The 71,525-nt window shown below is 45.3% G+C and overlaps 3 protein-coding genes across 3 annotated transcripts; 2 read left to right on the top strand and 1 right to left on the bottom strand.

Moving 5' to 3' along the window:
* The first annotated feature begins 23,643 nt into the window (after positions 1–23,643).
* Cd93 (CD93 molecule) lies at positions 23,644–26,400 on the top strand. Its single transcript, XM_052725012.1, has 2 exons — positions 23,644–26,027; positions 26,271–26,400. Exons 1-2 carry the CDS (start codon positions 23,917–23,919, stop codon positions 26,293–26,295), a joined length of 2,136 nt encoding a protein of 711 aa, XP_052580972.1. The 5' UTR covers positions 23,644–23,916; the 3' UTR covers positions 26,296–26,400.
* A 24,301-nt stretch (positions 26,401–50,701) lies between these two features.
* Positions 50,702–59,603, top strand: Thbd (thrombomodulin). The gene has a single exon (XM_052723928.1). The coding sequence runs from the start codon at positions 56,159–56,161 to the stop codon at positions 57,893–57,895; it is 1,737 nt and encodes a 578-aa protein (XP_052579888.1). The 5' UTR covers positions 50,702–56,158; the 3' UTR covers positions 57,896–59,603.
* Positions 59,604–62,586: 2,983 nt separating this feature from the next.
* Sstr4 (somatostatin receptor 4) lies at positions 62,587–68,865 on the bottom strand. Its single transcript, XM_052723929.1, has one exon. The coding sequence runs from the start codon at positions 68,204–68,206 to the stop codon at positions 67,052–67,054; it is 1,155 nt and encodes a 384-aa protein (XP_052579889.1). The 5' UTR covers positions 68,207–68,865; the 3' UTR covers positions 62,587–67,051.
* Between the last annotated feature and the right edge of the window lie 2,660 nt (positions 68,866–71,525).

The following is a 71,525-nucleotide window of genomic DNA, read 5'->3' as shown; positions in this document are numbered from 1 at the left end:
GGCAGCTGGCGGGAGACAATGTGGTAAGAGCAAGTCCTGAACCTCCACTCACGACTGGTCTCCCTGTTCTTGCTACTTTTTTCTGTCTTGCTCTTACAGGGATTTCATTCACACCAATGAACACGCTGATCCTGTCCACTGTGGTGATGTATTGTGTACCCTAATAAAGCTTGCCTCGGGATCAAAGGCCAGCCACTAGATTAGACATGGAGGTCAGGCAGTGGCAGCATACATCTTTAATCCCAGCACTCTGGAGGTAGTGATCTGTCTGGATCTCTGTGAATTCAAGGCCACCCTGGACTATATGAGATTGATTCAGTCTAAAAGAGAAACAGAGCCAGGCAGTGGTGGCACACACCTTTAATCCCATCTCTTGAGATCTCATGCCTTTGCTTGGGAAGCACATATGCCTTTAATCCCAGGAAGTAATATGGGAAGGAGAAGAAAGGTATATAAGGCATGAGGAGACAGGAACTAGAGGCTCTTTTTGGCTGAGGTCTTTCGGGTGAGGACTAAGAGGCTTTCAGTCTGAGGATTTGTGGAAACAGGAATGGTGAAGAGTTGGTGAGGTGAGGTTGGCTGTGGTTTGCTCTGCTTCTCTGATCTTTCAGATTTTACCCCAATATCTGGCTCAGGATTTTTTATTTAAAAGACCATTTAGAATCCATGTTACATTTCACCAGTACTCGCATGTATCCACAGTGGGCTGTGTCATTTCTGGGTTCAGTACATACAACCCCAAAGCTGTACTACCCATATAAGGGTACCCCAGCTAGGGAGGAACCCACCCAGCCTGCAAGTGCCCCACTGAGCAGAGATTCAAGAACTTCAGAGGTCCAGAATATGGCTGCCTTGGTCCTTAGGGGTAGGAGGAGGGTGCATATACAAAATAGGGCACTTAGGTTGTGGAAGCAGGCCACTTATCAACTTTGACTCCAACAAAGGGAATTAGAAAACAGATTTCTACCCAACTCTGTCATGGAACTTGGTTGTAACCATTCACCTTACAGTTAGAACAGAATCTTTCATCAAAGCTGCAACAGGCCTCCATGAGAACAAACCACTTCCTGTTGCAAGGAAGCGATCCTGGAGCTTTCCTATTTGCTGTGGTGATTCACTTCCAGGATCTTCTCACATCTCTAAACTAGAGGAATCACCTTTCCTTCATTATTCAGATTAAAAACATAATGAGTTCTGTGGCATTTTTTAGTAGTGTCTGGATGAAGGTCTGTCTGGGACATGCAATTTTGTGACTTGGAGTGTCCCCACCTCCAAGTGTTCTCCGGGCAAAAGAACCAGCTTCGATTGAGGTGGATATTCTGAAGGAGGTAGCTGTAAGCCATCAACTGTCCTCGGCATGGGACATTCTGATAACAATAGCTACCACTCAACCAAAGAGTAAGAGACGGCACAGTTTCCACAGGTGTCAGCAAGGTGTCTCATAAAACTGAGCTCATTTCTGATTTGAAAATCCAGCTGAGTGCAGGGACCAGCATCTACATCCCAGAGCCCTGGGAAGCCAAGGCAGACAAGTACCTGGAGTTTGAAGCCAGCCTAGAAACCTTGGAAGACCCTGCCTCAAAAGCAAACAAACAAGCCAACAGTTAAATTAAAAGAGATATATTTGCTTCCTTGATATGGTAAAACTATTTGTGTTAAAAAATACAAGCCTTACAGCAAGACTAGGAACATTCTCATAAAAGCCTGGAGCAAGGGGGCAGAGGAATGCCATGTCATACACCAAAGTGGAGGAGAAATGTGGAGCTTAAGGATTGAAAAGCAGAGGAAGTGCCAGAGTTTGAATAGACTGAAAACATGTAAGACATCGTGGGCTGTACAACCAGGTCCTTGATCACAAAGCCAGCTTGCAAAAATCCCATTACCTTTGGTCCATAAAGGTCTGGAGACATGGCTTAGTGGTTAAGAATCTGTTTGTTTTTATAGGGGATCTGAGTTCGGTTCCCAGCACCCATATCAGGTGGCTCACAACCACCAGTATCTCTTGCTCCAGAGGATCCAACTTCCTCTTCTGAACTCCGCAGGCCCCTGCACTCATGTGTACACACCCACACACTCAAACAGTTGCAAATAAAAATAAGTCTTTAAAAGCCACAACAACAAAAACCTCTGGTCCATAAAAACGGAAACCTATCAGAAAATACAATAGAAAAATGCTCTACCAACAGCAGCAAATTTTGAAGACAGAGTTTTAAAAAGTTGAAACAAGAGCAGCAAAGAAAGAGTACGTGTTCTTTATGACAGAAAACTTAAGACACAGTAGAACTATGTTGATTCGGGCTCGAAAATTCAGCGTTGTAGCATTTGAATATCTTCACACACAATGCATATATTTATAGTTATCTAAAGAAAAAAATGTTAGGATTCAAATGCACAGGTCCTAACCTAGGGTGGCTCACTGCACTTTGAAGTTTTTGACTTTGCAGGAATGTGAAAGTGATGCACACTCTGTAGAAAACACCGCCCACGGAGAGTTGAATTTGTCTCTTTCCCTGGGTTAGCCATGGGTAATCTAACCAATCCTCTCTTGGAATGTTGATCAGGATAAGGAGTCCTGTTTCCAGTCAGCTGTGATCTGCAGCACTCTATTTCTGAGCTATGAGGTTGGATACCTCACACCTTGAGCTATTTGCTAGGTTTGGGGGAGATATAACCCCCATTTAAAGTTGAACATCTGTAGAGATGTTAATTTTTATGTATGGAAATTTTTAATGGAGGAACCATAAAGGAAAAAAAAGATTAAAAGATATTAGAAATTAGGTAAAGAGGCTATTCAGATACATTGGAACATAATAACTCACTTATAGAAGTCTAATCAATTTGGTATTTTGATGTGTAAAGGTCAGACAGGTTGATAAAAAATACCAAACAATAGAGCTAATTTACAATAATAATTTAGTTTATTATAAAGACAGTTTTTAAAATCAATAGAGCAGGAACCATGATTTCTTTACTTAGTCAATTAAATAATCATCAGGAATAAAATTACGTTACATCCATACTCTCACCAACCAAAGTGGACTCCTGATATAATAAAAAAAAACTTTAAGAAAAAATAATATTGTAGAAGTGCTAAAGGAAAACATGGGCCTTTCTCCTCCATCTTCTTCTTCTTTTTATTATTATTATTATTATTGTTATTGTTATTGTTATTTGTGTGTGTACATGTACATGTGTGTGTGTGTGTGTGTGTCTGAGAAAGAAAACTCTTTTCTATGCAAAACACAAATGTGAAGCCAAAAGGCACATGGGTAATGCATTTAATTAGATAAAAATTAGAATGCTCTGGAAATAAAAACATACCATAAATGAAGTCAAAAGATAAATGACAAACTGAGAAAAAAGTTCACAGTAGGGAGCATGCAGACACATCTCACAGACAGTTGCCTTTACAAACACACATCACATTTCCACAAGAAAAATACCCAAATCCCATAGGAAAATAAACACTGTACCCGACTCCTCCAAAGAAAGCAGTTCCAAGGAATGGCCAAAAAATGCAAAAAGATGAGATTACTGCATACAGGCTTAGAAAAAAATGCCCTGCTGTAGGGGCTGATAAGGGACACCCTCCAAGACATTTCCAAGTGACAAACTAGGTCAGAGCAGGACTGCACATATATGGACATGTTTGTATTGGAAGAGAAACTTGTGGGAAGACTCAGCAGGAACTCTCCCCACAAGGAGTGAGCTTGAACTCTGGGGAGAAGAGGCTGTTGTATTTGTATCTTCTGAGCTTCCTAGGTTTCAAGTCAAGTGCATGTCAATATCCACTGTATAAAGCTAGGTAATCTTTTAGAGAATGATTATAAAATAGTTGCTTCTTACCAACTGCCACAGCCAGGAACCAGAGAACTTTTCTCTGTAATATTTGTGGGCTGTGGACCTGTAGGGAGGACCCCAGATGGAGAATCGTGCATGGAGGCAGTGCCTAGAGTCACCCTTCAGAGTTCTTTGTCCTCTAAGCCAAGAAACCCATTCATGGGTTTTTCTGGAGGAACAGTCCATGCTAGCAAAGTAGTGAGCTGTGCTGGGAGCCGGAGGCTGCTAGAGTAGGGCACAAAATCACTGTCCCTATTTGTGTGGTTTTCTCATACCTGGGGCCCTGTTAACAGGCACCCCAATACACTATTGCCTGGGAGGTAACCAGGCTTAGCATGTGAATGAGAACAGAACTTAGTCTATGAGATTTTACACTCCCCCTGTTTCTCCTTCAAAGATGAGACCTAGGACTGTATCACTCACTCTAAGTCAGGTATATTTCTAGGTTCTTATAATTTTGCTTTTAACTGTGTGACCCTAGGAACCTGTGGAAGGTCTGGAAGCTCTTCTTGTAACACTTATCTAAAACTGCTTTGATGGTTTTAAGCCATCCATCTACTACTTGAGGATATAGCTATTTTATCCCAAAGTTCCATGGCTGAGAGAAGTCTTCTGACTGCTTGGTAAGTAGTGAGTTGAAGGGAGAAGAACAAGGAGGCTTCTGGGGGAATTTTAAAGACACAGTGGCTCTGGATGCAGAGCTGGTTCTCTGCAGAAGGACAACAGAGCTGAAAGCAGCACCTCTTATGCTACTGCCTGCCTTCTACTGGGAAAAACATCCCTGATGTGCTACAAAATCCACCTCATCACAGCAAAGTGGGTTTTTTTTTTTTTTTTTTTTTTTTTTTTTTTTTTTACAGAGTGGAATATTCAGCAAGGAGAGGAGGTAGGCCACTTCCAACCACACCCACCTGTGTGGCTGAATCTCACAGACACAGTAGTAATATAAAGATACCAGACACAAAAGAGTCAACCTGTGACCCATTTGATGTGATCATCAAAGATGCTGGCAGAGACAACAGAGGGATACCATTTTCACTTGATAGCAGGGGTTTGGGGGCAGGACGACTGTTCTGGGAGCTAGTTACTTAAGTGAATTCAGTTAGTGCAAATTTACCAGGCATGGGGGGTCCATTAAAGCTTGGCCTTGTAGCCAAGTCACATTTCAGTAAAAGACACTATGCATAGGCAAAGGGTGGTATTTAACCTATTTTCTTTCTTGTCCTCTGAGTGGGGGTTGGCGTCACTAATAGGAAAATCCCTGGTGCTGATGTCACACGTCTTCCTGGTCATGTTAGTCTGCTTTTCATTAGTTTTTGTTCTTATTTTAAATGAGCTCCTTTTTTTCTTTCTTTTCTGTTTTTTTTTTTCAACTTCCTTCCTGGCATTTGAGTCATTTCCCATGTCTTTGTCTGCTGCAACTAAGTAACGTGGTCCTAAATGTGCTCTGCAAGTCCTACTGCTATTTTCTCCAGGGACTTTCTACCAGATGTAGACATGGGGTGGATAGAAGACTGGTAGGAATGTGATTTGAAAACAATGGCTGGGTTTGACCCCATGGCAAGGCTCTGCCCAACCACCTAGACTGAAATCCCTGAAGGTAGGTAAGCATTCTCTCCTGCAGGGCTGCAAATCCCCTGCTCTGTGGAGTGCCCCTGAAGGTGACCCAGGGAGAGCTTTCACCAACCCCTCACTTTCTAGCCCTGAGAAGGGAAGGGTAAATACTCTGATCTCATACTGTGGGGAGGCAAGAGCCAGAAGACCTGCTTTCACATTCTATGGATTGTTTTCCTTTCAGATCCACACTTGGAACATTAAGATGCAGTTCAGATCTGCTTACCTGAGGAACATAAACAAGGAGGAAGATTCAGGCATCTTTCATATCAAGATCAGCTCCACACTGCATATTTGCCTTAGCTTTTCTAACCTGGTTCTAAGGATCCCAACAAGGGCCAATGTGACATGTCCAAGCTGGCTTCCAGATCCTGGGGTCCTGCTGGTCCTCACCTAAATAGGTGCTCCCCTTAACCTGCCAATAGTTGTCATCCATGCCCCTGACATAGAGAGACAGACATGCTGTACAAACTGCAATAAGAGAGGACAGAGAGTTGCAAACCACAGTCTTTGGTCTAAATCTAGCCCAGTGCCTGAGTGTGTAAATAAAGTTTTATTGGAACTCAGCCATGAGTGTTTCTATATTTATGATCTATGGCTACTTTTAAATTACTGGAAAAAAAAAACAGTTGCAATTAGGACCAGAAGGCCACAAAGCAGATGTTTACTGTCCAACTCTTATAGAAAATGTTTCCATCCTTGATGCTTTGGTGATAGTTGAGTCATCTCAGCAGTGTGATCCCAGTTGAGCAGGACTTTTGGGAGACAAAGACTGTTAAATAGCAGCTCTTGTGCTGACAGATAAGTATGTTCTCACAGTGGCAAGAGATGACTTGGTTCAGTTTCCCTCAGTGGTTCATGGAGCTACCTGTGATGACAGCTGTGCACTGGTCCCCACCTGCTTTAGTTACTTTTCTCATTGCTGGTATACAATACTCATCCGACAAAGGCAACTAAAGACTGAAAGAGCTTATTCCGACTTACAGGTCCAGAATGCAGGACATCATAGTGGGAAAGTCAAAGTTGAAGCAGCTGGTCCCATCCCATCCACAATCAGGAAGCAGAGAACAAATGAACACATGCACTCTAGTGATCAGTTTGCCTTTTCCTCTTTATACAGCCCATATCTCTTACCTAGGAAATGGTCCTACCCACAATTAAGATGGGTCTTCCCACATCAATTAATGTTATCAATCTCCTCCCACTCCGCTGCAAGCATCTCCCTGTGATGTCTTCTCTTGCCATTTGAAGCCACACCAGCTTGCTTCCTTTCCTCACACCCTTCTGACACCCCCTGGAAACGATTGATATGTTCCCCATCGCATTACTATAATTTCATCATTTCAAGATAATTGAGTAAATGGACCCACACTACGTATAACCTTTGGGACTGATTCACTCAGAATGGTTCCCTGGAGATTCTGCTACATTGATACATGTGTCAGTAGCTCAGTCTATTGTTTTACTGGATAGTATTCCATGATAAGAGATGGCTGCAGCTTATTTTACCATTCATTTGTTGAAGGACATTGGGTGGTTTCTAGTTTGGGCTATTAGGAATAAAGTGGCTAAGACATGCAGGGTTTTATGTGAACATAGGATTAATACACAAGAATCTGACCCCAGGGAGCAAAAGTCTTTGGCTATAGATTCCTTTCTCTGATAGGCTCCATGGCAAATGATTCTTCAGGTTAAAAAAATAATGCATAGTAAGATGCCCTCGGTAAATTCTCATCCATGTCCCCATTCTCCAATTTCCAGATTCCCAGGTCTAACTTTAGAATCCTGGATTTCCTATTACTCCCAGCTATTCTATCTCTTATGACTCTACACCACACATGGCTCCAACATCACCACCCCGGGCTCCTCCATCACTTGTGGCTCCATCCCCACTTCCTGGCCCCTTCATGGCTCATCCTCACTCCCTGGCCCCTTCAGCATCTTTGGCTTCTCTGTCACTCATGGCTCATCCTCACTCCCTGGCCCCATTGGTACCCTTAGCTCCACTATCACTCATGACTCCTCCATCCTCACTCCCTGGCTCCTCAATTACTCACAGTTCCATAATCACCCTTGTCTCTTTCATCACTCCTGACTCCTCCATTATTCATGGCTCCCTCACCACCCCAGACTTTTTCACCCCCTCTGGCTCTCCTACCACTTATGAGTCCGTTATCACCTCTGGAACCTTAACCACTCCTGGCTCCTCCACTATCACCTTTAGTTCCTTTGTTACTCCTGGTAATCCCTCATCTACATTTTCATCAACAGCAACCCTTCAGGAGTGGTGTTGGAAGACATGCCTAGGGAGAAAAGACTGCTGATATTCACCTCAGCACACCAGTGTGGGAGCACCTCCTGTGCACTTTGGTAGAAAGGATGAAGTGGGAAAGTGGGTTCCTGTAGGCTTGTGCTTTGCTCAGTGTAGGGAGTGAGTGAAGTCCTCAGTGAATGCATGTTGTTGACATGGCCATGGTCATGTCAAAGACAGATGCCTCAGACCCATGGGAGCAGCAAAGCCTTCCTCAGGGTGAGAATCAGAAGGATGGCAAAGCCTTCCTCTGTCATAGTGCAAGTATTGACACTGTGTGTAGAACATGTCCACTGTACTTTCTCCTCCTGGAAGTCTATGGCCTTCTATAGACTGCTCCCTTATGGAGAAGGTCCTACTGAGATTAGTCAAACCTGCCTGCCTCCTTGTTCAGCCATATACCGTGAATCCTGCTGCCTTGATTCAGCTGTATGTAATAGCCCACCTTTCTATTGAACTATATTAAAAATGCTGTGTTTTCAGGGTGCTTCAATTTCTCCAGCAGAGGGTTCAGACCACCCAAGTCTAGATGTTCTTTGTACATGTGTCTTGTGTCCATCTTTTCTTCATTCCCTTGCTGCCACAGTTAGGGCAGTCCTTGGAGCCATGCAGAGCATGAGCCAACAGAAACAATTTAGGGAAGGAAAAGTTTATTCTGTCTCACAATTTCAGGAGTTCTTAGTAGGGATAGGGCATTTTGGAGCTAGATTCATGGCAGCACAAGTGTGTCCAGAGCTCTTCACTTCATTGCAGACCAAGAAGACACACACACACACACACACACACACACACACACACGCACACGCACACGCACACGCACACGCACACGCACACGCACACACACAGAGCAGGGGAGACAGAGAGAATACTGGAGGTTAGATCTCCTTTAAAAGCCTGCTCTTAGGACCTACTTAACAGACTCCACAAGAGGACAAAGGGATTCCACAGCCTCCCTAAACAGTGCCACAAGCTGAGGAGGAAGAGGAGCAAGTTTTCAAAACAGGAGTCTTGGAGACATTTCAGATATAAACTGTAACATCCAGGAAGTCCTGGCTTCAGTCCCAGGGCCCTGCCTCCCACAAGGCACACAGACATCCAGAAGAACACATAGTAGGGATACATTCTTTTCAGTATGCATGTGGCAGGTTCCTTGAATGTGTGTTGAGAAGTCAGAATGTTCCAGGAACTACATTTGTGCTGGGGACATAATCAAGGGAGAGAGGCGAAGTGAAGGTGGAGTGGAGACTGCTTCGGTCTGGGTAAAGGATAGAGCCTGGCAGGCTGGGGGAAGTGGGAGGACAGAGCATCTCCTACACTTAGTATGTCACTGGGTAGGTGGACGGTAGGATCGGGAGAATACCAGTGTGGTTTTAGTCTCACTGGCTGTGGCAATATCAGAGGGGAGAAGTAGGCAGCTGGGAGCTCTGATTTGGAGCTAAAAAGACTATGGCATGGATATGAAAAGCCATTGGATATGTGAGGTTTGGGGAATGGGTGGAATTGTATGGAAGAAATGGGTTATGAAGGAGACAGACCCAACATCAGAAAAGGGAGAACAAACCTAGGACATGTCACCCTCCAAGCACCCACAAACAAGATAATTCAGGAGGCATGCATGAGGATCAAGTAGTAACTGCAGATTGCCATGGCCTGTGGGGGTCAGGAGCCTACATGAAAGTAACTTTAGGATGTTAAAGACCTAGAAAAGGGAGTATGCATTTAGAAGAGAGCAAGAAGACTGTAGTGGTAAGCACACAGTGGGAGATCAGGGCTGGGGTGGAGGAGGAAGGCTTTTAGAGCTTGGAATTTTGAGTCAAATGCCTCCTGCTCCTTCTGTGTCTTTAAGAATCATAAGATCTGCTTTACTGTGTTCGTTGCTGAACTACTCAAGATAGCCAGGCTATGGAATCAACCTTGATGCCCACCAGTGGAAGAAGAGATAAAATGAGGCATACATACACAACAAATCACATCATTTGTAGGAAAACAAGTGGAATTGGAGATCAACAGAGTGAGCAAAATAAACCAGAGTCAGGAAGACAAATAGCTTGTGCTTTCTCTCACATGGGGGATGGTTAGGGATGGAGAAGAGAAAACAGGGCTAAGAAAGGGTAAACGAGGGGTAAGTACAATGAAAGTACATCCCCACATGTGTAAAAATGTCATAATGAAACCCCTTATTTGTACAATCAAATATATACACACATTGTACTTTGTACAAATATACATACATATATAAAGTGTGTGAGCATATATGTGTATTGTGCATATGTATGCATGTAGTATATATAATCTTGGGTTGTGCAATACAGGGAAAAGAAATCAACATTAAGCTCCAACAACAGCAGGACTACACTTGAACTGCCACTTACATCCTTTAATGTCTTTTTTTTTTTTTTTTTTGACATACTGAGTTATTGTTTCTTAGCCTGACTGCATTTTCCCATGGGCAGTTGTCTCCACCTCAACCTGAAACTTGGTGTTGAGTAAGAAATACATTTGTCTTACTGAATTCAGTGGAACTGGCAGGTTTTGCAATGGGCAAACCCGCACCTACAAGCTGGTCAGCATTTAAGATTAGTTTAGGAGTGTAACTTTTCTTTGGATTCAGAGATGACTTATTAGCACACCCAAATCACCCCTGCTGTAAAACAAAAGCTGGAAGAAACTCCTGACACTCTCACTGAGACACAGAGGTGCAGCACTGGGAGCCCCAGGTATTCTGGCTTTGCCTATCTTAGGGATCCTTGTGAAACTGCTTTGGTGTGATGTGCCAACACCATGTTTCATCCTGAGCAGGCAGAGGATGCGCTCAGTGAGTTTACAACAGCTATGGCGTGTTGAGACCTGGAGAGGTCGAGTATCTCACTCTGCTGCATACCACCCTTGTCCTTCCCGTGGGAAAAAGGAAGGTGATGGCTGCACATGAATGGGTGTGAACACCACATGTGAGCCAGCTCAGGCACATCTGCCCATGACCTTGTTTGTGCTCTCCACAACACACCCAGCCTTCCCAGAGGTGTGCTTTTCACGTTTCAAGGTACCACTTGGACTGTCTGACAACAAAAGCAGCCGTTTCCCTCTTCTTCAGAGCTGGTGCATGGAAGAGCAATTGCTCTCTCTCCAGAAGCAACTGTCTGGAAGTCCTTTCTCTGTTCTACTGTGGATAGGGGATTGCACAAGGACAGTTTGACCCCTAGAACTGTGTGGAGATTTGACTCTATCAACTGACCAAATACCTATAGGCCTGGGAAGGATTTCAGATGCTTCTGAGTCACTTCTTGTCCCACAAAGTAGAGTTTTTAGGACTAAGAAGTCTAGAGATTGAGGGTGTAAGTAACAACCTAGCATAAGCTGCTTGAGCAGTAAAATACAATCACTTCACAGACAGTGTTTCAGGAACACAGATTAAATACCTGGGTCATTCTACAGGTCCAGGAAGTCTTTGAAAACCCAGGTACCTTCTCTCATTTTGCACTATATTTCCAGATGGTTCTTTTAAACTCAGCATCTTTGAAAAACAGCCTCCAGAAGATCATCTTGGTGCACAAGTTGAACACCCCCTTCTGTATTGTCTTGGGGCCAGAGGGACCTTCTCAGAAGCACAGAGTGTTTCCTCTAACTACATGAATGGCTTGTACAATGTGTCCCTCCTGAATCGGGGGTTGGTCAGATGATGAACATGCCATCATGAGCTGTCAAGCTTCTTCACTAGGATAGAGGAATCCATTAACATCTGTTGAAACTCATTGGCAACTGGTATACAACTGAATTTCTCATACAAAGTGCAAAGACAGAATTCATCCAAAAGGCATAAAAGGTTATATTTAGGATTTTCCACTGACTAATTTACACCAAGAGAAATAAACCCAGATCATAGATGGAGCCAAGGCAATTCCAGCTGTAGACCCATCTTGGCAGGAATATGGGCTATTGATTTGCTGTTTAGTGAGGTTGAGTGCTACATGGGACCATTTGTTGCTCCACTGAGGCTGCTAGTTGTCATGAGTGCATACTGGTATGGCTAGATGATGATTTTCCAAAAGACACAGAAATCTTGATTTTTATTTAAAATTTCACATTGAAGTGTGAACAACTGGTTCAAATACTAAAGAACAGTATGGGATCAAACACTAAGTGATAAAAAGTTGAACCAACTTGGAAGCCAACAGTTGCTTCATCCAGAAGAAACAAGATAGGTCCAAAATTATTATTAAAAGTGGGGGCCATGGGTCTCATCTTGGAGGCATGAATTTGAGATGACAATGTATAAAGGGGAGGTACCTGGGATTGGACCCTTGTGTTATAGGGGAGGCCTCAGAGTATTGTTATGTTCTTCCAGGTTCAGATCACTTTCCAATTTTCACTATCGAGAAAGAACTTGAAAGGAGAGTGAGATGTACCAGGGTGTTCAGAAGAACATGTTAATGCTTCTGTAGTGGGCAGGCACTCTTGCCATGAAAGAGTAAGGTGGGGCATGACAACATGACTCAGAGGTTCAGATCAAAGCCAGATGCAATCCAGAGCTATTATGGGAAGGGAAGTTGGATGATGACATGCAGTCACTGGTGAAATAATATTGGGCAAATGAGCCCAGCAATGCGACACACACACACACACACACACACACACACACACACACACACACACACACACGACAGGTGAATTAGCAGAGTCAGCTGGAGAGGCAAGGGCTGTGACTAGTTTATACCCCAGACCATGTACAAAGTTCCTCTGAAACCTCAGCTTAGTCTTTCCACCCTGGTATCTGACATAGAGTCTCCAATCTTGCTCATGTGCTGGAGAATCATGATGCGGATATTTAGTTGGTAAGGACCATTCTCCATCATGCCATGCAGGAGTAGACTCTGTAACCACCACCATCCCCTGCCTCCGCTCCACCACCACATCCCAAGTCCACACCATTAGTGTACATAGACCTCACCCTGGCTGCCAGTAACTTGAGGGGTGCCCCACCTGTGGGCTTTCTCCGTCCACTGGGGTGCAGAGTAGCTATGTCTCTAACCTTTCAGTTTGTCCCTCCTTCTCCTGAAGTCTTTCCTAATTTTCTCTTTCCGAGAGACCAAGATACCAAAGGAAGCCATGTGCCATTTTAAGAAAAGAGATATCAAAAAGTCAGGCTCATTTAGAGAAGGAACAGAACCAAGTTCAGTCAGCTTGTTCTTCATGGGGCATCAAGACATGTTTGTTCTTCACTGATCTGTACAGTAAGGACACAGTGGAGTCTATGCTGTGTGGTTGTCCTGGTTACTCTGTTCTGGCTTCCCTCAGATGTGTATATGAGGCTGGGGTCTCTCACTGGCCTATCAGAAAAAAATCTAAGGCAACAGGAGAGTCAAGATACTCCCCTAAAGTCACAAAGTGTCGGCAAGCCAGGAAGAGGAGAAGTCACTGGTCTATATCCCAGGACTCTGTTCTTCACACTTCAGAAGTCCAGTTGATGGGAAATGGCCAGGGGAACTCAGCAAATCTAGACTCTTGGGGATGGGGTGTGACTGAGTCTTGCCACCAGGGCACACAGAGAGATCCATAAACAGCCATTGCAAAACCCCTATGCTTTGCCAACGGTTCTGAGCACTTCCAGCTGGCTCAAGGAAGAGGCCCAACTCTGATTTGGCCTGCATCCAAAGCATAGGTAGCACATTTGGGCTCCAAAGGCCAGAGCAAATGCTTCCCAGTGGATCTGAGAGTTACAAGTGCATCATGCCTACAACCTCTTTTTGTACACCCCAACAAGGAAGATCCATTTGAAGTTGTGAAGGACCTCAATAAAAAGAAAATTGACCTTAATTCATTGTGTGGCTATAACAAAATACCCGATTCTAGGTATTTATAAAGAAAAGAGGTCTATTTAGGTCACGGTTTTAGTGCTTGAATAGTGCAAACTGTGCACTGCTAGTGTCTGGTGAGGGGCCGTGGCTGTCTCACAACATGCAGATAGTATCTTGTGGGGTCACAATGAAATAAGGACAGATACTGCATTGCCTAAGAATAACAGAACTCTGAAGGGGTGCCAGGACTCTTCTACTATAACAGGCCATTGTCCTAAGACCGATCTACTCTGGCAATAATTCCCTCATAAGGGTGATCATGACCTAATCACCACCTTCCAAAAACATTACGTGGATGACCAAGCTTGCAGCATGTGACTATTTGGAGACAAACCATATCTAAACTACAACAGAATAATTCCTGGGTGCCTTGTGACATGAGCAGTCCCAGAACATCATATGGCTTGCTTCAGGAGCCCAACAGTGTCATTATGATGCCTCTCCATAGACAGTCTCCAAGACACCACTGATTGGACACATGGTACCAAAGCCTTCGCATCACACCTGGGTGTTGTTATTCCAGGACAGGCAGGAGAAACTCCCTGGGCATAGTCTAAGATGCCAGGCCACAGTGCTTGACTTACACACACACACACACACACACACACACACACACTCTCTCTCTCTCTCTCTCTCTCTCCTATGCTCCATGCACATTCTCCAGGATCCTTTGCTGTGCCCACTGTCTGCCCTAGCTGGCTCCTTTCAGACACATCTCCTGCCTGCTCTGTGTGCACATGGGCTGCTATCTGGCATTGTTGCTTCATTCCTGGACCTGTGAGAGTAAGTACCTCATGACTTAGCACATGCTAGACTTCTCTTCCGTTTCCTCTTGCATTTCCCCTTCTCTTTCATTTTCTTTTCATATGCTACTAATATTAAGCTTAGGGCCTCACGCATGCCATGCAAGTGCTATACCATTGAACAACTTCACCTGTCTCTAGTCTTTTGAGGCACAGTCTTATTATGTAGCCTTGGCTGGCCTTGAATTTGTGATTCGTCTGTCTTAGGCTCCTAAATGCTGGGGTTATGGGAAGGTACCACCACTCCCATCCATTTCCTTCTGAGACATTCTTGGAGGATTGGCTAGGGCAGAAATAGTTATGATTATTAGACTTGTGAGTGGTAGGTTATATTTACATTGCTGCTCATGGCAACCATTAACTAAGTACTTCTTACCCAAGAGTTTTATGAAGCAATCTCATTAATCCTTGTGCCTCTGTTTTTCTCTTGGGCAGGGCATCACTTCCATGTAAGGAAACCAAGGCTCAGAGAGGAAAAGTTCTTGCTCAAGGGCACATGGCTGTTAAGTGGCTCATTTTGACTAGCGATCAGAATTACAGAAGACAGGAGTCACTCTTTCTATTTTGTGCTGTCAGTGAGGCCAGGAGAGGCAACAGCAGCATCCTGTCTGTGGGGGACCCAGCTGAGCCCCATCTTACCCACAGGCTCTACAGCAGCCTGTGTAATCCTAATCCCACTTCAGAGACTTGGGTATAAACGTGGTTGCTTCCTGCTTCTGGGTGCATCAGGCTTCTGGGAGATTTTCTATGGATACTTGTCATGTCTGCCCATCTAGAGCTAGTTTACACTTCTCTGGGAATCTGCAAAATTCCTGGGTCAGCTTTCTTTCTTCCAAAGGCAATTACATTTTCTCTGCAAAGCAGGTCTGTCTGGTGAGCTCAACAGTTTCTTTTCAAAAGATTGTTACATCACTCTTCTTCTTTCTGTGGAGAATTAGATCTTGACATGTGGGGCCACGCAGACTACATTTTAGTTCAGTGAGATTGTCTAGTTCCAAAAGGGATGAACCGTCAGAGTGGCTGGCAGGAACTGCCCAGAATGTTACAGATGGTGAGTGGAACTTGAATGTCATCCACACCAGCTACAAGCGCAAGCCTAGAGCTGTTGTTAGAGGTTCTGTGCAAAACGCTCTTGCCAAAGCTCTCTTCTCCTTCATGATATATCTCTTTCCAAGAGCTGATGAATGGCCTTTGCTTATCCAAACAGGCTGTCAGTAGAGAATACAAGTTAACCCTTGTATTCTCTGTAACGTTCAGCCCTGTCAAGCTTTCTGCAAATACTATGCACCAGAAAATTAGCTTAGGAGGCTATTTACTAAATGTGGAAAAATCAATAATGCTCCCGGAAGAATGTTTACTTAGCCAACCAAGGATCCAAACAAAGGCTAAGTAGAAGACTTTAAAAAACAGAACCTCTTTCTGTTCAGCAAAGGCAGTATGGTTTTGTTTCTTGTGTATACGTGTTTGTGTGTGTGTGTGTGTGGGGGGGGTGCATGGAGTAGTGGTGAAGATGAGACCTGGAGATACAGCAGTCACCTCTCTGCTGCAATCAGAGGTTCAGACACAGTTGTGCACCAAATGGTGGCTTCCATACGCTTCGCCGATAGGAAGCAATTGGGGCTGATAGCACTCTTCATTTAATCCTCCCCACAGCACAAAGGCAGGGTGGCTTTTATTCTCCCCATTTGATAAGCTGGGAGGTCAAGATCTAGGTAAGGGAGAAGTCCAGCCCAAATTCAGAGCCAGAAGAAGAGGCCCAGGTTTGAGGAGGCAGAGCCCAGCCAGCTCCCGGTGGCAAGGTGAACCAGTGCTTGTCTAAGTGCTTCCCAGTTATGACTTCTTCAGCAACGCTCCAGGAGGGGCAAAGACAGATAAGCAACAGTCAGTGTGTCACACTGAACCACAAGAGAAGGAGCACAGTGGCTCAGTAGCTTGCCTGCCAAGGTCGCAAAGCCAGGGACACAGTGACATTTGAACTAAGTACAGATGTCTTTTATATCTTCAATGCAGAGCAAGGGTCAGTCCCTGACATGCAACTCTAATATGAGAAACGCATCCTTGAGTGTGTTTGTTTAAAGCAAGCTTGGGATCTTTGTGCCCAAACTGGGCTATTGCGGTAGTGCACATCTCCATGTAACAGGATACTTTGAAAAATAATCCTGCTGTAACTAATATGAATAGATTAATGTATCGTTTACTTCTAAAGCAGAAGATAAAAGTGGAAAAACTTCAATTTAAAAAAATGTTATTCATGCCAAAGTTTCACATCTGTAACCCCAGCACTTGTGGAGCTGATCTGGGAGGATTACAGTGAGTTCAAGGCCAGCCTGGGTGGGCTATAGAGTAAGAGCACGTCTCAAAACAAAACAAACAAAACCCTATTGAGATTTAATCAAGTACTTCATGTATTTTCACTTATACACAAAAATATTGGCTCTCACAACCTCTGCTCTGTATTCTTATTTTAAATTTTGAACACGGATCTCTCAAGTCCAAGTATTTGCCAACACTCCAGAATATGGCGTTTTGAAACACCAGGCGTTTTAAATCAACCACCCCCGACAATGAGTGTGCTGCCAGAGGCTTTACCCTAATCCTTTATCTGAATTAAGCCCATTCCTACAGTGGAGGCTTCTTCCAGCGCTTCCCCCAAATTCTCCATCTACAGCAAGAGAAAGAAATGGCAACAGCTCTTGTTGTCCAACTTGGTATCTGTCCCTGGAGCTTGTTCAGATCCTAAAGACAAGCTCCCCTCTGCCCCAAAGTCCACTCCTCTTCCTCAGATCATTCTTTATACCATTGGCTCTCAACCTTGCTAATGCTGCGACCCTTTAATACAGTTCCTCATGTTCCCCAACCATAACATTATTTTTGTTGCTACTTCACAACTCTAATTTTGCTACTGTTAGGAATTGTAATGCAAATATCTGATATTCAGGATATCTGATATGTGACCCCTGTGAAAGGGTAGCTCAACCCCCCCCCCCCAAAGAGGTTGCAACCCACAGGTTGAGAACTCTACTCTGGAATGTCTGTGTTCCTCCATGAAAAGGGCATTTATGTTGAGTATGGTGGTGTATGATCGTAATCATAGCACTACAGAGGTTAAGGCAGGAGGATCAAAAATTAGGGGCAAGCTTGGGATGTAGAGTGAGACCCTACTTCATAATTACACAGATAGATAAAGGGGGCAGGACTTAAGTCTCACACAGCCTTTTCTTTGAGTTTCATTATTTTGCACGGCTGCTGAGCATGTGTGTGTGTGTGTGTGTGTGTGTGTGTGTGTGTGTGTGTGTGTGTGTGTGTGTAAATTCTGTTATGGCTTTTGTTCTATCAGTCTATTGTTAGCTTGTTTCCTCAGACTGGATTTAAACTTGCAGATGGAAAGTATGACCTTCCCACAGTCACATGGAACGATGGAGTCTTGGGTGACTCACTTCTACCCAGTCAGTCTCTTACACTCTGCTCTTAACCATTCACTGAGAATCTGCTGTAGAATGGGGAATCCTACAGGCTTGGCTACCAGGCCTGCTGAGTGACCCTCTCTCGCCCCCGCCCCCAGCTATTGCAAGCTTACTCTCTGAGGACCAAGGGTCATTTTTGAAATGAGCTCCAAGTCTGGAGACACCCAGACACAAATTGTTTACTTACCAATGTTTGTATGCTTCCTATAGGAAAGACATCCAGAGCCCACTCAAGGACGGTTGGAACCAGCTTTTCAAGAAGGACACTCTCATAAGAAGCCAGTTTGCCTAGTCCCCGACCTTTTGAGGTCACAGTCTCAAAATTCCTCTCCCAAAACAGGATACTCTCCAGAAAAGAAACACTTAGCCTGGAGGACAGTGTATATCAAAAGAGAAGTCTGGACTTTTCTTCTCCTGTCTAGCCAAATTCCCCCCAACGGATTAGGGAGGTGACTGGAGTTTGTGACAACAGGCTTCCTTGCTGGTCCACTGCTCAATGAAGGTTTTACAAATTAATATTTATTTATTTATTTATCTATTTATTTATTTACTTGTGTGTGTGAGGTGTTTCTATGTGTGTTGTGTGTGGGTCAGAGGACAATTATGGGAGTCAGTTTTTCCTTTTACCCTGTGGCTCCTGCGGCTCAAACTCAGGCCATCAGGCTCGTTCAAAAGTACCTTTATCCACTGAGCTATCTTGCTGGTCTTCGATAAAGTTTTTACATTTTGTAAAATCCTGGTCCTCTGTAGTCCTGGCTCCTGCATAAGTTAGGGAGCTAAGCCCTCTCTAGTTAGCAGAGTGCTTCACACAGGCAGACACCTGCTCTGTAGCTGTGAATTCTCTAAATTAACCTCTGCCTATTAAAGAATAAGTAAGGAAAAGGGCCTGCCGTGAGGCTTCCACGAGTATTGTTAACACAATGGTGGATCACAGTGCTAAGGATTAGACCAGTAAAAGCTTTCTGAGGGGTAGGGGCTTAGCAATGACCCTATTTGGACACAACAGAAATAAAAAAAAATAAAACAACAAAAGGCTGAGCATGTTGGCACATGCCTGTAATTCTAGTCCTTTGGAGGTAGAGGCAGGAAGATCAGGAGTTTATGGCTGGCCTTGGCTATAAGGTGAGTTCAAATCCTGACCTTCCTGCATCAGACCCTGCCTCCAAAAACCAAGGAAAAGCTGGAGAGGTAGATCAACTGGGAAAGTGCTTGCCATGTAAGCATGAGGATCTGAGTTGCATGCCGAGAAGTCAAATAAAGATAGACACGGCAGTGCATGTCTGTAATCCCAGCTCTAGAGGAGGAGGGAGGTGAATTCCTGGGCCTGCTAGCTAGCCAGCTTGGCTTAACCAGCAAGTTCAGTGGCTACATCTCAACTGTCTCAAAAAACGAGGTGAGGGGCACCCGAGGACCTTGAGGTTGGTCTCTGGACATCCCAGGCAGGTACACACACAAACACACGTACATACCTGCACACATAAAATCGAACCGAAGAAAAATAAATTTTAAAAATACTAAAATAAAAGGCCTGGCTTTGTTTTCATCCGTTTTAAATTTTCTGTGGATGAATCACCACCTGCTTCCCTGCATCTGTTAGGTGTTCAACCTGCATCAGCCCTGGGTGAAGCTGCTGGTGAGGCCACCTGTGGTATGTACTGACCCCTCTGCTCAGGGACACCCTGCTTGCTGGCTCACCTTTGGAACTTGTCTTTCATCACCAAGGCAGCAGCTGCTGAGACCACTGGGGCCAGCTTGCTTCCCATCATTCTCCATCCTATCTGCTACAAGGCTCCCAATGCAGTGCAGCCCCTGCCCTCACCCCATGTGGAGATAATGCTGCCAGCTGCACAGTAGGTACTCAATGTGCACTCCCTGAAGAAGAAACACAAAGAGGAGAGTGCATGCGCAGGGAGTGGGGGGAGGGGCGGGGAGGGGACTCGATGGGGGAGCAGGCCAACTGCTGAGAGGAATGTAGTCTGTCTCTAAACGTCGCAGGAAAAAAGAGAGAGAAGCCAGATAGATGCCTGAATGACCCCCAAGCAACTAATCTGCTACCAAATGAGATTAAACTGTCCCCAGATTAGAGACCAGAACATTCCTCTCCCAGCATGATGTGAAAAACCCTTTAAAATCAATTCAGAAAGTGAGCTCAGAGCACCCAGAAAGACTGCAGAGTAGAACCAGAAAACTTGGGACCAAGGTTCTGAGCACCCACCAGGCTTGGGATTGTTCTAGAACAAAGGGACTAACTTTTATCTAAAGACCTGACAAAGAAAGTTCTTCTGAACTTTGAGCTGCTGATTCCTGCCATTTAAGCATAAGTCCTTAGAGAAGTTTGTTAAATCTGCATTGTGGCCAGGCAGTAGTTACAGATTTAGCATGTGAGGTATAACAAAGTTCCTCAAGGTTTTCATTCAACCCTTTGTAAATACTTGAGAAATGGCAGCCAGATCCCATCTAAGGACTGTAAACTACTACCTCCTCCTGAGCTCTCAGGCATACCTTGGACTCCTTGTGATGCTTCTGCCACCTGCTCAGTAGATCAACCTAACAAAGCCCAGCAGGTATCCTCAACAAAGAGAAGATGGCCAAGTGTGGTAGTGCACACCTGTAATCCCAGCACTTTGGAGGCAGTGGATCAGAAGTACAGGATCATCCTCTGCTACACCGCTGCTTGGAGGCCTCTCTGGGCTACATGAGACCCTGTCTTAAGAGGACGAGGAGGAGGGTTAATAAAAACGAGATGTGCATAGCCAGGAGAATTGCTTTCCACTTTGTGTGGACAAATTCCTGTGTACTTCAGAGAGAGGCTTTGTGAAGTATGTGGTCGCACCGACTGTGTGAGAGCGCCTGAAGCCCCCATGCTGCTCTTTCCTAGCTTTCTCCCTTGTTTTAGAAGGGAGAACAAGGCAGGATTTTACTGTGGCCTGGATTCTATCTCTAGTCACAAAAGAGAGAGGCAAGAGCTGAGGCTAAGCCAACCAGATTCCTGGGAATCACCAAGTGGTTTCCTGGCCTTTTTCATAGTGTGTGTTGCAGAAATAACTTTCCATGGTAATGGGTAAACAAGCAAATCACACTTCCTCCTAGATGACTGTCCTTTTTAAGATATTGACATGTAGCTAAGAGCAAATAATAGATTTGGAAGTTCCTTTGTGGAAGACCAAGAAATGTCACCTAAGAAATAGAGGCAAATATCTGTGGGCCAGAGTAGTTAACAAACTGTCAGCTATTCATTCAGTCTGTATCTTCTTTTTAAATTCATCTATGTATTTTACATCCCAGCCACAGCCTCCCCCCACCACCATCCTCCCCTCTCAGGCTCTTTCTCCCATTTCCCCCTCCTACTCCCCAATCCCCTCTTCTTCCATCTCCATACAGGAAAGGGCAGGTCTCCCATGACTATCAATAAAACATGGAATATCAAGTTGCGATAAGATAAAGCACCTCCCCATGTATTAAGTCAGCTGTCTTTATGCAGCAATAATGGGACATGCTGGAAAACTCCTGTAGGGTGCTGTGTTAATGAAGGATTTGGTCTTAGAATGAATAGTCACAGGTTTAGACCAGGAGAAGGTTATGAAACCATGTTAGCCCATGTTGCCACGCAAAACCAAAGATGCTGAATCAATGTTATAACTATTAAGAAGTGACCTGCTTTTATAAATCTAGATTCTCTAGAGGTACAAGGGGAGTACTGACCTCCATCAAACACAACACCATAGCCCTGGAGCCAAGGACACCACCTTCCTAATTCCTTACCAGTCTGGCTCTTCCTTTACTCTAGGAGTGAATTGAGAGTCCTAAGTAGGTCCTCAAAGAAAGAGGAACTGGAAGATGCTGATAGTCAAGAAGTATGCCTCTCCATTGTTCTATGTCCCAGACCTCATATCTTCATTCCAGTAGACACAGCCTTCTAGGACCCGATCTGTCAACATGACCCATAGAAGCACCCCATACCCGACAGCACACAACACCGACAGCAGTTGGCTCTGCATTTTCAACACTTCTCAAATCCATTGACCCCAAGCCAGGACCAGCACAGTCCCTATATCCTTTTCTTGTCCTGGAAATCCAAGTTTGATTGCTGAGTGGTCCCCCAACCCCACTGCTCATTGTCTACAAAATTGTCTTATGTTGTCTTCTCTGTCTTCCCCAAAGAATGCCAAAGAAAATCCCATACCATTTGGCCTCACAGGACTCCATCTTCTCTATCCTGCCTCCCACACTGCAGGCTCTAGGCTCACTGTCCTACATTCATTCTCTTGTCCACAAGGCCTTGACATATGCTCCTTCCCACATGGACACCACTCTTAGCTATATTACCCTTAGAGCAGTTGTTCTCAATCTGTGGGTCGAATGACCCGTTTGCAGTGGAGATGGATGAGTAGATAGATGGATGGATTGGTGGATGACTAAGTAGGTAATGGATTGTTGGTTAAATTAGGTTAATGGGTTGATATGGTGGACGGTATTCTATGGACACCTGATAAAAAGGTATGAATGAATCCTTGGGAATCATGCCTATTTTTTTCTGAACCCCAGATAACATTCCTCTAAAAACCCTGCCTAGACGACATCCTGAATCCCCATAAAGGCTCTGTCACTCCCTTTCTCTCTCTTCTCCCTCCCTCTCGCCCTCCCTTCCTCCTTCTTTCTCTACCCCTCTCTCTCCCTTTCAGTGTCTCCATACTCCCCACTTCCTACTGGTTTTGGGATCTGTGATGACACAAATCTGCTGTTTCATGTGTTCTGTTGGGTTGCTTCTTTAGTATGTCACAATCACACTCCAGTCCCAGTCAGACAGTGGTCATCTTGGGAGGAAGAAACTGTATCTGGGTCAATGAATAACGACCAGGACTTTTGCCTGTTTCACTCTTGCCTGTGGAAGGGGCACAGGGTCTGGCAGGCCAAGGCTGGAATTTATAAAGAAATCTCAAGACCACGTTAGAGAATAGTGTAATAACCAGCTGCCAGGGACAGAGGAGAGCTCAAAAACTGCCTACTGTCCTGCCTCAGCTGGGAGGACACTGTGGTTTGGCTTTTACCATGTCTTGGGAGGCTAGGTTCATTAGATCACCTATGTGGGCTCCTTCTGACAGTGATGCACTTGATGTCTTAATGGACCACTTACTCCAAAACTTTGTCTCTGAGTCTAGCTGGGTGGGATGGAGCACAGTGATGTGGGGGTGGCAGGAGACAATTAAACCTAGTTTTCGACATCTCGTGACTGGCTTGGGTAAATTTACCCTTTGATTCAGGGCCTTTAGTCCAGGTGCCTGCCATGGCTCTGCCTTTGAACTCCCCCTAAGCCTTGAGGTAGGAGACATGCAACACTTTCCTCAAGAGAGGCCGGTCCATTTTCCTGTCTCTCTGACCTTTCTTGTGATCCTGCCACTTCACAATGCTCTAGGAAACCCTGAAAACGGCCTATTTTCACCCAATTTGGTTTAATGTTCTCAGGGAACTTGGCATTGTTGAAAATCCAGAGATTCCCACGTTCGAAATCCTATTTAAAAACTGCCTATCTATTTAAAGTTCATGATTGGAAGAATAAAAGAAAAAAAAAAAAGGACTCCAAAAACAGGAGGTGGGGGGGGCACAAGATAGGAAAAAGGCAGATCCAGTTTGCTTCTAAAAAAGGCTGAAAACTGTATCTATCCATGGCCTTGTGCCTCAAGTCTCACATATTTTTCTTTCTCTTTTGGTGGTTTGCAATCTGAAATGGAATTTTATTATGGGTTACTTGGATGATCCTTTTCAAGTCCCTAGCCCCCAAAGCCTCTGCTCACTAGACCGCATGCCACTGGGGCTCTTCACGCTATGGGAAAGTGAATGGACCCAAAATAAAGCAGCCATATCTCTTGGCTCCTCTGTACTCCCCATCGTGTTTCCACAGCTCTGAGCCAGAGACCAGCCACACGGTCGTCCTGTGAACAACAAAACCGTGATGAAGGCAACAGGAGTCAGAATGCTATTCACGGCAGGAAGCCCCAGCATCCGGTGAGAAATAAGAAGTACTAGAGCACAGGATGCGCCCTGGGTCAGGGGGACGTAAAAAGCCTGGAGTCTGTAACCTTCTCTGCGCCAGAGCTGTAGTGGCTTTGCAGCAGAGCCACAGCCCTCAGCTCCCCTCGGAGCACAACCGGGTGCCAAGCTCTAAGATCCAGAGGGGGCTGCTGTCATTGTGGGGGAGTCTAGCCTCTCCCAGAAGAAGACACAGCAGAATGGCCATCTCAACAGGTTTGCTGCTGCTGCTGCTGCTGCTCCTGGGTCAGCCCTGGGCAGGGGCTGCTGCTGATTCAGAGGCTGTCGTATGCCAGGGGACTGCCTGCTACACTGCCCACTGGGGCAAGCTGAGCGCCGCTGAAGCCCAGCATCGCTGCAATGAGAATGGAGGCAATCTAGCCACGGTGAAGAGCGAGGAGGAGGCCCGGCACGTCCAGCAAGCCCTGGCTCAGCTCTTGAAGACCAAGGAACCCTTGGAAGCCAAGATGGGCAAATTCTGGATCGGGCTTCAGCGAGAGAAGGGCAAGTGTACGTACCATGATTTGCCAATGAAGGGCTTCAGCTGGGTGGGTGGTGGAGAGGACACAGCTTATTCAAACTGGTACAAAGAGAGCAAGAGATCCTGTACCTCTAAGCGCTGTGTGTCCCTGATACTGGACCTGTCCTTGACACCTCACCCTAGTCACCTCCCCAAGTGGTATGAGAGCCCCTGTGGGACTCCTGATGATCCAGGTAAAAACATTGAAGGTTTCCTGTGCAAGTTCAACTTCAAAGGCATGTGCAGTCCCCTCGCCCTGGGTGGTCCAGGGCAGGTGACTTATACCACCCCTTTCCAGGCCACCACCTCCTCCCTGGAGGCTGTGCCTTTTGCCTCTGCTGCCAATGTAGCCTGTGGGGATAAGGCTGAGAATAAGATTCGTTATTTCATATGCAATGAAAAGACTCCAGGTATATTCCATTGGGGCAGCTCAGGCCCCCTCTGTGTCAGCCCCGAGTTTGGCTGCAGTTTCAACAATGGGGGCTGTCAGCAGGACTGCTTCGAAGGTGGGGATGGCTCCTTCCGCTGTGGCTGCCGGCCTGGATTTCGGCTGCTGGACGACTTAGTAACTTGTGCTTCTCGGAACCCCTGTAGCTCCAGTCCATGCACAGGAGGGGGCACATGTCATCCTGTACCCCTCAGCGAAAACTACACATGCCAGTGTCCAAGTGGCTACCAGCTGGACTCTAGCCAAGTACACTGTGTGGATATAGATGAGTGCCAGGACTCCCCCTGTGCCCAGGGATGTATCAACACTCCTGGAGGCTTCCAGTGTGAGTGTTGGGTGGGCTACCAATCCAGTGGCCCCAAAGAGGAGGTCTGTGAGGATGTGGATGAATGTGCCCACTCGCCCTGTGCCCATGACTGTGTCAACACTGTTGGCTCTTTCCACTGCTCCTGTAAAGATGGCTATGCCTTGTCTGGGGAAGACAGTACCCAATGTGAGGATATAGACGAGTGTTTGAACTCCAGCGGCAATCCATGTGACACCTTTTGCTTCAACTCGGAGGGTTCCTTCAGCTGTGGCTGCCTGCCAGGCTGGGAGCTGGCTCCCAATGGAGTCTCTTGTATCAAGGGCATTGTATCTTTAGAACCACCAACCAGACCTCCCCAAAAGGATGGCAAAGGTGATAGAAAGGGGAGTACTGTGCCTCCTTCTGAAATGCCCAGTTCTTCTAGAGGCTCTGAGAATGTCTACAAGGGAGGACACACCACAGATCACCCCTCCCTCCCATCGGATACCCCCAATGCCTCTGTTCCACCAGAAATATCAGTCCCTAGTGAGGCATCTGGTGTCTGGATGGAGCTGAGTACACACCTCCCCACGGCCACTGGCCACAGCAAGCCCACACATGAAGATTCTGTGGCGGCACACAGTGACAGCGACACCAATGGGCAGAAGCTGCTTCTGTTCTACATCCTGGGCACTGTGGTGGCCATCTCACTCTTGCTGGCTCTGGCCTTAGGGCTTCTCATTTATCGTAAACGGAGAGCCAAGAAGGAAGAGATAAAAGAGAAGAAGCCCCAGAATGCAGCTGACAGCTATTCCTGGGTTCCGGAGCGAGCCGAGAGTCGAGCCCTGGAGAATCAGTACAGGTAAGAAGCCAGAGGTTACTTGGGTACCTGGGTGGGCAGATGTGGGGTGGGAAGCACAGATCACAGTACTGAGGGGAAGAGACAGGAACAGTCAGCTGGCCATTTGATGTTAAACCCAACCTCCCCAGCCCAGTCCCAGGGGAGCCTATCCTGTAAGTGCGTGTGGAGTGGAGGCAAGGGACCAAGATGTAGATGTGACAAGGTTCCATGGCTTCCAACACTGTAATCTTTTCTTTCCCACAGCCCAGCACCTGGGACAGACTGCTGAAGACAATGTGGCTGTAGAAACACAGGCAGCTGCCACTACTTTCAGAACTTTCCAGTCCCCGATAAGGGGGTGACCAACATCATTCTGAAAGACTGGACTGGACTCTCAGCAAAGAATGTGCACTGTCCCCTTAAGAGCCTGGTGACATGGGATGGGCAGGTATTCTCCAGCTGCATTTGCTTTGTCTAGGCCTGAAAACTGTGTGTTGGCTTGTCATTGTGGGGAGTTTTGTGGATATTGACAAGCCTCACTCACATAACCCTTTCAAATCCAAAATCAACTGATTTAATGTGTTCTTCTGGTTCCCAATCAGGACTTGAGGAGTCACGGGGGTGGGGGAAGTGGGGTGGGGGGCGGGCTTCAAAGACTTTTCTTATCTCTTCATTCATCGGAGAAGAAAAGGAGCTACTGGTGCTAATTAGGATGGAAACAATTCCTTTTCCTTCGTAGGGTAGAGAACAAAACCATTTAATTATTTAACTGTGTGAGAAGAAGGCTCTACCCTTCCTATGCGGGACTTTTTCAGGATGGCTGCCTTTGTGTACATTTGCCGTCTGGCATTTCCCCTTAATCCCCCTCAGTATTGTTGAAACTGTCAGAATGAGAGGAAGTTCAACCAACTGCTTAGGGAGCAAGCAGGCAGGATGTTTAGACATCCTACCCCCTCATTCTTAACTTTCTGATGGTCTTGGGCTTATGGGCAAGTACAGCTGGGAACTGGAAAGTTGCTTCAAGTGAGTGAGAGGCCTTGGTAACAGCATAATCCAGGAGGAAGCAGCAGGGATTAGGTTAACAGATATTCGAACTAAATTTTCTGAATGGATTGATGTTAACACACTTGACTACTGAGAAACAATAAAACCCCAGGAACAATTTGTCTTTGAGCCAGCACAGGCCCCCAACCCCACTCCCCTGTGTCCCCTCACCGCATCCCTAACTGGGAAGCTTGGATAGGGGGCCTTTTATTCTGACTGTAAGGAAAAGATGTGTGAACCAGGTGATGGGCTTTGCTTTGAACACTGTCACTTAAATGGAACTTAACCCAATCTACAGTTAAGAGTGCATCTGGAGGACTTTAGCCCTGTTTTGTGGGTGTGGCACACATCAAACCAAGGACTAGTCACACAGAAGGTTCTCTCTGTTTGCTTAAAAACGAACATACAGAGGAAAGGGGAAGGGAAAGAGAGAGCAGGGAGGCTATTTTCCAACCATTAAAACTGCTTAGAGCCATTTTATGATTGACATGTTTATTTCAAAGTGTACATTTGCAAAAGTGTGCCTTAAGCTTGTTGCTGCTGGAGATGTTCCAGCTACACTGGTGTGTCTGGGTCCTGTAAGGCAGCCCTGGTGAGTCACTTCAGCATCTCTGGGAAGCCTTCAGTATCATGGAGGGTTTTTTTGTTTTTTTTTTTTTTTTGCTGCCTCTGACATTTGGAAAGCTGAGACATGGAAAGTGTCTCCATCATGGGATCCAGAGTCTTTGCTCTCAGATCAGGATGCTCTTTCATTTCTGGTTTCAAAAGCATCCATCCTTCAAATTGATCTGGGGAGTGAAGATGAATAATGGCCACATTCAAGGCCTATGGAGTTAAGGAAATATCTTAAAAAAATAAAGACAAGACAAAACTCTCTCTCACACACACACAAACACAAGCTGAAGAATGATGGGGAAAGACAGAGCTCAGTGGGGTGCCTGAAATCTGTGCATTTAAAAATCAGCTCACCATCTGGCTTTCACTTGGAATTTGGATGTTTAAAACCTAAGGGAGATCAAAGCTATATCTAATTGGCAAGAAACTTCATTGGCCCTAGGACCCCTGGCAATAGTTGAGATTGGCAGCCAGTCCTTTACAGAGACCAGCACCCACCATGCAGATAATTTTAGATAGATGCCTGTATCTGTACATACAGACATGAACCCAAATACAGCACTTTTGCCTCCAGGCCTTCCACTGCTCACTCTTATGGCTTGAGGTGAGAAAGATAAACTGAGTCTAGGTTCCCGATAGCCTTGCCTGGTCTATGCTCAGACTGCTGTGTGGGGACTTAAACTAACGAAGACCACTTAGGGTGTAGACATGAAACCCTATCCCCAACACCCTCAAGGGCACTGGATCCTTGCCGTGAGGACTCCCAGAGAGGAAGGGGGTGAATGAACATATTGCCTCAGAGTGTGCTTTCGGTATCAGTCCCACCCATGGAGGCAGAGCTCTCTCATCTACTGACCCGCCACAGCCTTGTGCAGAACCATACCTCACGTGTCCAGGCCAAGGAAGCCACTCACTGTTCCTAAACCGGTGCTTCATTCTCTCTTCTACCTTCTTGCTGTCGTGATGTTTGAGACTGGAAAATTTGGGGTTAGAGCATCTAAGAGGCCAAGCAGTAGATAAGTGAACTTCCACTGGCCCCCATCACCCAAGAAATCAGCGAGCAAGGACAAAACAATCCCCTGCCTATGAGGATGAGAGAAGAGTCTGCTTGGCAACAGAATTTTCCTAAGTCCATACTTGGGAAAACTGTATTTAGAACCAACTCATCTCCTCCCATTCTTCATTTTCCAAAAAATTCCAGAGAATTTAGGGGCCATGCCTTCAAGCCTTCAGCCTTCTCATTCCTTAATTTCAGGTGACCATCATTCATTCCTTTTTGTCTTTTATGTGGTGCTGGTGATGGAAGCCAGTGCTGTAGTATGCTAGACACGTGCTTTCCAGGAGCTATACCCCAGCCACATAATTATTTTTTGTTCATTAATAAAGATAGGTGATATAGTAGCCCCCACACAGTAATATGAAGAGCTTAGAAAATGAACTACTCAGAAAGAAATGCCTTGGGAGGGACTCCTGAATGCTATTTGTAAAGGAAATCTAAGCCTCATTTTCCCTGCTATCTAGCTAGCATGGCTCTGATGCAAACCCAGATGTATCCATCTTCTGGCTTTGGTGACCCATTCATCTGTACCACCACCATCACTATCACCATCATCATAGCCACTTCATAGTACTGTGCAGTCTCATGGCATTTTCTCAGTGACAGTAACTGGATGAATCCCACCCGGCTCTGACTGAGAGCAAAAAGACCAGAAAGAAAAGAAGCAGGAGGCGCCCACTGCTCTCCTTCTTTCAGGCTCTTACCCAGGGACAAGCTAGCAAAGCTCTGGGAAGGCCTATTCTGACACTTTCCCCAGAATGGTGGGGAATGTGGAGTGAAACTCAAACATTTCTGAGTGTGTGGTTATGTTCACTGTGCAGGGCAAACTGCTTAGGAAATGAATTCTTTTTCTCCTCATGAAGTTTTCCACCTCTTTGAGCTCCTAACCATGAGCCCTTCTGTGGACTCTTCTCACCAACCAAACTTTCAATAGGTGGATGGGATCATTAGGTCTTTTTGTTCTAATCCTCTTTTCCTATAAATATTTCTGCCAAAACTAAAGGAACAGAGATGAGATTTGACCAAAAAAAGGAAAAAAGATTACTCTATTCAAAATAACACAAAATTTTAAAGCAAATATAGGAAAGCCTTTTCCTATTATTTTTCTTCTTAGTTTCCCCATTGTCTGAATCAGGAAAACAGGAAAGCGTTGCTTTCTAGCACCTGCAAAATGGCTTAATGCCCCTGCATATTTCCATGTCCTTCAACAATAGATTTAGCATGGGAATCTGAGATAGGCGTCCTGAAAACATCTGTCCATTCCCTGGCTCTCAAACCCAGGTCTTGACTGTGTGTGGTTTGTGAAACCTATCAACCAAAACAGAGGGACAGACACACCTCAATCCTCCATGGGTTCAACAACCAGACACCCTGATGACCCCTCACTCAAGAGCTCGTTGAAAACGGCATCATGTGGCCTATTCTCGACAGTACCCATCTATCTCAGCTGTTAACTCTGGACTTTCCATCCTCCCCATCTTACCTGACATGTGGCAAGGGGCCCCTTTCTGCAGCTTTAACCTGTTATCCACCCCCCCCCGCCCCCCCCCCCCCCCGCCGAGTTGAAGTTCATTGGCAGATGGGGGTTAAGCTTGAATTGTGTGGTGGTCAGCATTGTTCTCTGTTGTCAGTGGGCTATCGTAAATGTTAGTCATCACACCCTGAGCCCTCAGTAAGAATGTAAGTATTTTAAAATACATGCATCAGATCAATTTCCTGGCTCCTGAAACTATGGACTGTTCAGACAGGAGTGACTTTAATGAGGTTTCCCAGGCTGTAGGGAGGGAAGGCTCACAGGGTATATGTCTTCTTAGACCTACAAGACGACATTCTGAAGGGAGGCTCAGGGTCCCCTTCAAGAAGTTGTAGCTTTGTCAATCTTTGAGCTTCCTGTTATGTACCTGTCCTAATAAACTCTGAACAATATTTTTTGGACTTGTTTCATCTTATTTGTGGCAATTTAAAGCATATGGAAGAACTTCCTTTGTGATTATTAAATTTATGTGACCCTTTGTGAACAGTTACCTTGATGGCATGTCTCCGACCAAAAGAAATGTTGTATGTGGCTTTGTTGGTGCTGTGTCTCGGGAAGCACCCTTGGTAGACATGGGATACAGAGCAAGACTATACTGCAGGGGGACAGTGGCCATGACAGCTGAGAGCTAACCCTACTCCTCCTTCCAGATTTCACATTCTCATCTTGGTCACCATGGCCACCCTTAATTCCCAATATCTTGTTAATTGCCTGAGTGATGCCGGGTAGATAATTAAATGCAGCCAATTGGTGTGATCAGAAAGCACCCCCTACAATTATCTCAGGGCATTATCTCCGCTTTGTCAGCCAAGCTCTGCCAGTTTATTTAACTAATTGGACAGGATCATTGCCTGTTTGGCTGCAAAGATCTCACTAAGATTCTGGGTTGTTGGAAGCAGATGATAACTGGTGATTTTCAGATGGTATGCTTGGTAAAGAGAGGGATTAAGTGAGATAAAGGGCTCCATTCTATAATGCTAATGGCATAGGACACTTCCAATAAATATCCATTAAAGTTAAATAAACCTGATCTTCCAGCAGTTTAGGCTCTAACAGAATTCAGAATTCATTGGGAAATATAACCTTATTCTGAGACTCACAACATGCACACACACGTTTACAAATGCAGATACATGCTCACAAACATAGCACACACACAGCATGCTTCAGTAAACACACACAAATATAGACATAGACACAATATGCAGATACCCAGAAACACACGATTCTAACACCTATTTCATGCTGAATCAACTGAAGACCAATGTTCTTTGGTTTAGGGAAAGGTTGTGAACAAAGGTATCCCCTTTTAATAGTGGCATTGTTGGGTGACTGTAGCGTACTCAGATGTCAGGTAAATCTGTCAAAAGTGATTCATTTACCAAAGCCCTCAATGTACAGAGTTACTTATATCCACTGTACATCTTCATTGTCGTCAGACACCTAGGTTGAGATCAGAGTTATGTTTATATCGTGGTGTTTGTTGTGAGTTGAGTGAGCATGCCAAGTTCTCAGTCTAATCTTAAATGTATTTGGTAAGAAAGGACGGTAGTATCAGACAAAAATATACCCCCAAACCAAAGCAATCTCAGCTTAGATTTCTTCTGAATTACATTTTAGAGTGACACGGAACGACTTTAAGAGAGACCTGTGGACTGGTTCTTCACAACCTCTCGATGTTCTCAAGGAGATCCATCTCATAGGAGATGATGGGCAGGTCAACAGTGAAGAGAGGAAAGAGCTAGGGTTGGTGGTGCATGACTATCTGAGCACTTGAGAGGAGACAGATGACTTAAGTTCACGATCTGTTTGAGCTATATAGTGAGAGTCTTTCTTGAAAATAAAAAGAAAAAAGGAAGGAAGGAATGAAAGAAGGAAGATGGAAAGAATGAATGAAAGAAAGGAAGGAAGGAAGACAAAATGAAGGAACTGATAACTCTTCAGACCAACGATTAATCAAAGAAGTAGGATTTGACGAAAGATCTTCACAGGACTGCTTAGCCCAGTGAGGGCACTCTCCAGGAAGCTCGCAGTTAGAGCAGGTCATGAGCCATTTTCTCTTGATTAATTCTATTTCTTGGGGTTTATTGAAATTCATCTCCATTGTCTTGGGTGTTGATTGATCTCTTACATTTCACCCTGGTTCATAATGTTAAAATCAGTGAAAGGAGGAAGTGAAAGAAAGAAGGGAGAAGAGGAGAGAGGGGGAGAAGGAAGGTGGGAAGGAAGAGGGAGGAAGGAGGAAAGGAGGGAAGAAGGAAAGGAAGAAAGGACAGAATTAAAGAGAAAAAAGAAGAAAGAGAGTACAAAGGGCCAGGGATGGATGCTGCTGTGGTGATGCTCACTGGGCTCTCTCCACAGGTCTCACTTCAGCTGATGAAGGTCTTTATTCCTCAAAGCCACATAGACCCTCTTGACCATGTCTGAAGAAAAGCAAAGCTGTTTTGGTGGACCCTTGTGGGGATTAGCAGCCCGTCTGCTATTCATATCCCCTCCTGCTGAAAAATGCTGCTTCTCTCTTCCATATTAGGCTAAACTCCTGTTTACACGTATGTGTAAGAAGCCTTAAGCTGAGCCTATGACGTCTGTTACACTGGATCCTTCTAAAGTAGAATACAACAGTAAAATGGTGAAAATGATGACGTGGTAACAAAAAAGATACAAATGGTAACTTTTACTTTTTTTTTTTTCCCCTCTCCGAGACCTTGCCCCTCCCCTAAGATTGGGTACAGACGCATTTTTTCTTCATTGTCAAAACAATCACATCTCTGGGCACTCAAGCATGCCATGTATATATAATTCCTACATCCAATCCCACTGCAGCCCTGCCCTCTGCTGCTCAGCCCTCCCAGGCCTTGCTGGAAGTCTCCCTTCCATGTTGGGGTTTGCCAGAAGCTCCCCGGGTTTGATCGTTTGGTTTCTATAAAGGGCTGTGTTGTTTGGGGGACTGACACATACCTAGTAGGCTGCTTCCTCTGCCAGGAAGAGAAATATAACGGTTAGAATCCTTTCATTCAAATGATGTGTTGTCTGGCTTTAATATTTATTTTATTTTATTCATTCTACTGTAATTTTCTTTTTTTCTTCCTTTTTTTGGTGTCACTTTGTGTCATCACGAAGCTAGCTTTCACTTCGTGTGGGTTTTCTTTTCTTTTCCTTTTTTTTTTTTTCTCTTCAATTTGAAATATTCGTTTTGCAATGGAGAAGCCATTCTACTTGCATTTCCAAGACTGTGGGTCCTGGAGGCTTCTTTTATACGCCCCCTTCACAATGACGTCAAGCTAACTGTGTTCATCTATTATAAAGTCAGCCCCACTAGGCTGTTCTTACTTTTGCTCTCTAATATGTCCCGGCCACCCAGACCAGGAACTGACATGCAATGGTACTTGCTAAATCCATACAAATGTGTGACTGACTTGGAGATGGCATACCATTGTAAGAGGCATGGTGAATCATGTCAAGGCCTTGGAGATCCTGTTAGACGCCTGCACACCGTGCAAGAGCCTCCCCTGATCACCTAGCTCCTGAGGCCCTTCAGCTGCCTTTCCATTGGCTACTCCTTTGCCTTGTGTCTATTTGTGGGAACTGCGCACCTTCAACCACTGCTTGCCTGGACAAGGGCTACCCCAGCTACCTGGTCTCCAGTTCTTTCCATCCCAGCTCCCTTGTCAATCCTGATGGGAGGATTCAAGTTGCAAATAGCTCTTGGAGAACAGTGAGAGAGGGACCAGGGTAATGGTGTCACTGAAAGCACAGGGAAGTCATGCAAACACATATGTGGTAATTCACTGGATGGCTTGCTTTTGTAGGTCAGTAGTAGAAAGCAGTTCAGATGCTATGGATGGGTCAGTCCCAGAACTTCCAGGTGGTCCAACATTGACCACAGTGACTTTTCATTTGGAGTAGTGGGATCTCTGGGTGCAGATGAGATGCTGGTAGGTAGAGTCTGACCTAAGTTCTGACAACTGGCTACAGGCTGCTAGTGCAACACCACATTCCCTGTCTTACTTAGATCTGCTCTCTAAACCATCTCCTAACTCCTTCCCTCAGGGATCCTCAGTCTTTAAGGAAGAAATTGGCTTTCGTGATTTCTCGGATGGCCCTCGCCATAATAACTGAGTAGTTATGTGTCCTGGCTTCCTGAGAGACTGTAAGACACTGGAGAGGGCAAAGATCGTGTTCTTATTGTGCCCTGATTTATATTCCAGTCCCAGTTACATTGGACAGAAGGCCAGCAGGATATATTATTTCATAATAAATGTTACTAAAATCGTCTAACTTTTAAAACTTATTGAATGTGAAAGCTGTTGTGTGATATGTAATATTTTGTTTGTGTTCTGACAAATAAAGCTTGCCTGGAGATCAGAGAAGCAGAGCAGCAGCCACCAGAGACTTCTTACCTCTACGAAATCTCAGACCAAATGGGTCAGCTTCTCTCTACAAATCCTCAGACTGAGTGAGCCAAGATCGACCTCTTCATATTCCTATCTCCACCTCCCATGTGCTGGGATCAAAGGCTAGATCCTCTCAAGTGATGAAATCAAAGGCTTGAGTCTCCCATGTGCTGGGATCAAAGGCTAGATCCTCTCAAGTGATGAAATCAAAGGCTTGAGTCTCCCATGTGCTGAGATGAAAGGCGTACACCACCACCACCTGTCTCTCTTTCTCTGTTAGACTGGCTCAATCTCGTGTAGACCAGGGTGGTCTCGAACTCCTGATCTTCCTGTTTCCTCCTCCCAAGTGCTGGGATTAAAGGTGTGTGCCACCATTGCCTGGCCTCTATGGTTAACTGGTGATTAACACAACCAAAATATCATACAACAGGAAGTAGCATTGATTTATTGAGCAATAGGTAGTATTTCTGTGCCCAACCCCCCCTCCCCCCAGACAGGGACATTAGGACAGAGAATTTCAGAATCTGTTCACAGATGACAGATGCTGATATAGGGGGTAGATCACTAGGTTTCACTGACTTCTACTAAACATGAACAGAAACTACATCTGGGAACTGTAATGTGAAAAAAAAATATGTGTCAACCATTCAGTTAGGGAACAAGCTGGCTTTCGGCCTTTTGGAATAGGAGAAGTGGAAGGTTGAGCAATATGTGCATTTTGACAATGTTTTATGGTCAACCAGGCATACTTATGTCTACATACTGCCCCCCCCCCCCAACACACATGTACTAAAGACAATCTCTGCAGTCCCCAGAGTCATTACATACCCTACAATGGGCTTTACCTGATTTAAGGCAGATCGCATTCATCCATGTTTAGACTTGTGTGGTCATCTTTCCTGCTTTTGTTAGACGATGTGCTTGTGTGCAGTAGTGGAGGGAGAGGGAGTATGCGGATTGCTTTATGGACATATCTGGCCGGCAGAAGCTCAGTTGGAACTGGGATAAATGCTGCTGGGAAGGTCAGTGGTGTAGGCTCTTCAAAACCAGCTCCTAGTTTCTTAAAGAGTTAAAAAATAACCTCATTGTGAATACCAGTTGTTTTAGGTGGGGTGGGTGGGGATCTGCAATGCTGGGAATTGAACTGAAGTCCTCACATATTATAAGCATGTACTATACCTATGAGTTCTCAGAATCCAGATGTTCTGCTCTTAGATAGTTATTTAATAGAAATGAAATCATGACCTCTGTAGTCTTGGCCGTAGATCTTCATAGGAAGTTTATCTGTAGAGCTTTTACCTGAAAGCCATGCAGATATCCACTAGCAGGGAACTGGAGAAAGCCCATGGGTTGTCTATAGAGGAGAACACTCCTCACTAGGAAACGTCTTATAGTCAATGAGCTATTAAGGAGGATTCAGGAGGACAAGGCAAGCTGGATGCTTAGGAGTTAGTTTGTATGATTCTTGAACAATGGAAATAAATCTATGATAAGAGAAGGTAGATTAGTGATTAGGTGAGAGGGAAGTGAGGCTTACTGTAAAGAATCTAAGGACCTCCATGGAACCATGGAGCTACCATGTCTTGATAAGATGGTGGTTACATGGATGTTTGCATTTGCCATCACTTATTAAACCCGACACAGAAAATGGGTAAAACTTATTGAATATAAATTAGAGCCTAACAGCATTGATTTTTAAAATGTTGCCCATCAATGTTCGAGAAAAATAAAGATTTAAAGATATGGTCTGAATTTATTTTTCTAGAGAAGCGAGACATGGTTTCCCCAGGCTTTATTATTCCAGAGGTAGTAAAAGGTGAATGAATCTCTTGTGGGTTTGAGTTGGCCTGTGCTATCTCATTTTTCTCTCCTGATTGTCCCTTGCCCAAACCTACTGTTCAGCATTAGCGATTGTGGAGATGTACTCTTGCGACCCTGCTGCCATGAAAGCCTTCCACACAAAAGAGCCTAGTGATCAGGCAGTGCTTTGTTATACTAACCTCCATCAAACTATTCATACTCATCCTGAAGCATCTCCTGTCTGCTCCGTTGCCATCTTCTTCTCCTCATACTGAGTATTAACTTCATAAATGTGAAGTGCCAACCTCTTTCTTTTACATCCTTTTACATTTCCTTCTTACATGCAGTCAATCAATCCAGGCCTGCTCTTTAAAGGACATGTTTTTTTTTTTCACTATGGAGACAACCTTTGCTATTATCAAACTTTATAAGCAAAAACAACCACGGCAAAGCTTCTGGCAGAGTCTACAGGTGCCAAGCTGGAAGTGGAACTGGATCGGTGATAAAGTCATGGCTTTTCATTAAGATGGATTTGGGGTTTGTTTTGTTTCCACTGCACAAAGAAGACCAGATGCCCAGTTTGGCTACTTCAATGCTCTCTGGGACTGGATTGGATGCTTAATGGATTTGTGGCTGAAATTAAGCGACATCTATTAATTTGAATTACATGTTGAATGGTCTTCAGCATGAGTTATTTATCCTTTTTGAGCAAAGGAAAAGATGACTCATTTGGGCCTCATTATTTCAAAATCTGGAGTCATGTTGAGTTGGAATCAACCCATGCATCAGCTTCACAAACAAGAAAATAACCCAAAAAACATTTTTAAAGGGTTGTTAAAGGAAATTATGTTCATAAGTAGGCTAAGCTGCAGGCCTACTAAAAATTCTTCTGGTGGGGCATTTACCCCTGTGGTTACATTTACACAATATATCAAAAGATATATTGTATATGAATAATATACAAATATAGAGAACCAACATATGTCATAGATATTTTTCTGATTCTGATTATATGTAAATAAACTATATTTGACAGTGAATTTGCTTGCACATGATAAAATCTAATGATCAAAAATCTTGATCTTTTTCTTAAAATGAGAAGTTCAGAGTAGCCAAAGGAGAGCTTCTGCACTGACTGTTCATTGTATTTTGTCTCTGTGGTCTTCCATTACCAGTACGTGGCTTTCAGCCTCATGCTTGACATATAAATGCTGTATTTCTGAGTCTCATGCAAAAGGTCCACCCACTAAAGCATTCTTAGAATTTTCTGGGTGAGGGTGTATGCTGGAGAGAGGGTTCAACAGTTGAGAACACTTACTGCTCTTGCACAAGATTTGGGTTTTGTTCTCAGCACCTACATATAGCTCTCAACTGTCTGAACTCCAGTTCTAGAGGATCAAATACCCTCTTCTGACCTCTAGGACTTTTTCGTGCACATGGTGCACATAAATACATCCAGGCATACATGCATGCATAAAATAAATAGATGTCTTTAAAAATAATTTTAATGTTTTTCTACTTAAAAAATTCTCTGTGAGTTCGAGGCCAGCCTGGGCTACCAAGTGAGTTCCAGGAGAGGCGCAAAGCTACACAGAGAAACCCTGTCTCGAAAAACCAAAAAAAAAAAACAAAAAAAAAAAAAAAAAAAAAAATTATATGTATGTATACATCTGTATGTGAATATGTGTATGTGATGGCAGGTGCCTGCAGAGGCCAGAGGCATCAGATCTCCCTGGAGCTGAAGTTACAGGCTGTTGTGTGCTGCCTGATATGGGTACTAGAAACCAAACTTAGGTCTTCTGGAGGAGTAGAACATGCTGTAAAATGCTGAGCTGTCTTTCTGACCCCATAACTTTGTTTCTAACACACTGTTTTGCTGTGGAGCCAAGACTGGCTCCAAACGCTTAATGCTCCTTCCTCTGACTCTTGAATTCTGGGTTAGCATGTAAGTGCACCATGAGACCTTGTTAATACTGAGCTTGTGTGCTTTATGGGTCTTCACATATACATAGTGATTGATCACACATTTTAGCACAGCAATATCAGACAGGGCAGTTTTAGTGGCATGAATGTCCTCTGTGATCTTTCCATTCAAGCTGCTTCCCTTGAGAACTATGATTTTGTTCATTGATTACATAGCGTTGTCTTTTTGGGGAAGGTGCTTTGCATAGTGTGTGGCATTTTCAGATTGGCTTCTTCCACTTGGCTGAGTACATTGAAGGTTTCTCCAGCCATTTTTATGGCTTGATAAATTTTTTTTTTGGTTTTGATCATTGGCTAATATTCTATTGGCAGTTTTCTACTCACCTGCTGAAGAACATCATGACTACTTCTGAGCCTTGACAATCATGAATAAAGCTACTAAAATAATCTCAGACAGGCATCTTTGGGGATCGAAGTTTTCAACTCATTTGGATAAATGCCTGGAGGTAGAATTAATGACTGAGAGAGTAAGGGTGTACCTATGTTGTAAGGAAGAGCCAGCCTTCCAGAGCATCCAAGTCATTCTGCATTCCTGCTACGGACAGCCACACTGTCCTACACTGTCATCAAGTGTAAGTGTTGGATTTTAGTCATTCTAATAGTTGTGTATTGGTGTCCCACTGTTTTAATTTGGAGTTCTCACCGAGATATGTTGCTTATATACATCTTTGCTACCTGTGTCTCTTGGGATTTGGGGGCCATTTTTTTTTTAACTTGAGTTGTTTGCCTGTTGAATTTCAGGAAATCTTTGTGTATTTTGGAGGCTAGTCCTTTCTCAGACAGATATTTTACAAATATGCCTTCCAAACTGGTGATGGTTTGTCTTTAAATTCACCCTGAGGTGGCATTCATGAAACAATTGTCTTTAATTACGAATGCATTGTACGGTGTACTTTAGCTCCTCTTGGGTGTTGGGAGTTCGGATGAATTTGAGAGAGCGCTGAGCTTTCAGGTGGTAGAAGAGTGAATACAGAAACTGCACGCCAAATAGAAGCAAGTGCTTTAATTACAGTGTTGCTGTATGCGAGAGGCTGAACTCAGGGAAGACGCTGACTATGCTGTTTGACCCCCAGTGAATATTAGGCCAACAATGGGGTGTTAAGATTGAACTTGGCATTGAGGGAGTTGTGAAGAAAAGGGTCTAGTACTCCACAGAAGGAAGAATGTGGGAGGAAGGGCAAGGAGGTCAGAGTAGGAAAACTCTGCACTAACTGGTGGAAGCCACGGCTGAGGATCTGAAAAAGACGTCCTCAACTCTGAGATGTAGGCTTCATCCTCATTTTGAGAGAAGAGGCTGAGCTCAGGGAGATTCACTCTTCTAGAAAGACAGCCAAGACTAGAAATACTTGCTCAAGATGATCCCATGGCTTGGCTCTGTGTTAAGTGTAATGCTTTGAGATTCGTCCATGCTGTTCCACGTTCACTTCTTTAAGCTATTGAATGGAATTCAATATGCCACCATTTTTATATCCATTTTCTTGTTGATGAAAATCTGGTGCTACGGCTCATGTTCTGGAAGCTTGGTCCCCAGTGTGTGTTATTGAGCAATTAGTGGACTCCTTAAGACATAGAGCTTAAGTCACTGCTCTTAGAAGGGATTAGGATTCACATCAGGGGGTAAGTTAGGTCTCTCAATAATGAAGTGCTTCGAATGAGATTAGGTTGCTAATGGCAAGATTACCAACATGCTTGGTCACTTCCCTGTGTGCCCTCTCAGGAACTCTTGTCATGTGATTCCATCTGCCAAGGCCTGTGAGTTGAATGACTCTCTTTTCTTTATAATGTTTCCAGTCTTAGCATTTTGTTATAGAAAAAGAAAACTAATGCATATGGGGGTTTCTGCTTCGGGACTATTTTGAATACAGTGGCTGTGCCTCTTCATCTATCCAATGCCCCTTTCACAAGACTGCCTGAATGAAGACTTGAAATGTCTCAGAAGCATAAAAATAGACAAGCTCATATTTCTTTTGACATTTCATTTTGCCTAAGCCATTTTAAGTGTAAACATATGGTCACATGTGGATGTTAGTGTTTATGACTTAGAATTGAGTCCTGGTTTCACAGATACCCCATGTCTTTGGCCAATTTAATCTGCTTAAATTTGGTTTCATCCTCTGTAAAAGGGGAATAATAAAAATGATGTGGACACTTGTTATAAGAGTTGAAGGAAATGAATTTTAATTTATACTTGATATGATGCCTGACACAAAGCAAGTTATCAGAAAATGGAAGGAATGAAGGGAAATGTTATATAATAAAGTTTGGGTTTAATATTAACCCAAAACTCTAAACATCAAGCATGGCAGGGATTCTAGAACTTTCCATCAGGGACATCTACAGAGAAAGTGTTTTATAACATTTCTAAGGAGAGGGATTCCATATATGTGAAAATAAAGCTTTCTAAATTGGCCAATTGTCAGGAATGTGGACTGTTCATTTGTTATTTTAAAGGTAATTTTGCCATCTATCGTTGAGTAAAATGGCATAGTTACACAGTTTTGGTTAGCATGTGTGTCACCATTTCTGGAAAATGAAATGCTATCATAGATATGTGGTGATATTGTGTTCCCCAATATATCGTGCACCCTAATAAATTTATCTGGGTCAGAGGACAGAACAGCCACTAGACAGACATAGAGGCCAGAAAATGGTGGCACTCACACCTTTAATCCTAACATTCCAGAGGGAGAGATCTGCCTGGATCTCTGTGAGTTCAAGGCCACACTGGAAACAGCCAGGTGTGGTAGCAAGAGCCTTTAATCCCAGGAAGTGATGACAGAAAGCAGAAAGGTATATAAGCCATGAAGACCAGAAACTAGAAGCTTTTGGCTGGTTAAGCTTTTAGGCTTTTGAGCAGCAGTACAGCTGAGATTCATTCTGGATAAGGACACAGAGGCTTCCAATCTGAGGAAACAGGATCAGCTGAGGAATTGCGAGGTGAGGAAGCTATGGCTTGTTCTGCTTCTCTGATCTTCCAGTGTTCACCCCAATAACTGGCCATGGGTTTGCTTTTATTAATAAGACTCTTTAAGATTCATGCTACATAGACCTTACTCCAAAGAGGAATCTGAGGAAGACTGAGTCCCATGACCACAACTACCAATGAACTCTGTGCACACCATGTTGCATCAGATAGCTTTCAATGTAGGACACTTATTGTTAACACAGTCCTGAGGTGAATGCAAACCCTGACCAGCACAGGCTGCACCAACACGGTGCTGTGCATAACACGTTCCTTTAAAGGAAAACACAACAAGAGTGGCAAAAATCTAGAAAACACTTTCCCTTTCATTACAGTACAGATGTTGACAATTTGATTGTCCAGTGGGTAATGCTCTTGACAACAGAAGTTTTTAATTGGAAATAGTCAATTTAGTGGAGAAAGAGATGAGTAGGTCATTTAAGAGTTAATAAACTGCAGTCCAAATACTGTATCAGTTTATGTGCTACACCAGAAATACTGGGGACCATATGCCATTTTGGCAAGAAGGCTTTTTCCCACTTGGTTTGGTTACTAATCCTTCACTGTCCTTTCACTCTGGGGCAGTGGTTTTCAACCTTCCCAGCGCTGTGAGCCTTTAGTACAGTTCTTCATGTTTTGGTGACCCCCAAGCATAAAATTATTTCATTGCTACTTCATAATTTTACTATAGTTATGAATTATAATATAAATATCTGCTACCTGTTATGCAGGATATCTGACACAAAACCCCTGTGAAAGTGTCATTTGACGCCCCCTCAAAGGGGTCACAACCCACAGGTTGAGAACCACTGCTCTAGGGGCTCTAGTTTGATGGCTTAGTGCATTCACACGGTTTGTAGAAGGTAGAACAGGGAGACATAAGAGTCAATCAAAGTCGGGCAGTGGTGGTGCATGCCTTTAATCCCAGCACTCGGGAGCAGAGACAGGCAGATCTCTGTGAGTTCAAGGCCAGCCTGGTCTACAAAGTGAGTTCTAGGAAAGGCACAAAACTATACAGAGAAACCCTGCCTGTCTTGGAAAAAAAAAAAAAGAGTCAATCAAGGGAAGAGAAACACAGAGTGGGGGAAGGAGGGAGAAACAAACAGAGGGAGGGGAGAGAGAGAGAGAGAGAGAGAGAGAGAGAGAGAGAGAGAGAGAGAATAGAAGATGGTTTCTATGCTGTTGGCTTTGAAGAAGGAAGAAGGGCCTGGACTGGTAGCCCTAACAAAAGATGAAGGAAAAGACTCTGCCTGGATTTCCCAAAAGGCATTAAGCTCTGTAGAGTCTGAGATTCTGGGTCTCTCATATGTAGAGCTGTAAGATATTGTATTGTTATAAACCACTTGCTTGTGGTAACTGGCTGTCACAACAACTGTAAATGTGTACATCCTATCATAGAAAGTACTATACTATTTGTTATTAACAACAGGTATTTTTTTTTTTGAGTTTTAAAAACACAACTTAGTAACTGATGGAAACAGATGCAGAAATCCACAGCCAAGCACCAGGGAGTCCAGATGAAAAGAGGGAAGAGGAATTATATGAGTAAGCGGGGTCAAGATCATGATGGTGAAATCTACAGAGACAACTGAACCAAGCTCATAGGAACTCACAACCTTTAGACAGACAGCTGTGGAGCCTCCGTGGGACTGGACTAGGCCCTCTGCATATGGGAGACAGTTGTTTAGCTTGGTCTGTTTGAGGGGCCCCTGGCAGTGGGATCTGGATCTATCCCTGGTGCATGAGCTGGCTTTCTGGAGCCCATTACCTGTGGTGGAATACCTTGCTCAGCCTTGATGCAGCGGGGAGGGGCTTGGCCCTGCCTCAACTGAATGTACCAGTCTTTACTGACTCCCCATGGGAGCCCTTACTCTTTTGGAGGAGGGTATGGGGGAAGGTCAGGGGGGAAGGATGGGGGGAGTAAGAGGAGGGATGAGAGGGGGATCTGTGGTTGGTATGTAAAATGAATAAAAAAAATTCTTAAGTAAAAAAAATTGTAACAAAACAAAAAAACACAACTTAGGTCTATAGTGTCAGAGTAGTCCAATGCATTGAAGATCAGTTAGAATGGACATGTACAAAATGGAGTGTGCACAAGTGTGAAGTCTGAAGGGTCAGAAACTATGTCTCCTGTTGGCTGACTCTGCCCGACCTAATTAGAGGATAGAAGCTCCTTGGTAGCAGGAAAGATAGATCTTGTTAACAGCCAAACAAGAGACACATTATCACACATCGGGGGTGATGAGTTCAGAGACTGGAGGGCTCTGAAAGAAGGAGTCTCAGATTTTCAGGAAGCTACCCAACGAGGTATCCCCGGTGTCCAGTGAAGATGGGGGATCTGGAGCTATTGAGATTGTGTTTTTGTTGGAGGGTACGAGGATGCGTTTCCTCTTACTCAAGACACAGAACAGCACTTCTTTCTTGTTCTGTGGTACAAAGCTAGTGGCTCTAGGTTTTTCAATCTCCAGTGCATCTTGAGTTTTCTTTTCCTCCTCTTCCTCCAGTCATTAATGCCTCTGTAACCCCATGACTTGTTCAACAGCCAGAACGGGTAAGAATTTTATTCTGTATCTGTTGAATAAAATGCTTCTTAGTCATTGGGTTTCCCCTTTCTATCTCTAGCTCTTCTTTCAACAAGAAGAAACTTTTGTAAGCAAAGTCTGAAATCTTCTGAGATTCTTTTTTCAGTGTGTGCAAAGCCAGTTGAGAAATCGACGGCCTGAAGACCCGATCTGTCCCACTGCATGTTTTTAATGTAGCCTGTGAGCCAATAAAAATAGTTTTTTACATATTTTAATGTTTAGGAAAAATTAACAGAAGAAAAATATTTCATGGTACGTGAGAATTATAAAATTTCACAGTCCATAAACCAAGTTGCATTGGAAGGCAGCCACATGTATTCATTTACATACAGTCTGTGGCAGCTTTTCTGCTGCAACAGCAGAGACCAAATGGCCTGTAAAGGCCAGTGTATTTGTCATCTGGCCCTTAGCAGAAAAGGCGTGTTGACTTTGCCTTAAGGTGTGTGACCTAATAAACTTTGTTCCTCACAATATTTAATAATGCTTTTTGACTAATGATAGGGGCTAGGCTTGATGATGAAAGGTCTGAGAACCAACAACATGCAATCCAGTGTACCACACTCAAACCTTGTTCAAGTTCATACAGACAAGGCTGACACTCAGTAGCATGGTCAGTTTCCTCACTGTAGTGGCAGAAATCTAATGAGGATTTCTTCCTTTACCCTGACAAGAAATCCAGAGCTTGGCAGGACATGACTGCTCTGTGAGTTCTGAAGACCCCAGATGCAGGGGTCGGTCAGTTCTCTTCCTTCCGTGCTACTGTAACTTTCAGCTTCATGACATCGATGCTTGTCCTACTTTTCTTTGTGTCAAAATTCTAACATTCCATTTATCTTGGCTTAAATGTAGATTTCTACCACCACATCAGGGCATGGCTTGGGGTAACTGTGCCCAGGGTCAGAAACTATGATTACAAGGGCCAAGAAAGGGTAAGCCAAGTTCCAAGTGAGAAGCCCAGGAGGGAGAGTTAGGGTGATGAGGATGGGAGAAGAATCTTGGAAGCCATTAGTTCATGCCTCCTCCAGTGAGATTATATTCCTCAAGCCTGTGCCTCAGAACCCAGTGGAAGGCTGAGGCTAACACCTCAGCTTTTGATCCAGTATGTTGGGGCTGGAGGCCAGGAATCCTCTTTTCAATCAAGTCCCCAGTGGCTGAAGTAGAGAAGATACAAAATTATTGTCTTGATCCACTCTGAGAGAAGACCATCAATAGCCTGATGGGAGGCAAAGGGAAAACCCAGCTCCTGTGCAGGATGCTCATTGAGACCATTGGGTTGACCAGTTGGCTCCTCTAACACAGCTCCTCCAGGGGAATATATGCAGCAAATCTCCCAAATACCCTCCCCTAGTATCTCTTCAGCAAGCACACTCTGACACAAAAGGCATAGGGTGAAGGCAAATATTCTGCGTTTCTAACAAGTGTCTAGGTGAAATGGAAAGAGCCAATCTGGGATCATATATGTTGAGCAAGGAATGTAGACTATTCCTTATTTGTAGACTCTTCTATTCCTCAGTCTGTGCACAGCAGGCCACCCTCTTTCCAATGTGAACTGCATTTCATTCTGCCAAGAGCCCTGAGGCATCCAGAATTCTAGGGAAGAGCATCTGCATCTTTGTTACTTTTATTGAACCCTGGGGACTGATGGGTTTCAATGAGATTCTCAACTCTTTAGAAAGAAATTGGATCAGCAATGGAGTAACAGCAGCAACAGAAAGAGAAACAGGAAGCCAAATATTTTGTTTACAAGGACTGATTAATTCCTAATGAAATACAACTTTTAGACAGAAAGATGAAATACAAAAATGATGTCTAGGCTTAAGACCACAGACAACAGCAGGATGTGCAAGATGATAAAATTGAAAGTTTCAGTGTCTCTGGAGTATTTCAAGTTCTGGGTTTACTAATTTTTCAGCTGTTTGTGTTTATCCTATTTGCAGTGGAACCAGCTGGACTTTGAAATTTGCATCATGGCTGGTGTTGCCAAAATTATCTTTTGCAGCTGTTGGCTCAGTAGTTCTTCAGTGGCCAGCTGGTCATCAGGAACAGAAAAGTGACTACTCATTCCGAGAAAAAACCAGACAGATAAATGCCCATCCCGTTACCCCATTTCTGGAAAACCCTGGAAGGGGCTATGGGAGGATGCAATTTGATGTGTGTTCCAAAAGTCCCTTCCAAGGAGGAATAAACCTCACAGAGGAGCTTTGGCCAATGCTTCTGTGGGATCTGGCATCAATTATCACTCAGTTTAATTATCTGTAATGATTTGGGTGTGGAATGGATGTTTTCCACCCTTCCCTTCACCTTGAAGCCCATGGTGGGTGGGCTGGCTCTTGGTGGAAGTAAGTGGGTCTGCAGCTCCCCCAGTGAGGAGCATTCCTTTGCTCTTTCCAAGGAGAGAGATATTCTCAGTCATCCACAGGCTTGTGGGTGGCAATGAGATTTTTAAATGATGGACTGAAGGGTTGGCCATCTCTGACCCCAGAATAAAGTCCTCCCCTCCCCTCCTTTCCTTGAAGGCTTCACTCCTAGAGGTGTCACACCTCTCACAGCCATCAAGGGTGTGAGGTTGTTAATCTGCAATCCACAGTCTTGACTGAACCAGATGTGCAGAAAACACGCTGCCAGCCTGTATCATCCTCTGCCAGCTGTTGAAAGAACTCAGTTCAAATCTATTTGGTAATGGTTGGATGGAAAGCGCAAATATTGAGCGTTCCCAACAGAAAGTGCTGGGGATTTTTGTTACAAGGCAGCAGGCATTGAATTGTTATGGGATGCAGCTAATGTTTTCCTCCTTCATGATACCAAAGCAAGGCTGTCTGGTTACAGCAGAGATGGGAGGTTCCACACATACTGAAAGAGTGATTCTGACCCTTTATGGAAAAACATATCTGTCTCTGTTCTAGGATGTCCCAAGAATTACTCTAGATCCATGGATCCTACAGAGCTCTCTCACTGCCTGTCTTCTATACATTAAGCTAAGATATAGTGTGATATAGCAGCCAACTAGTAAACTGGGAGTGGTAAAGACTAGAGAAAGGCCAGGCACCTTCTGAATGGCCTGAACCCACGGGATAAAAATCTGTCCTCTTGTAAAATGTGTGTTTGGGGAATCAGGCTTACTGATGCAGGGTAAGCTCACAGGATGCAGAACATATATCTTCTTAAGTCCTAAGAAAAGCTTCTATCTGAAGCTCATTGTGAACAGAGTTAGAAATATCAAAATAGATCCTGTTTGCATAAGACTGCAAAAATGAGACTATATTCATAACCAAAGCACTTGGGAGTCACTAATTTTCATTGCTTAGAAGTAATTTCATCTTCTTTATAAAATTGAAACCTTTACTTATGAAATTTATACTTGTATAACAAAAAACAGAAAACTAAAAAGTGGTTGTTATACTTTCACTCAGAGACAATTTAACTGTTACACACAGAGTTTCTAAATTAGGCAAGGCTATTTCCAGAACTTTCCACCCAGTGGTTGTATTAATTATAATACTTTCAATATACTTCTCATGTTAATGAAATGTTCAGCTTTTTTCCCAAAAAAGATTAAAGGCAAGCATTAAATATGTTCAATTAATTTTAGGACAGATGTTTCACTGCTGGATTTCTCACCTTTAATAATTTAAAGTCCATATTAAATTATTCTTGTATCATAACATTAAAATAGATAGTTCTTTTTTTATATTCTCTTCCCTACCAAAATAAGTTATATTCTCTACACATGCTTGATGTTTAAGCCTCTTGTGCTGTGTACTCATGAGCTCTGAACTTACCCCCCAGGAAATGTTTGTGAGAAGTCAAAGCACATTTGACATCTTTCAAATAACACTTCTGAATTTCTTGGCTCTTCTATAAGGGCTAGATTCCAGGGTGCTGTTGCTGAGTGTAAGAGCATATTCTTTTCAAAAATGCATTGTGTTTCAAATTAAAATAAGATCTATGAGAAGTATGATGTGCAAACTAAAGGGAGAGCCTAACATGACATAATGTACCTTGACAAAATACTAGAGGTTGTAATTTGACTGACAGAGAGTTCTATGTTCTTTCAACTTAGTGGTTCTTAATTTGGAAGTTCTGTCAACTTGAAAGGAGAACAGGTACATTTTTATTTTCATTAATCTTGACATGAAATTTAGTGTATGTTTTCATTCAGAAAGAGGAAGAGGAGAAAGTAAAAGAAACAGAAGGGGAGGAGCAAGCAGGGGAGGAAGAGAAAGAGGGAAATGAAAAGAAGAAAGAAGGGAGGAAGTGGGAGGCAAAGGAGGCAAGAGCAGAGAAAGAAGGGAAAGGAGGAGGAAGAAGAGGAGAAGATGAGAAGGGAAAAGAGGAGGTCAAAGATGAAGAGGAGAAGAAAGAGAAAAAGGAGGAGGAGCCAGCACTTACCACAGCAGTGTTGACAGGACTCGGGCCACCAGCAGTGGGAATCACAGATATTCACAGATATTTGTGTTGGTGCAGATCTCTAGAAACATTATTTACACAGACCACCAGTTTGAAATGATAGAGAACTGGGATGAAAAATACTCAAAAAGAAGCATTTGTGGAGGAGGGCAAGCTCAGGGACACCACTGAGAATGTCAAGGCAAAGATCTAGGACAAATATAGCATCCTTCCAAACCAGCAGAGGATAATCTTTAACACCAAGCAGCTGAAGGATAGCTGTACCCTGTCTGACTACAACATCTGGAAAGAGTCCATGTACTGAATGCTTTGCCTCAGGGGTGGGATGATAATCTTTGTGAAGCCCCTGACAGGCAAGACCATCACCTTTGAGGTAGAGCCCAGTTACAGCACTTGGGAAGCCAAACAATGGGAAGATGGGCATACGTTTCTCACTACAGTATCTAGACAGAGCCCTCTTTGTACTTGTTCCTGGACTTGGCGGGGGGGCTCTCTTAGTTTCCCCTATCTTTTAAGCTTTCGACAAGCTTAATTGCACTTTCAATAAAGTTGTTGAGTTTTTTTTAAATAAAGCATTTGTTTGCTAGCAGATATTTGTTTTATTTGATCACATTTCAATATGAATGATTTCTTTTTGGAATTCTGTATTTTGGTTGAGGTATTTATTTTAAATATTATTCTGAAAATGAGTCCATAGGCTTTATCCACTAATGATAGATGGTTCATGGCCCAATTGCTTCTTATCTCTTATTCATCAACTATTGGCCAATAATATACTGCCATGCCCTGCAGGTAGATTGTTTCAGAAAGGTGCCTTGCTCAGTAGGCTTGGATGCTGTTGATCTCTTTCTGTTTTCCTCAAGGTTCCTACTTTATTTAAAGACTCTTCTTAGGCCTGAAGCCATGAGGACACCAAACTGAGATGACCAAGCTGGTAGTCCCTGAATCTACCATACACAATTTCTTGTCTAGTCACAACATAGATCACAAAGGATAACAGATCCCACACAGCTCACCAGCCATCTCTGAGCCTCCTTTGAATTATGCAGAAATCTGAGGAGCTGATCCTTGCTAAGTCCCATTGATGGAGAGTTGGTTGTAAGTCTTATTTTCTACCTCATACCATGAAGCTCCCAGTAGCAGGAGAAAGGCTCAGGGCAGGGTCCATGTCAGTTCTAATGCTTAGTAATCAGCAAATATATATGTTCTTTCTGAAAGCAGCTTTACTATGATCCATATACTAGACCATTCATCCATTTACAATGTGCAAGTCAATGGCCTTTAGCACAGTCACCTAGATGGGTGACTGTCACTACAATCACTTTTGAGACATCATCATCATCATCCCCTAAATAAACTGTATGTCCATTATACAGTCACTATGGTATTCCCTGCCCCTCCAGATATTTTTCTTTCGGAATTTCATGAAAATGAATCATGCAATGTGTAAGCGATGTCTTTTATTTAGCACACTACTTTCAAAGTTTATCTCTCATCATGGCACAAGTCAGTCCTTCATGCCTTTCTATTATCAAGAACTCTCCAAGGTCTCCACATCCCACTTTGTATCCACCCATTTATCAGTCTGTGGGCATTTGGGTTTTTTGTACCACTCAGTTATTAATAATGATGCAGTTATGCATGTGAATGTAAAAGTTTTATGTGGAAATATATTTGCTTCTCTTGGTAGCTGTTTAACAACTTGAGGGACTGCCAACTACTTCCCAAAGCAGCTGTACCATTGCCTTTCTCCTCTCCAACTTACAGGAAGGTTCTCATCTCTCAACATTTATTATCTGTGTTTTTTATTGCAGCCATCTTTATGCAGTGTGATGAAATATCTTGCTGTAGTTTTGATTTGCATTTATCTGTTGGCCGGTGCTGTGGAGCATCTTTTCAAGTGCTTGTGGACTATTTGTTTTAGACAAATGCCTTGTCACATCCTTTGTCTATATTGTAGTTGAGTTAGCAGTGTTATTATTGACTTTCAGTGGTTCCCTAGATAGTTTGGGGGAAAGTTGTTTATCAGTTTTGACTTGTAAATATTTTCTTCTAATATGTGGGTGTCTGTTTTCTGTGAAATGCAGTTTTCTAACTTCAATCATGTCTAGTTAGCATTCTCTTTTGTTGCTTGCTTCCATTTTTTTGGTGTCATGTCCAACAAATCATTGTCTAGTCACAAACTTTACAAAGATTTACACATGTAATTTCTTCTATAGGCTTTCTAGTTTTAGTGTTCTCATTTAGGGTTTTAAAAACTATTTTTCATTAATTTTTATATATAGTGTAAGGTAGAGTTCTAGTCCTACCTCGTGTGGCTTTCTAGTTTACACAGTATCACTTGTTGAAGAGGTTAGTCTTTCAAAAATATTTATTACTTTTATTTGTATGTGTGTGTTGCCCATATGTATGTCTGTATACCACATTATGACTGTTGCCCACAGAAGCCAGAAGAGGGAGGTCATTTAACCCCCTGGGACTGAAGCTACAGCCAGTTTTGAACTGCCATGTGGGTGCTAGAACTGAACTTGGAAGAGTTCTCTGGAAGAGCAGCCAGTACTCTTAACTGCTGAGCCATCTCTCCAGCCGCAAAGAGATTATTCTTATCCCACATAATAATTTTGATGCCTTTATGGGAATCAATTAACCATAAATACGTTATGTTCAGATTCTTCATTCCACTTCACTGATTTAGCGGCCATCTGCAAATTTTGCTTCCTATAGCTTTGGAGTATGTTTCGAAAGGAGTAGGTGTGAATCTTCCTTTATTGATCTCTTTTTCCCCAAGGAGTTTTTGACTTTTCAATTCACAACTTTATGAATCTCAGGTTACATGTTAAAAATAATGAGCTGACATTTTTATAGGTAAAGCACAGATCTTTAGATTAATTTGGAAAACATTACCTCCTTCTCTGTAATAAGTCCTCTGACCTACAGGCAATAAGGCAATATTAAAATAAATTTTAAAAGATGTAAACAAACCTTATGTCTGAAAATTAAAGATTTAAAAAACTGAGCTGAAATAATTGACATGTTACTAATTAAGCCTCAGATGTGTCCTGCATTATAGATCTTTTATCTAAACAAGGTCTGGTGACTCATTTCACCATGTATTGACTGTGTGATCTTTGGGGGGTCACCTATTCTATCTGGGTTTTGGTTTCCACATCTGGAAAATGAGGAGATTAACAGTGGATGCCTCCAGTGTGGACTGGAACCAGAGGGCCTATATCACAACATCTTCAACTGTTTCCCTATGCCTCCTTTGTTCCTTCAGATTTTTTTTCTCAATTGCTCATTGTTATAATTGGCAAAAATGCTTGGCTGCATTAAATTTAATCCGGTAGACAGTGACTTTCTAGTGAGGACCTAGAACCATGCTGAGCATTGGAAGCAATTAGTGGCTGAACTCAAATTCCAGAGAAATGTGTGATTGTTTTTTAGCTAAAATTTGAGAGTTCATTATAGTTCAGTTTTACTCAATGCTTTACACACATAAACCTATGAAATTCTCATAATGCTTTTACTGTTATGATTCTTATCACCCATTGAGGAAACTGGGGCCCAGAGAGACCAGAGAAATGTGAGGTTTTCAAAATCTTAAAATTAAGAAAGAAAAATCTTGTAAATGATGGGGGTAGGACTCAAGAGCAGCCAAGTTAGCTCTAAATCCTGTACTCTAAATTACCCTGAAGGTTCTGAGGTCCTTCATCCTTGGCTTTGCAGGTTTCTTTGAAGAAATCACCCAGAGGGACACCAAAAAGTGCACATCACTACTAAGTGTGCAGATGCTCAGTCACTCCTGGGTGCTGACTCTGCACAAGCCATGATATTAGATGTGAGGGATACAAAGAGGTGCAAGAGCCATGACCCACCCCGGGAAGCCAGACTGTAAGTGCGGCCAAAGGTGGACACATGGGTGACTTAGTGAACTGGGAAGGAACAGAAAGTGGAAAGACTCATAGGAAAGTCACAGGGAGATCAACTCTGTTGTAGTTACTCAGAAACACTCGTTGATGAGGCTGCTTGCCAATGAGGACTTAGAAGGGAAGGCTTACAGAACATAGGGACGAAGAGGTGGGTTATCCTAGCAGAGGAAGAGATGGGAGACGGAGACTGGATCCTGGATACTGATTAGAAGCTGCTCTCGCCAGGACTTTTAACATCCATTGGGCCCAGAAGAACATTGATCACTGAAGCTGTGTGAGGAGGTAGAGTGCAGATTCTCACTCCAGATCTCAGCTCAGTGTTCTTAAATGCAAACCCCCTTGTTTGTGGCCTTGAGCACCTTCAGTAAGAAAGGGAGCAGAAAGGAGCTCAGGATTCTCTGAGTCTGTAGTGAGTAAAACTGAGGAGGGGTATGAGGATTCAAGTGGCATGGACAGTGGCAGAGAAGGGAGAGAGATTAGAAGCCGGCAACAGAGTCGAGAACCCAATTGCCTCAAAATCAATTGTTATGTCAGGAGCAGTGATGCTTGAGAATGGAGAGGACATGAAAAAAACAGACGGAGCCTGAGACAGAGGATGAAAAGATGCTTTCCACCTGGCTGGCTTGCATAAGACTCTCCACTGTTGTTAACCGTTTCCTCTGAGATTAAAACATTCTACCCTGCAGAGAAAGTAAACAACTCAAAAATATCTTCAGGAAGTCCCTGAAACTGACCAAATTTACGAGGCCCCTTCCTGCCAGAATAAGCAATAAAAGCTGAGATTCTCTCTCGGAAGAGTGGAGCCACGCTGCAAAGAAGACCTTGAAGCCAAGTCAGTGGGCTGGAAGATGTTTAGAAAAACTGAAACACCTGGAAAGGACACTCTGCAAACTGCTGAGCGCTCTGCAGGCTGGGAAATGTGCTCCAGGTTCCCAGCTTTGTGGGCTGTCACATATTCTGAGGTGGGCTTTGGTGATGCAGTTGTCTTTGAGTGCCTTCTAAGTAACCCCTCACCCATATTCCTCCAAGTAACCCAATAAAACACATTGGTTCACCAAGTTGGACTTTGTATCTGTACTTTGGTTTGTCATGGATTCCCTACCCAGGGTGAGTAGACCTGTGTTGCATCTCCCTGAAAAAGTCTTGTCATACAACACCCATGAAAGATGGCAATGAATCAGCAAAACCCCTCCAAGACCCTAACCAGCTCTTGATCATATTCAGGGTTGGTCTGCTGGCTAGTTCAGTGCCAACTTGGCACAAGCTAGAGTCATTTGGGAAGAGGGGACCTTAATTGAGAAAATTTGCCCTCTAGATTGTCCTGTAGTTGAGTACTTTCTTGACTGATGACTGGTGTGGGAGAACCCATCTCCTTGTGGGCAGTGCCATCCTTAGGGTGGTGATCCTGAGTGATATAAGAAGCAAACTGAGCAAGCCGTGAGGAGTAAGCCAGTAAGCAACATTCTGCTATGGCCTCTGCATCAGTTCCTGCCTTTAGGTTCCTGCCCTAACTCCTCTGGATGACAGTCTGTATGCTATTAAGATGAAATAAACCCTTTCCTTCCCAGTTGCTTTTGGTCATGGTGTTTTATCACAGCAACAGAAACCTTAATTAAGACAGCTGGCATGTTCAGAAGTCCCAGCTCAGGAGGATAACCACCCTTTAATGCTGTGCTGTCACAGTACTGATTTACTAGTGCTTGAAGAAGGCCCCTGGTTCACACTCTTCAGACAGTGCAGGAGGTCCTGTTGTCTTCTACCTAGAGAATGTCTCTACATTGGGGTAATGCCCCTGGAGGTCCCATCTCACATCAGAAGGTTGCCTCCTTCCCCATAGGCCATCCTCATTGTCCAATCCTTGGCCATTCCTTCCTCTTTCCCAGAACCCATGTAGCTGTACTCATTCCCAGAGCTTAAAAGCTTGGTATCCATTAGCAGCTCTGGAGTTTTCTTGACTGAAAGTTGGGGAAGTTTTGAACCAATAAAGAAAAGTTAAGCCAATGGAATGGTGGACTCTACAGGTCCCAGCTCTGGCTTGGCAGAGCTCCGCATGGGCTACGGAGGATGTCCCACCTGCTTCCTTTCACAGTCTTGGTGCTCTCACCCTACCCCTTTTCCCCACATGAGGATACAGCAATCTTCTGTTCCCGATTAAAGTCCAAGCTCTACTGGATCAGCAAAGCGATTCATGTTTAAGCAGTGAGAACTATGTGGGGCTTCCCACAGCTGAATTTCCTAATATCAGGCTAGGCCCCAAGCAGCCCACACTCTTCTCCATAGTAGTTGTTGTTATGCTCCATTATCCTTGGTTTAGTCTAGAGTTCAACAGCGCCGCCTCCTGGCAGTGGGGTGGAAGTGACAGCCGTAGAGGGTAGGGGTGTGTGTGTGTGTGTGTGTGTGTGTGTGTGTGTGTGTGTGTGTGTGTGTGTGCGCACGCGCGCGCTTTGATTTGGACCCCGCCCTCCACATTCTTGGTGAGTGCTTAAGCAGATAAAAGTCCTAAGTAACAGACTCCCATCCGCCCCTCCCAGAGTTGGTGAGTGCTAATGCAGATAAAAGTCCTAGTGACAGACTCCCATCCGCCCCTCCCAGAGGCTCGGCATCCTGCCCACAGGACCCCTCCTCTTGAATGCCTTTTGTGAGCAAATGGAATGTGTAGGCATCTCTATCTTTTGAGCCTCTCAATCATCACCTCAAAGGAAACCAAGTGGACTCCGTTGCAGCTCACACCGCCTCCTTGCGGTGGCTCTCTAGCCAGTTTCTTTGAGGTGTGCGGGGGATGGGCTTGGAGTAAACAAAACAAAACAAAACAAAACACCAGAACAAAGGAACGCAACACTCTCCCCTACAGGGTTCTTCAGGAGTAGTACTAGGGAAGAGGGCCAGGATCTCTGAGCCCAGCGCTTGCACGACTTTCTCACGCAACCAGAGAGGGTCCGGCCTTGGAGATACCTGCCCAGGAACTGGCCATTGCCGGCCAGTCGTCAGAGTGGAGAGGAGGGGCGGAGGGGAGGGTGTGGTGTTATTAGGCCAGTCTTCTTGCTGGTGGAGTTGTTTCCCAAACCCAGTCTAAGTTCCTTTGGGACTTAGCTCTCCATTTGTGGCCGCAGCCAGGCTTCCTAGTTAGTCCTCCGTGGTCTAGCTTAATCAATCCTGTCCATCCTCTTGATGTTTGATAATCCCTCCCAGTGTCCTGCAGGTTTCAGACACACCCTCTAACCGACTCTTAGTTTCTTCTTCCTAAAGCCCCACCAACAAGACCATCCTTTAAAGTTTGGTAGCCTCTATGGGGAAGTGCATGCTTGTGTGTGTGTGTGTGTGTGTGTGTGTGTGTGTGTGTGTGTGTGTGTGTGTGTATGAAGGGGCTTAAAGACAGGCTACCCACAGGCTACCTCGGAGTGTCTGGGGCGGGAACTGTCGCCTCGCTGACAGAGTTCTGTTCCTTGGTGGTGGTGCCTGCGGGCTCCGCCCGAGGACCTCCGTGAGCCCTGGCCGAGTTTTACTCATCACACAGAGGTGATCCTAGGCTGGAGGGCGGGCGCAAGGCGTCCGGAGAACCCAGTAATCCGAGAATGCAGCATCAGCCCTTCCCACCAAGCACTTCCTTCCTTTTCCCGAACGTCCAGAGAGGGAGGGCCGCGCATTTATAAACTGGAGCCGCAGCGGAGTGGCATGTCAGAGGCTGACTCGCTGGGACTAGGAGCTTGGGCTAGAAACGTCTAGGCTGAGACAGAGGCTAGCTGCTCTTGCCCGAGGCGTCCGAAAGCTCCCCTCGGGCGCTGGGTGCCTACACCGTCGCTGGACTAGCGTTTTCCCCGGAACTTGCACACTAACCACTGGACAGCATGCTTGGGGTTCTCCTTCTAGGTGTGCTGGCTCCAGCCGGCCTGGGGATCTCCCCAGCAGCCAAGTTGCAGTCCCGAGGCAGTCAGTGCGTGGAATACGAGTGCTTCGCGCTTTTCCAGGGCCCCTTGACCTTCCTCGATGCCAGCAGTGCCTGCGAGAGCCTACAAGGACATCTAATGACAGTGCGCTCCTCAGTGGCTGCCGATGTCATCTCCCTTCTGCTGAGCGACAACAATAGTATGAACTCACGCCCCTGGATCGGCTTACAGCTCCCACAGGGCTGCGGCGACCCGGGGCATCTCGGGTCCCTGCGCGGCTTCCAATGGGTTACTGGCGACAACCACACAAGTTACAGCAGGTGGGCGCGGTCCAACGACCAGGCGGCTCCACTCTGCGGCCCGCTGTGTGTCACGGTCTCAACCGCAACAGCGGCTGCACCCGGTGAGCCTGCCTGGGAGGAGCAGCGGTGCGAGACCGAAGCCGACAGCTTCCTCTGCGAGTTCCACTTCACAACGTCCTGCAGGCCTCTGGCGGTGGATCCCCGAGATCCTGAGGCTGCTCACATCTTCAGCACCTACCAAGCCCCTTTCGGGGTCCGTGGTGCGGACTTTCAGACCCTGCCGGTAGGCAGCACCGCTGTGGTGGAGCCCCTTGGCTTGGAGCTAGTGTGTAGGGCCCAGCCTGGAACTTCTGAGGGACACTGGTCTTGGGAAGCGACAGGAGCCTGGGACTGCAGCGTGGAGAATGGTGGCTGCGAGTACTTGTGCAACCGGAGCACAGGCGAGCCCAGATGCCTCTGCCCCAGCGACACCGACCTGCAGGCGGATGGTCGTTCATGCATAAAACCCTTGGTGTCATCCTGCAACGACCTCTGCGAGCATTTTTGTGTCAACAGCCCCGACGTGCCCGGCTCGTACTCCTGTATGTGCGAGACAGGCTACCAATTGGCAGCGGACCAACACCGTTGCGAGGATGTGGATGATTGTAAGCAGGGGCCCAATCCATGCCCGCAGCTCTGTGTCAACACCAAGGGTGGCTTTGAATGTCTCTGCTATGATGGCTATGAGTTTGTGGATGGAGAGTGTGTGGAGATCCTAGATCCGTGCTTCGGATCTAACTGCGAATATCAGTGCCAGCCAGTGAGCCCCACCGAGTACCGTTGTATCTGTGCTGAGGGCTTCGCACCTAAACCCCACGAACCTCACAGCTGCGAAATGTTCTGCAATGAGAGTTCATGCCCAGCAGACTGTGACCCTAACACCCCTGAGTTTTGCCATTGCCCTGAAGGCTTCATCCTGGACGAAGGTGCCATATGCGCGGACATTGACGAGTGCAGTCAAGGAGAATGCTCCCCGGGCAGTGAGTGTCGAAATCTTCCGGGCTCCTATGAGTGCATCTGTGGGCCTGACACGGCCCTTGTCGGCCAGGTTACCAAGGACTGTGACCCCATCCCTGTTAATAAATACAATGAGGACTCCGGCTCTGGGGAGCTCCCGGTCAGTACGACGCCAGGCTTTCCAACAGGTCCGCCGTCCACAAAGCCAGTGAATTCTGGCGTGCTCATTGGCACCTCCATCGCCAGCCTGTCCCTGGTGGTGGCGCTTTTGGCGCTTCTTTGTCACCTGCGCAAGAAGCAGGGAGCGGCGCGTGCACAGCTGGAGTACAAGTGCGCATCTCCAGCCAAGGAGGTAGTACTGCAGCAGGTGAGGACTGATCGGACGCTGCAGAAGTTCTGAGGGACTTTGCTCCAGAGACCCAGGTTGCCTTTGTCTTTCCTGGTTCAGTACCTCTTCTCTCTCTCTCTCCGGCCCTCCCAGCTGTGCTCCCTGACAACTTAAAAGCGTCCCCGCTGCCAAGATAACCGGAGAAGACCTTATCCCATCCCCATGAGAAGCAGGGGTGGGGAGGACTTGAAGTGAGAGAGCCCAGCTTCTTCCAAGTCCATACTGAACAACTGGGCGGGCGGAGGTCGCAAATACACAGTGAAGAGTGTCCCAGGCCCTCACCTCAGAGTGCAGGATGTGTAGGCGCTGCTGATCTTTAGCCTTTAGGCAAAAAGCTTGACGTCACGGGCTAGAGATGACCCAGATATTTATTTTTTTAGAGTACTTAGCATTTCATTCCCTTTGGTTTTCCCTGTTTGTAAGTCTCCAATCCTCCCACCCTTTCTCTGTCCCTCTATGCCTTCCCCTTCCCTTCACACACTCCCTTTCTCATTTTTCTGCCCCCCAAACCTGATCTTACTTTGCTTTCATCCTTCTCTCCAGACAAAACTCTTAAGTGAAACAGAAAAGAAACACTAAACGCAGAAAGTTTTCTTTTTCACTGGCTTTGGAAATTTAATTGGAAAATTCAGGTTTCCAGAGCAAAATAATTTTAAGGAAAGTTAAAATGCTACAGCTGAACACTAGTTAATAGTGCTGGAATGTCACAGAAATTAAATTCAAGGAGGTTGGGTTTTTTTGTTTTGTGTTTTTTCATCTTTATTGTTGAAAAGGTGAGCCTGGGTTTTATTGTTGTTGCTGTTGTTTTGATTTAGAATGACCAAAAGGTAATTATTGTTAAGCTTTTTGTATGCCGGCTCCTATAGTGTTACTTATTTTTGACAGTGTTGAAAATGTTCAGATGAGCCTTCCTCCAACGTTTTGGTGTTGCAATAGGACATTGCCATCTTCAGACGTATTGGGCCACATTCATAGCTATCCTGGGATGTATGTGGTCCTTAGGCTGGACATATCTGAGACTGACAGATGGAAGCATCTTCCAGAAAAATTTTGAGTTATATGCTTTGTGCCTAGCTGACTCTCAACTGCTCTTGTCACTTACAGTCCCAAATAAAAGCAGTATGATGCTTAGGGAGATGTGGGAACTTGGGAATAGAGCCTGGTGGGTGCCTAGATATGGCCTCGTCTTAATGAGGTTCTTGGACAATATCTTCTACTTCAGAGGGACCTTTTAGCCCTGGCCACTGGCCCATGAACAAGAATTGGAACCTCCCTTGGGATCTGGCTAGAATTGCAAAATCCTAAACTCACCCTCCCCACTTACAAGAAGCTGCATTTTAACAACTTTCTGGAGAACATTAAATGTCAGTTAATAATAAGTAGCAGGCCATGGTAGGCCATTTATTATTAAGAAACTGAGGAATTTTTCACTGCATAGCTTCGCTTTCTGTCTAAAAAAAAAAAAATGACTAGGTACACACCTCTAGATATTGCCACACAGGGTCCAGAAGGGTTTTGGTTTAACTAAGCTAGGAATGAACTCATATGTCAGTGAAAGAAACAAATGTATCATATGTGTATCTTTTGTAAGGAAAGGTTTTTCTTTACTGTTTTGTAAGCTCAGCGTATTTGTACATATTTATTTATTGGAGTTTAGCTAGAACACAGGCAAAGCCTTTGCTTATGATGTCACATGTACAAAATAAACAGATTACAATGAGCTGTTGAGTGTCTCTTGTCCTTCCTTTCTCTCTCCCAGTTCCCTCATTTTTATGCCTTCTTTTATGCTCACAAACATGCAAGCTCCAGGACATACATTAAAGGCTGCCCTGCACCCTATCACCTGCTCACGGCACAATCTCTGGCTTTAAATGTCCCTTCCAAAAGAAAGTTATTTTCCATGTAGAAGGAGTTTATGTTATCTCTGTGCACACAGGTATTTATTTTTTATTTGTGTAACCATAACAACTTTATACAGGATGCCTCATGTCTGTGTTTTCAGACACTCTAGGATCTGAGGCATCTTTAGTTTCCCAGCTGAGTGTTTTTCTGTGTGTGCTTCAACATTGCCTGTTCTGTTCTCTGACATGTAAAACTCAAGATTATCATGAGAGGGCTATGGCCCGAATTCATGTATTGTTTCTGAATGCCAAGGTCATTTCTCTGGTACGAACCAATCCTTATCGCTGCTGGTAATGACAGGCATTACTGTCTTTGTTACACTGATCTCTAGGGTCTTTTTTGTGGAAAGGTGTAACTATCTGAATTTTATGTGTAGGAATATGAAAGTTTCCATGAGGCAAACATGAGGAAAAAACAGTTAAGTAAGTCATTCAGATAATTTTAGGCATGCAAGTAGGGCAGAGATTCTTGGTGTCGACTTGGGCTGTTACTGTGGGAAGGCAGTGTGTGTGTGTGTGTGTGTGTGTGTGTGTGTGTGTGTGTGTGTGTGTGTTTGTGTGTGTGTGTGTGTGTATTGGCAGTATGGCTGTGTGCATATGTTATTCACCTCTGTAGGCACTTATGGAGGTCAGAAGTTAATATCGGGATGTCTTTGTAAATTGTGTCTCTACCTTATTTTATTTTATTTTTTAAATTGAGACAGGACCTGTCATTGATCTGGATCTCCCTGTCTTCAGGTAGATGAGTCCTTCGGGATCTCTCTTACTTTCTAAGACTGGGTTGCAGATGAATACTACCATGTCAGGCTTTTATGTGGGTTTGAGGGGGATCTTGACTCAGGTCCTCACACTTGTGCAACAAAGCGCTTCACCGTGGCCCCACAGGTGGAGATTTCATCATGCATTCCAGTGATCAGTGAGAATGGAGGTGAGCCCAAAGAGGTGCAGGTGGATGATGCTGTGAGTCCTGAGGAAGGGAATTTCCTTAGTGCTGCAAGCCACTCTGGGATGTTTTATCAGGAACATGCTGGGTTTGAAAATTGTTTAGAAAGATAACAGAAACTTCTAGAGTATTTACAAGTCCCTAAAAAAAGAAACATGCAGTTTGTCTTGTCTAGTCAGCAGAGCTAATATGGACTAGGACTATCACAGACACCTTGATTTGACCCCAGCCTGATAGTTGGGTTTATGTTACCACAGGCCCCCTCCAGTGTTTGAAAATGGGAGCCAGAAGTGCTACCTCCATTCGGTTGTATGAGGAGTCAAATGATGAGCAAGCAGTTTCCGGCTCATAGTACATGTTTAAAAACTGCAAGGTTATGAGCCATTGGGTCAATAGACGCTTACATGAATAAAGAGGAGGTTACATTGGAATGGGAAACACCATGGAGGCAAATGCAAGGCAGTGCAAGAATGACCTTTAAGGACATAGAGCCACTTTGCAAGGGTTGCTATCAGCCCTGGGGCAACTGTGGTGGTGGACTGGAGTACTGGTCACAGTTTAAGGAGGCGGATGTTTGCAGGGTGAGAGTGACCCTATAGGCAATCCAAACTCCGAGAGCTCGAGCTTTACTTTCCCCTTCTACATCTCATGAACATGGAGGGCCACACAGACCTCTGCCATCACAGAGAGGCGAGAAAATGCTCTCAGAGGGCTGGGGGAGAAACTGGCTCCGGTCCAGGTGGTTCTGGCCTCCTGTGTGGGTGACACTGGGAACAACGCTGTGCTGTGGACAAGGCTGGGATCTCTAATGCGGCTCGTGTTCTTGGGCTAACCAGTAGTGACACAGCAATCTCAGGAAAACGGAGTTTACAAAGAACACAAAACACATCACGGTGGTTAGGCTCTGAGAGGATGGTACCCAGCAGCATCTCCTGACCTTTGCCTGATGTTCATAGAATGACACAGGCCACACCCAGATCTGTTTTTTTTTTCTTTTTCCAGAACGAATGCCTGGCTCAGCACTACCTTTTTGCTTCAAGTGGGTTCTTCCTCCTTTTTCTCTTGGTCAGCAGGTTCAGACATAAGCAAACAATTGATTTCCTCACTCATGAGAAACTACGTATTGTTTTAACATTATATTCTAACCGAATGAAACTCCTTTTCAGCCTGTTTTGAAAGTGTGATTGCAAAACACAAAAGAGTCCATGGAATGTGTTCCCTCAAGTCACGCCTACTTGAAATGGGGTGGGGGGTGGGGCAGAGGGCTTCAGGGATCTGGGGAAAGCACCAGGATTCAAAGATGGGCCTTGTGGTAATTGTGACACTCAGACTATAGGCTGGGGGTGTCTGTCTTTAAGCCTCTGCCTGGAAGAAATCTGTTGTGATAGGGAGTTACAGGATGGTGGCAGAAGCAGGCCTGCCATTTGCCTGCACCTCCTTCAGAGGCCTCATCTCACTAGCATGGCCTTGGCATCTGCCTCTCAGGCCTCAACTGCAAAAACACTTGGCTGGTGGAAGAAGGTGAGCTTGTTCAGAGAAGGGGAGAGAGGGAAGGAGGGAGGGAGATAAAGGGGGAGAGAGAGAGAGAAGGAAGAGGAGGAGGAGGAGGAGGAGGGGATGGAGGGAAGAAGGGGGGGACACTTTGCTCTAGCCTCTCTCTGCTTGGGTTTAATTACCTTGAGAAAAAGACCTCACCTTGCACAGACTCAGTCACTATCACTTTGCTAACAGCAGCCCCTGTGTTTCCACTGTAAGACATTTGTTGATGCTATTAGAAGATACAGGAACCCAGTGAGCACCCACTGGGGCTTTCATGTTCTTGTGTCTCAGAATGAGAAACTTGACAGGGACACACAGACAGCGGTAGAAGCAGAACAAGTTTATTACGGAAGAAAGCACTTCCAGGGGAGGAAGTGGGTCAGTAGCTCAATGGTACCCATGTCCTGTCTCACAGATTGGAAGGAACCTTTGCACAGGCTCTATTTGTTACACCTCAGCTTTGGTGAGAAGGGGTTAGTAGTCTTCCCTTCAGTCAGCTAGTTTCTTTCCCATGCTAACTTTGACCTCACTTTCTGCCCTACTCTCCTGCTGCAAGTGGAAACGGTGGTGTGCAGGGATACACCACAAACGCAAACACCTGAGATTCTTTGCAGGTGTTTAACTGCCACCTGTGTTTTCACCCTCCTCCTTCAAGGTGGTTCTGCAGACACCCAGCACTGACAGCAAGAGGAGCTGGCTGGCCGGAAGGGGCTAGAGTGAGATTCTGCTTTCTTGGACTTTGAAAGCACAGGAAGCCAGCCTAAATAAGAAGCTGTATCAGAGTGACACAAACCCAGGACAGGCTGTCTTCAGAGCAGTTAGCAGAGGCAGACCACAGCAGAGGCAGGGTCTGGAGGAATACCCTCACTGTTCTTCCAGGAAGGGAGCATGGGTTTCTGGCCTGGAAGGAAGCCACATTCCTTCTCCATTGTCCCAAAGGTTACAAGGTCCACAGGGAGTTCACAACTTTGCCTAGGAACTTATTCAATGTCCCAGTTTGTTTAAGAGGCTTCTGAAGTACAGAGCGCTTCTTCCAGGTTTCGGACTGAAGGGCAGGCTGCAGCTGCCTGGGTCTCTGGACTGAGTTCTCCCGGGTAGTTGAAGGAACCCAGGGCTGGAATAATGAGGGCAGCACTCAAAGATTTAGGGAGAGCCTGATTGTAATTTTACATGCCTCTTGTCTTCCCTGTGGTCCACTTCTGTAGGCTACAGATCACAAAGAAAGCAAGAAGGATGGAAACTGTGTCTCTCTTGATTGGGGTGTCCACTTCAGACTTGTGACTGCACATCAACAGTCACAGAACAGCACACCTGGAAAGGGTGAATTCTACCTTATGCAAATGATGCTTTCATCAAAAGAGAAGAAGAGAAATCACTGCCTGCACAAAATGACTAAAGAAAGGCTAATTTGAATAATAACACACAGAGAAGCCTCCATACCACCCTAGTCCCTCCTCCTCAGTGTCCCAGGAATACCTGCTATAAGAGTAGGGCTGACTCTATTGTATTAGCTCATGGGAGCCAAATTCTTTCTCTGAATAGTGTGTGTGTGTGTGTGTGTGTGTGTGTGTGTGTGTTGTTGCTGGGCATGAAAGCCAGAGCTTTGCACATGCTAAGTAAACAGTCAGCCATTAAGATGCATCTCCAGCCAAGGCATGATTCTTATATTAGCTTAGAATTGAATTATACTTCCATTTATATGGTTATTTGATTAATACCCATCTTTGCCAATGCTATGAAGACTCATCATGTTGTCTGGAGGCTGGTTGCATCACTGAGAGAAACCCTCAGCACTCTGTCACTGAATACATCTCCTTGCACATGGACCCTCAGAGCAGAGTTTTGGGGTGTGGTGCTGACTAACACAGTAGAGTTAGACAAACACGGACTCAGAGTTCTGACATCTGTGCTCACAGAATTTAAGACTGTACTGTCATGTTCTTCGGATAAGAGAGTGAGAAATAGGGGTGATTCACCACTTACAATCTATCAGGCAAGTGTTACAAGGTCCAAATTTGCTGGGATTCATGTCCAGATTCTGTGGTAGCACAGACAAAACAGAAAACTTGGAACTTAAACCCTCTCTTTGTACATATGTTAAGAGTGGGAAACTGAGGCTGGAGAGCTGAAAGTCCTGCTCATAAGCTAGCTAAAGCTGATGCTTCCCGTTATCATTGGAGAATATCAATCAACCTATCAGCTTGAAGGTATCTGCCCCTCAACCACCATTAATTCTCATTAAAAGATTGCATTTAAAAAAATGGAATTAGTCTTTTTCCAGGCAAACAAGCATGTCTTAGGACCTGTGTGGGTTATTAGAAGGCTGAAAAGAGGAACACCAGACCCATTCAAACTAGGCAAAAGCCTAACACCTTCGTACACTGCACCCGTTAAAAGGCCAAAAGTTCTCACTGCATGATCCTTGCAGTGAAGTTCAGGCATACTTATCAGGTGTCCACTCTGCCAGGCATCAGGGACAGAGAAAGAAACAATTTCATTTTAACGACTTGCAAGAAGTTGCTGTTACTTACGCAAGAGCCACAGACATGGCACTGACTGACTTGTTCCAGATGCCCAGGGTGACTGTAAGAAGTAAAGGCCAGTTAGGAATGATCTGGGTATGTGTGTGAACATGTGTGGATTCATGCTAGTGGAACCAAAGGGGTCAGTGCTCTATTTAGATATTTCCGGTCCACAGCCATGGCCTTGCACGTGGAAGAGACCTGGTAATGTACTTCTCTCAGAGGTAAGTGAAACTCACCTGATAAGCAGACCCTGATAACTTCTACATATTCCTACCTAACTCCCTGACACACCTACGATCAACATTAATTGTCATTCTTAGGCCATTTAGCTAGCTGCATTTGGAGAAGGTAAGACCCCTACAGCTGTACAGACACTTAACATTGGCCTTCACCTTTTCTATTGTTAGTGAAGAAGTTGGAATTTCTCGTCCCTCCACCCTGCAAAAAAGTATAAGGTTAGCCCTGTAAGAGTCACCATGTGGGGCTGGGGATGTACCTCAGTTGGTGGAGGGCCTGCCTAGTCAGTGTGAGGCTCTGTGTTCTATCCCTAACACTGTATATAAAATGGACATAGTGTTGCACACTGTAATCCCAACACTCAGGAGGTAGAGGTTGGAGGGTCGGAAGTTCAAGGTCATCCTTAGCTACTAAGTTGTGAATTCACGGCTACCTGGTGTTACATGAGATCTTGTCTCAAACAGCAACAGAACAAATGGCAACAACGACAAAACAAGAGAAACACTGAATCAACAAGAGTCCCCACACTATACAAGGACCTGCTAATTTTTCCAGGCACGAATTCTGAAGACCTGGCCTGAGTGTCCTGCTTGGGTTATAAGACATTTGTGCCTGGGACCAGAATTCATCTCTCTTGTCCATTTCCCACATACCAGGCACTACTACTGTCACACAAGTCATGGCTCTGGGCGAGCAGCCCAGAAAAGGTCACCTCCTGCTTCTCCCAGGCTCTCAGAGATGCACTTGTAACCCACGTGGTGGTGGGGCGTGTCCTTAGGCCCCACCCTGCCTCTTGGGCCAGTCTGGATTCCCAGTAGCCTCCCAACAGTTAGAACTCATGCTGACTGCCCTAAAACACGAAGAAAGATGTTTTCTAAGATGATAGGACCCAGGTGTTTTCTTTTAAAGACCACACGCCCCTGCCAGGCAGCTGTGGAAACGGCCCAGTGACTACCCTGTCTTCCTCCTGCCCCTTTGACTTACTGTTCTAGTACCATCAACACTGGGTCGGTGGAACTCAGCAGGATCTTCTGCTGTACAGATGTGGGCTGTGGTCAGCCACTCCTCACTCAGAGGCAGCATCTGCTTGGCTTCCCCCACTTCTTTAGCAGAAGCAAAGCTCTCACAGGCTGTCAATCTCTCTTTCTCAGGGGAAACATCACTGGAGCTGTGGTTAACTCACCAGGCACACAGGGATGGCCTTTCACTGTAGTCAGAATCTGGTGTCAAAATACAGTCTGTTTCCCCTCCACCCCAGTTCTCTGGTCTTTTCCTGACACCCTCCCCTCATAGCATAACTTGGGCTTTAATGAGGCTTCCTATTCCTGTAGCCAGGGAAAGAGGTGGAAAAAAAAAATTGCAGCAGATGAGATTTGTATCCTTTCTACCTTTTAATTCCTGACCAGAAGTTTTATGCTTTGCAGCAACCCCCACATCATATTTCTATAAACCTTGTGCATTCACAGGAAGTCTGTTACTGGCCTCTTGACAACTGGGAGACACTTGTAGGGTGACAAAGCAAGTCCACTCAGCTGTTGCATAGACATCTCACTTAGCAACGAGAGAGTCTCAAACAGACACAGGGAAAGCACTTGGAGGTATCTTATCTTCTCCTGTTTCGCCATGTACACTATTCTACCACCATAAGGCAAAGGGCCTGCAGGGGGAAGGGGCTCAGCCTACCTCACCTCCCCAGGGCTCTTTCAAGCAGTCACTGTCACAAGTCACACAAGGGCAGACACGACTTTCTGACCACCTCCTCTTTCTCACCCCTTGAAAAACTGCCAGAGGTTCAGGAATGGCTGGTACTCTACCCCAATTCCCAGAGGAGTCCTACCCCCATGGAAGTGTCCTTGGAGCCCGTCCTGGGAGTGGGGCAAGCAGGAGTTCCGAGGCTCCTAAGGACAGCACAGACTGCTGAAAGGGGCTGGCTTCCTGAAAACAGGAGTTGTTCTTGAAGTTGCTGGGCTGAGAGGGTGGTGCGACCTTTTGCAGATGAGCTGAGGGAGAGTGAAAATGGTTTTCAGAAAGTAGTAGTCTTGGTGAAAGGGACTTGCTTGCAGCCAGGTTCTGCTTGCATGGGCTCCTGCTGGCAGGGCAGTGGGGGGCATATGCATCCTGCGCCCCCTCTGCTTTTGAGAGCGGTGGCATAATAGTCCAGGGGTTCTTCCTCGGCCCCTCCAGTCGTTTCCAGGAGACAGCAGCGCAGGCACAGAACCCTCTGGAAAGAGCGCCGGAAGTTGTCAGAGAGGAAGCCATAGAGAATGGGGTTGGCACAGCTGTTGGCATAGCTGAGGATGAGGGACACATGGTTGACTGTGGCATCGAGGCTGGTGACAAACAGATTCAGAAGCTGCACCACATAGAAGGGCATCCAGCACAGCACAAAGACGGTCACCACCATCAGCACGAGCCTCGTGATCTTCTTCTCTGAGCGCCTCCGTTGCTGCCAGCCCGCCCGCAGGGCCACCGCACGCATCTTGCCCACAATCATCAGGTAGCATAGACCGATGGCCAGAACCGGGAGTAGGAAGCCCAACAAAAAAGTATAGATCACGAAGACCGCAGACCAGGCTGGATGAGGCCAGTGCAGGTTGCAAGCCACGGTCTCGCCCCCACGAGCCGGCCTGGTGTCAGCAAAGACTGCGATGGGCAGGGTGACCAACAAGGATGCTAGCCACACTCCCAGGTTGATTAGCTTGGCCACGCTGGGCCGCCGGTAGGTGGCGGCGCGCAAAGGGTGCACTACAGCCACATAGCGGTCCACGCTGAGCACGGTGAGGCAGAAGACACTGGTGAACATGTTAAGGCCATCCACGCTAAGCACTGCGCGACACAGCACCGCCCCGAAGGGCCAGTGGTGCAGGGCGGCCGCCGAGGCCACAAATGGCACGCTCAGCATGAAGAGCTCATCGGCGACCGCCAGGTTGAGCAGGTAGATGTTGGTGGCTGTCTTCATCTTGGCATAGCGTAGTATCACGAAGATGACCAGGGCGTTGCCCACCAGGCCCACCAGGCACACGAGCGCATATATGCATTGAATGGTGACCATGCCCGCTGTCCCCTTGCCGTCGGTCCGCACCGCATCCTCCTCCTCCACCGGAGCGCTGCTGGCGTTGGTCCCGGGGGTCCAGGTGGTGTCCTCGCCCCCGGGGGGCAGTGTTGAGGGCATGTTCATGCTTTGGGGTGCTCACCCTAGGCGGCGGAACGCGGTGGAGCAGCTGAGCGCTGCACCAAGGACCAAGCGGCGGGCTGGGGTCGCGCGCACAAGCTCCGCTCCACCGCTCCGCCTAAGTAGCGCACGGGGCCTGCGAGCGCCCTCCAATCCCCGCGCTGCCGCGCGCCCCCCGGCCGCGGGAGCTCCGTTCGCCCGGCGCACGCCCCTCCCTCCACGAGCCGGGCCTCAGGTGCAGTCTGCTCTGCCAGCAGAGCTCTTGGCTCCTCACAGGCTTTCCCTACCCACACCATCCCTGCCATGCTGCCAGCTTCGCCCGAACTCCGAAACTATACTTGACCCCGGGTCCTGCCTTTTTCCCCCAGATCACGCCTCCCTCAGAGCTTCAAATCCTCTCTCCTTGGGATCTTGGTTCTCCATGACCTGTTAGCTACCTGCAGTTCTCTGGGTACTGAAGTATCCTGAGTCGTCCCAGATTACTCCAAGCGTTCAGACCCACCATTCTAGCACCTGATATCCCTCCCCTGCCCCTTCAATTTTCAAGAAGTCCTATATCATCCTTTAACTCACTCCAGGGATGAAGCAAAATGAAGCTCCCTATAGACATCTTGGTGATTTCCAGGTCCGTCAGAGGCGGAGGTGGGGCTCTGGTCTGTGTGTATTGTTCTCTCTCTCTCTCTCTCTCTCTCTCTCTCTCTCTCTCTCTCTCTCTCTCTCTCTCTCTCTCTCTCTCTCTCTCTGTCTCTCCCTACAATACTGCCCCCCCCCCCCGCGAACCTTTAAGTTGAATCTGCATGGAATTGACGTCCTCAGGAAATGGAGAGGTAGTAGGAGAACTGAAGATAACCCCCAAAGGAAACTAACCTTGGGCAGATGAGATGGCTCAGGGATAAAAGTACTTGTTCTCAAGTCTGAAGATCTGACTCCCGTCCCTAGCACCCACAAGAAGAGAAATTTGACCTTCACTTCCCACTGTGGCATGCATGCACCTGCATCCCATAAATCCATAGTAAAATATATTTATTTTTAGAAAAAGAAAGTAACCTCTGTCTCCCAGGTGCTTACAGAGTAGGTGAAGTCCACTGGTGGAGAGGCCTGGTAACTCCCCGCTTGCAGTCATCCATGGAGGTGTTCAGCCACAATGTCCCTAGAGAGGAGGGTGGTCAGGAAAGATGGCTTCCCAGTCTGGGTTTCCCCTGACTCTCTAGAGCAATCTCACTGCTAGACTGTCAGCAGGCAGCCCTCCCCTTCAGTTAAACTGCTAATACAGGACATCAGTGGAGAGTTGGCCCTAGCAAATATGACTTAGTTTATCTGCTCTCTACGGATCAGGATGTAAAGTGATTCCCTAGCTGCCTGGGGAGGAGGGAACTCCCACGTCCCATGCTATGTGGCTGGGACAGTTGTACAGGAGATGGAACCAAATGCTTCAGGACCATTGAAGGTGGTCCTTCGTGGGAGGGCTTGAGGCTGTCATTGTGACCGACCCATTTAGGCTTGGGCTGGGGACACGTATGGTTAGTACTGGACAACCAAAGAGCTGGCCTCCAACCTTGTCTCTGGCTTTGCTCACCCAAATGAACTGATATGTGGCCACACAGTCCTCCACCCGTTTTGTGATCACCCCTGAAATGTGTCTGCTTTTTCCTTTGGTCCGATTCCTATCATTGTCTCCATGGGAGGGACCTGTGGGACCTGTGCCCTCAGAAAGAGAAAGAGTGGGGCAAATGTTTAGGGGGGAAGAGTACTGTGCTTTCCCTATAACTCTGGACTCCGGAGAGACTTTTAAATGACCCTTCTGCAGATCAGTTCTGGTCCCAAGTCATGGATGTTGGGTGATTGTCCCACCTTTCTGGACTCCCCTCCTCTGCTGTCCTCTCACCCATTGAACATTCAACACCCTCTCTTCCTGGAAGAGTCTTTCCTGTTGTCCTCCAGTGAACTTTTGGAACCCTTTCAATTCTTCTCCAAAGGTTCTCTCCTGGCACTTCCTACCTCCTTACCCCTATGCCTCAGGCTCAAAGCACAGATTGGGAGTGAGGTTCAGTGATTGGTGGGGTCATGTTGGCTTTTAAAAGTTACTCCACTGAAGTGAAGTTTACTTGATGCCAAGAGGCCCTGACCCACAGTACAGCACTGTAGCAATGGTCAGATCTCCTGTGGATACGAAACAGGAAGTTGGGAAACATGACTCCGTTGTGGTTTGAATGTGAAATATCTTCCACAGGCTGTGGCCCCTTGGTGGTGACACTATTTTGCAGAGGGTGGAAACTTGGGAAGGCAGAGCCTGGTTTAAGGAAGTAGGTTCCTGGGGGCATATCTTTAATTTTTAAAATTTCATTATTTTATGTTTATAAGTGTTTGGTTGCACATATGTCTGCACTACATGCTTGCCTGGTGCCTTGCAAAAGCCAGAAGAGAGTGTCTGATCCCTGGGAACTGGAGTTACAGATGGTTGTGAGCTGCTATGTGGGTGCTAAGAATAGAGTAAAGGTCCTCTAGAAGAGCATTCAATGTTCTGAACCAGTGAGCCATCTCTCTAGCCCAGGTAGTGATGGTAGTGGTGTGGGTGTATGCGTCTTTGAAGGCCATAACTGGATCCCTGTCTTTTCCAGTCCCTTTGCTTCCTGTCTGACATGCAGTGAGTAGCCTTTACTAGATGCCATGACACTCTGTCTCAACACAGAATCAATGGAACAAGAACTACAGACTAAAATTCTTCAAATCAATTAAAAATATATCTTTCCCAATGTAACTTGTTTATGGCAGTCATTTGGCCCGAGTGATACAAGAAATGAATATGAGGTCTGCTATGGCCTTTGTTCCTCAAGTCCAGAAACAAATCCTGAAACTAAAATTTTGATTCTGCTGATGTTGCTGAGTGAGAGGTGAAGCCTGTTCAAATTCTAGGTGTTTCTAGAACACATACGACATTACATTACTCTGAGCCCTGGCTTCACTGTGCACCAGTGAATCATCTTGGGCAAGTCATCCAACTTATCTGAGCCATGTCACCCTCCTACATAAATGGAAGTCATTCTAGCCCTCTTTCCAATGTGCTGCTGTGTGGTGCAAACAGGTTGACATACTGAAACTGTTAGAAGTGTCTGACATTGTGGGCATGGTGGCGCGTATCTGTAATCCCAGCGTTTGGAAGGTAGAGACCGGAGGATCAAGGGTTCAAAGCCAACCTGTACTACATAGTGATTTCAAGAACAACCTGAGTACATGAGGCCCTATACCATAACAGAAACAACATAATAACAGAAACAACATAAAAATAGAACAGTTATAACAAGAAAGGTGTCTGGCACTGAGAAAC

The sequence above is a fragment of the Peromyscus californicus genome, unplaced genomic scaffold, assembly GCF_007827085.1.
Source record: "Peromyscus californicus insignis strain IS unplaced genomic scaffold, ASM782708v3 Scaffold_7__1_contigs__length_154581171, whole genome shotgun sequence".
NCBI classification, from domain to species: Eukaryota; Metazoa; Chordata; class Mammalia; order Rodentia; family Cricetidae; genus Peromyscus; species Peromyscus californicus.
This window is presented reverse-complemented; position numbering and strand designations above follow the sequence as displayed.

What these genes read in the sequence shown, in the direction of transcription:
- Cd93 (XM_052725012.1), top strand. Translation starts at nt 23,917, where the DNA reads ATGCGCCCTGGGTCAGGGGGACGTAAAAAGCCTGGAGTCTGTAACCTT. An exon ending in GCCCTGGAGAATCAGTACAG is followed by an intron (nt 26,028 to 26,270) that starts GTAAGAAGCCAG and finishes TCTTTCCCACAG; the next exon opens with CCCAGCACCTGGGACAGACT.
- Thbd (XM_052723928.1), top strand. Translation starts at nt 56,159, where the DNA reads ATGCTTGGGGTTCTCCTTCTAGGTGTGCTGGCTCCAGCCGGCCTGGGG.
- Sstr4 (XM_052723929.1), bottom strand. Translation starts at nt 68,206, where the DNA reads ATGAACATGCCCTCAACACTGCCCCCCGGGGGCGAGGACACCACCTGG.